We start from the raw sequence: 68412 nt of genomic DNA on the forward strand, positions 1-68412 counted from the left end.
TGTACACAACAAAAGCTAAATTAAGGCTAGAACTAAAACTATGACTAAAAATAGACTAAAATTTGGTACTAGGCAATAAAATAATACATGTAACACGTTAATGAGGCGGTCACGGTAGCNCCTGCTCGGTTTGACTTCCGACTTACTTCAAGATAAATTGCCCTTAGGTTGAACAAAAACGAACTTAACGTATAATATCTCAGAATTTGACTGAAAGATCGAGATCACGAAAAATTGAAGTTATAATTGACGACACTGACAAGGATTCAAAGCATATACAGGGCATTCAACCGTCTAGGAAACCTGGGAGCTGTAACTGTCGATAACAAAATCAGTCATTAGCGCTGATAAACACATTAATAGTCAGTCTGTGTTAGAGATGTCAATAGACGTCGACATTTCTACTGAAATTAAGTTCACTACTGAACAGTGTGTGTATTGTGTCGAAACTTTTGCAAAGAAAAAACTTACAGAAAATGTATCCGTAAGTTTCGTCATAAATATCCTGAATCAACAGTTCCCACAAAGTCGTGTGTAGCCAAGCTTGTGAAAAAGTTGAGTGCTGTTTTAACCTGCAGATCTTCAGTGCTGCGGGGATTATTCTTCTACACTTTTCCCTTTAGGTGTCCCCAAAGACAGGGGAGACAGTCCCCTGCTGATTATTGCGACCAGGGTGGCATTAGCCGTATGTGTTGTAGCGATGTCTTGCTGAAAATAACCATATTGTCTTTCTTCAGCAGTCAGCTGATTGAAGAACAGATTCAGTATATCATTAACGTAACGGTCAGAATTCACGGTTTTATGAAAACATAAGGGGCCAATGATTCGCCGCAGACTTACAGCACACCACACCCCCACTTTTCACTATGTAATGGCACTTGCTGTATAGCGTGAGGATTTTCATTGCTCCATATTCTTACATTGTGTGCATTGACATGGTCTGTAACGTGAAACCACGCCTCGTCAGTCATGTACAGAAGCTGGGGATCCATGATTCCATCGTGCACATTTTGTAGCAGCCAGTTGCAAAAACAAATTCTTGCTGCATAATCTGGTTGCTTCAGCTCATGCACAACTATTATTTTATACGGGCAAAATTTTATTAATTTTGTGGCTGTGAAAGCAGATCGTAGCAAACGCCGGTTTCCTGTGCTAAGCGTCTTAAGGATTTTCGAGAACTGATCTGTAGTCATGCCTCAATATCCCGAACCTTATCTTCAATCCGCACAATCATCTTCGATTGCTCCTTTATGCCACACACTGAACGCGTGGCCCGCAACTCTTTCACAAGCTTGAATACACACGACTTCATGGGAACTGGCGAGTCATGATATTTATGACGAAACTAACGGATACATTTTCTGTAAGTTTTTCTTTGCAAAAGTTTCGACAATGAACAGACACTGTTCAATAGTTAACTTCATTTCAGCATAAATATCGACTGACTATCGACACTTCTAACAGAGACTGACTATTAATGCGACTTATTGCAACGTCAAGATCAGGCCACCTGACGTCGCGCGTTTATCAGCGCTAATGACTCATTCTGCTATTGGCAGTTACAGAAGCACTCTGTGAGAAATGATGTTCCCGCTCAGCCCCGTTGCCAGGTTTCCTTGACCGTTGAACGCATTGTATTTCACGAATGCACACTACGGAATCTAGGGCGAGTCTACAGAGCACATTCCCTTGCTGGGCTACTAGCCAAGTCCTTCACTAAGCAGGATGGAATTAGTAGCATAATAATAAAGTAGAAGCATAGTACTGGGTAACGATAATAAACAGACACTGTCACTGTTTAACGTAATACAGAATAATTAGGCATAATATTCAACGCTTAATAGAATTATTATTATTATATTACTTTTGGAGACTTCAAATTAAAATAACACAGTCGTTTCTATCTTTCTATCTATCTCTCTATCTACCTACCTATCAATCAATCTATCTATGGCTCTAAAGCCTTTGTGGAACTTGGCCGCTTCTTCAGTTACTTAGTCTGTACAGAGTCGGTAGGACTCCTTGGACGGGAATCAGCTCGTCACAAGGCCTCTACCTAGACACAGAATAAACGCAAACAAATATCCATGTATTAGTGGGATTCGAACACACGACCGCAGTGTTCGATCGGGCGAAGATATTTCATGCCTTAGACCACACGGCCACTGTGATCGGTACTCTATATAAGGAGTTATATAAAAGCGTATACTCTTTCTTTTATAAATATTTACCTGTATTTTTTTAATTGCATTACAACATTATGATGTAAAACTTGTAATAGCTCACTCGCCAAATCAGACAACAATGAAGATGGCGAATTTTAGCCAAAATATTTGAGTGGTTAAGTATTTAATTAAAGAGTAGATGATAAGTTGTATGTTTTTGTTTTACTGAATGTAAATGTTAGGCAGAGCAGGAAAAAATGTCATTTATAGATTAAACGTAGGAACGACGATAACAAATCAAAACCTGATTGAGGAGGAAATTAAGAAGAATTTGAACTCAGGCATTGCTTGCTACCATTCAGTCCAGAAACTTTTGTCTTCTCGTCTGCTGTCCAGAAACATAAGAATTAGAATATACAAAACTATAATGTTACCTGTGGTTCTGTATGGGTGTGAAACTTGGTCTCTCACGTTAAGGGAGGAATGTGGACTGAGGGTGTTTGAGAATAGGGTGTTGAGGAGAATATTTGGACCGAAGAGAGATGAATTGACAGGAAGTTGGAGAAAACTGCATAATGAGGAGCTTCCTAACATGTACTCTTCTCCAAGTATAATTGGAATGATCAAGTCAAGGAGAATGAGGTGGGAAGTGCATGTAGCACGAATGGTGGAGAAGATGAATGCATATAGGATGTTGGTGGGAAAGCCAGATGGAATGAGACCCCTGGGAAGATCAAGGTATAGGTGGGTGGACAATATTAAAATGGATCTTAGAGCGATAAGATGGGATGGTATGGATTGGAATGATCTGGCTCAGGATATGGACCAGTGGAGGGCACTTGTGAACACGATAATGAATCTTCGGGTTCCATAAAATGCTGGGAAATTCTTGAGTAGCTGCAGGTTTGGCTTCTCCTCAAGAAGGGCTCAGCTCCGTAAGTAAGTAAGTTAAACCTATAGCTAATCTCTGCTCTTTGTAGGTTTGCTGGATCTAATTTGACCCATGAGCCCTATACCTACATATTGTTTGATTACAAATTAAAATACAAATATGAAAGTAAGTGTACAAGTGACGAGTTACAAGTATATTTCATTCTGTTCATTGGCCTTTCGAGAATCTATCCAAATATATGTATAATTTTCGTGAGCAAGGATTCGTGTGCCGAAGACCCATGTCTACGAAATGTGAAGGTTGTGTCGGAGTTGCACTCAGTGCCTGGCTCGGCCATCTGATTGGCAGGTCCTACTGTCCACACAAATATAATGGCATCCCGGGAATCCGTACACATTGTGCGGTTTGGATTCATTGTTATGGCACAAAGCACACAATATGTTCCTTACAGCCCAGCGGAAAGCATATTGTTCACTCATCTCGTCTAATACGTCATATTTAGAATTGCATTTGGAATTCTGCTCAAGAGCTTCTGTTGAATTGAGATTTATTTTAATGTAAGAAATCTCGTTGGCTGTTTGTGGATAAATCTACGTTACATTGGCTCTGTGTTGGTTCATAATCTCGTAAATATACTGTCATAATCATTTAACAACGTGAGCCTGAAGAACCTCATAAAATCATAAAGCCGCCAATATTCAATGAACACTTTCTTTATTCAAGTGTAAGAACATTTCTCGGTCCGGGGCAGCTCTTTGCTCTAACTCATCTTGACTCGTCGTACCGAGCTGTCAACACAGTCAAGGCTTAGAGCTCTGTAGTCCCGCCTTCGCAACCGCTCGGCGTGTCCGCGCGTCTGTTCTTCCCGATATTATAACGGAGATTTGACCGAATTTTGCAAATTTTGGTGTAAGCAGTATATCATTCGAGACTTTTCTATATTTATCATTAGTGATACCATTAATAGTTAGCGTTACACAATATAAATGTTGCTGGACCCTTTCGATGACGATTTTTTTATAAGTATGCATCTGTTTTGAACATTTATGAAACAGAAAGAACGACTTGGCAACCTATCCAAATATTTTCGATTGTCAGTGCTAATTAATGAGTCGCTGTAATTTGATATGTGAAATGCATTAGGTGACATTTTACAATAATTTCTGAATTAGTACTGAAACCAATTTTAATTTGAATCGTTTGCAAACCTAACTGTAACACCCAAAATGTGAGGATAAACAGGAGACTAACATTGTCCTACGCTTGTGGGTGCTCATGTTCCCACGCTTCAGTTCTGATTCCTAAAACCACGAACTCTTCAAGATTCATACGCCATGATTCAGTTACTGCGATCAATATTACTGATTCTAAATAATCTAGCTGATACTGTCACGTGTATTAGTGACTATAGAAAGGGTTTTGATTGCTGAATAGATTTATTGACCACTTTCAGGTCGTAACTACAAATAATTATTACACTGTTGCTGATTTTCACACTACAAATCAAGCCACACTAAGTCTTCTCAATCTATTTTCACTAATTTTTACTTGGTAACTGCTCTCCACAATGGTTATTCAACCGCATTGCTTCTACTGTGCTTCTCCTGGTAACGAATTTTAGTGGTGGTGATTCCTTAGGTCCTCTTGCCAGCTGGTTAACACTCCATAGCTGAACTCTGAACTCCCTGTAGCGTCGATTATCTTCAAGATAACTGCTTTGCATGGACCACGCAGAAAATGTAATATCTGTTGTTACAGCGTATTTTCCAAACCACTGCATAGTAACGGTCGCCGCGCATACCCCATAGGAAACACTATCTCTATTGTTGATGTTAACCGTTGCTTAGCAATGGGTATACACGTCACAAAACGTTTATAGAAGATTACAGGAGGTTCATCCAGCATAGCTGGTCCGCAGTGAGGACGGAATGTGTGTAAGTCGCGAATGAAAGTCACGCCTATTAGCACACTGACAACCTTTTGGTGTTAATGTTTTGAACTTAAACCTTTCTAAATGAAACTGAAGAAAACAACCGGTAGCCACTGGGCCACAGAATTTAGTGTAAGTATGGATTTAAGGCATAGAAATTGCTTCAGAACTCCCATTCGTTTTCTACAGTCACGAGCCAAGAATTCGACCATAAAACTGCGTGTCACACAGAGCTGACAGAAGAAATGTAAAGTGCATCACCTAGTGAAAAGATTCTTCAAAGCCCCTGTACGCCACACAACAGCAAGCCCAGACGCCCGGTATAGAGTTAAAGAGCTTGTGTCAACTCTATTATCGGCTCAAGACATCCTGAATGGAGCCGTCAGACCTGGACGTTGTGGCAGCTGCGCTCTGCGTTGTTGTTACAGTTGTGCAGCGACAGCACGCCCTGCGTTTGCATCTTACACCGAATAATTCAACGTATGTGGTAAGACTTGGCGCCGTCTTGGAGTAAGTAACTTTATGGCACAAAGTCTTCTTTAGCAGATGACTGTTATTCCGTTGAGCAACGATTCCCTAATTTTATGGAACGCAAACTTCCGTCACTCTGAACACAGAAACCCTACCGTGAGCCCGTCCACAACTTGACGTACTATTCATCTGAAACACTACTTCATACTACTCTCGCATTTGCGCTTACATCCCCGAGGTGATCTCCTTCTTGGGAATTCAGTTAAGTTTGGGGGCAGAATCATTCTCCCGAAACTCATAGCCGCTCAACTGGTCCAAGACATTCTCTATCTATTTATCTATGATTCTATAGCCTCTTGTTGGACCTTGGTCGCTTTTTCAGTTTCTTAATTTTATACGTAGTCGGTAGGGCTCCTTGGGCGGGGGATCAGCACACAACAACACAAATATAGGATAAAGGCACACAGACATCCATACCTCGAGTGGGATTCGAACCCAAGACCCAAGTGATGGAATGAGCGAAGACGGTTCATACCTTAGACGGCGCGGCCACTGTGATCGGCAACCATAACATTCTCTGCCTTAGTGAAACCGGGAGGCATTCACAAGAACTCTCTCCCATCCAGCTGGGTTCCATGTTGAACCTCATAAATTCACCCTACACCCTTACATCATGTCTAAAGTAGGCTTACACAATCTCCATGCTGTCGGTGTGTCTGTGAGTCCCTTTATTAAATTTGTAATTACTGAACTAATCCTTGTGAAATTTGATTCGTATATCATGGCACCTGTCCCCGTCTCAACGGCTACTTTATTAATAACTCTCATCAGCCTGTGTTTTTGCAGTGTATCCCAGGGTATCGTTGCTAGGCAACGGCTCGGTAGACACTTCCTGCGGCAACGAATACACGCAACAATAGGAGAAATGCTGGTGGAATCGTTTTCTGTACGGTCCGTGTCTTATCAAAGGAGAGCCTGTGGGTCTCTCTGTGTATCCTCCTATTCTTGCTAGACAAAGGCTTGGTAAACACGTTCCCGCGGCAATGACAAATTCTTGGAGGCGTCGTATTTTATGCGGTCCGTGTCGTATCAAATGAAAGTATGAAATTGGTTCTTCTCAGAACCTCTTGTTTCCTTTTAGTTTATTGAACGACGCCTCCAGCAACTCGGACCATAGCCTAGAGTGTCGACTGATATGATGATACGGGAATATTGAATGGGAAAGGATTTGGAAGGAAGCAGTCGTGACCTGCTTTAAGATATTATCCCACTATGACTTAGGAAAACCACGAGAAACAAATGATTTTTTATTGCTATTGGGGTGGGACTAAGTCCATTGTACTGCGGCCACTTCTGGCCTATTGTACCAGCCCCAGATGATAGGTGAGGGTGATTGTGGAGCAATTGGTGGAATGAAGATCGGCAGGGGAAACCGAAGTACTCGGAGCAAATCTGCCCCAGCGCCACTTTGTTCACCACAAATCCCACTTGACCAGATCTGGGATCGAACCCGGGCCGCCGCGGTGGAAAGCCAGCGACTAACCGCTTGAGCTATGGCGCGGCCCAGAAACAAAAGATAGTCGCTGTCTCGTTTGAGATTTGAACCGAGAACCTCCAAAATACAAATCTGATGCTATACCTCTTCAGCCAACATGCTTGGTCTTCCATATCACCTTTCTTTAAGATCCAGTTTAGTATTATCCTGCCATTAACGTCTAGGTAAGAAGAAAGCATTGTTATTATTATTATTATCATCATCATCATCGTCGAATCATCATAATCATCAATTAGAGCTAGTGAAGGCTGCGACTGTAATCCTAGAGGAGTGTTTTAATTAATTGTGTCTGAATTTTGCATGTGTATCTGTCATCATATAAGCCAGTAGGGCGTTAGAAATGACGCTTCTGGCCTCCAGAGTGAGGGGCTAGAGCAATAACCATTTCAGCAGTAATCCCGTCCATAATATCAGGATCTCTCAAATACACGGTGAAGGTAACGGGTTATATGTGTTAATATCGCATTGTGTTCGCGGGGTTGATATGCCCGCGCGTGGGCTGGAGCTGTGAACTGCCTTGGGGCTCAGCTTCCAGTCGGCCGAGTCAATATTGACAGAGTGCAGACTGAGGGAACATGTGGCCAGAGACGAGGCAAACAATCATGAGTCTAGTTCCGCCTACACCAGATTCACTATATCCTGTCTGTTGTTTCGGTGTGATCACCTGGTACCGTTAGTATTCTGATCAAAATCCATCTGCCTGAAGTTCCTAGAAGTTTATGGGAAATATCTGGTGAAGTGTGTTGGTGCAATAGCCCTGGAACAGAAAGCAAAACCGTTTTATTATTATCATTCTTGTTGTTTTGTGTTCGCGCTGACTCTGTCGTTTTCTCTTGCTGTTGAGTTAAGCACGTAAATAGATAAGAAATTTAAGTATTTTTAGTGTCTGATGAGAATAAGCCCCTTGATGCTTCAGCTGTAAATGGTTCACTGGACCGGCCATGTAAGGCAGACGAGAAACTGGAGCTTCTAATGGAATTAGAACTTGTAAGGGAAGTCAAAGTAATCGGAGGTCTCAGTGCCACTTTGTCCACCACAAATCCCACAAGAACTGAACCGGGATTGAACCCATGCCACTGCAGTGAGAATCCGATAACTAATCGCCTGGGCCATTGCACGACCAAGCAAGCCTATAATAATAGACAGAACTTTATAAATACATTACGCAAACAGCCATAGCTATTGGGGAGGTNCAAACAGCCATAGCTATGGGGGAGGTGCGGGCAACTGGTCAGCTTAAGTGTAAGACAGCAATACTATAAGTAACAGATAATTAAGCAGAAAAATTGTTATTGTCATGTTATATTGACATATTTGTGTTTCAGTAAGCAAGTTACTCTTAAAACTAACAATCTAAAACTGTTAAGAATTACATTTTTGTCACTTTACCCATTGTACCCGGATGAAGCGAATTTCTAACCCGGCAGAATGAATATATATCAACACAAAACAGTTATAACAAAAATAGGATTATGCTTATTGTAACTTGCATATGACCCGTGACTCTGCAGGAAACACTGGGAGCACGGGTGGCACAGTATAGGAATCCTCACAACCTCACACAAACGGCGTAGAAGCATAGAACGAACTTCAGCTATAATAACTATGCTACATCTGAACAAGTCCATCTGTTGGAAGCAGAACAATTGGAACATCGATGGTAAGGATGTGAGATTAGACTTAAATCTTGGACGGACCTGAAGAGACCACTGAGAGTTCAAACCGAGTAAGAGGTAAAGTTGTCTGTCTGCTTAATTAGTTAAGCACTATGCCATGAAAACCTATGGGGGAGTGGAAGTATAGCTCCACCTTTCTTGATCTCGACATTAGGCGGAGGTGAGTAGTCAGCTTCACGCCCCTGCCGCTTTACCCCCAGAAAACCGCCCCAGGTACCCATTGGATAGTAGGTTGAGTAGGTTATTATTATTATTACTATTATTATCATCATCATCATCATCATAGGCGGAATTAGGGCTAGGACAGAAGAGCATTTGTTCTGGATGCAAACGACAGTGGAAGGGACGCATCGGTTGCAGTATAAATAATTTGTATGATATTTAACAAACACTTCCGTATGCTGTCAGTGTCAAATGGACTGCAAACTGTGGAGGGAGTGAGAGGGCTTCTTGGCTGACCGCGAAGGACTAAAATAACATTGAGAGTTCAGTGTGTCCTCTGTCCCATACCAAATGTAACCGAAATAAGTCAAGTGGTTTTGGAGATAAAATATTGCAACAGACTGAAAAACCTGTGCTACACATGCAGAGCCGGATTCATAGTTACGGGAGTCCCGACTCAATCGAAATGTGGGAGGCCACTGTCAATAAATGTAGGTTTAGTTTTCGATAATGTTTTGTTCTCTTGTTCTCATTTAATATAGTAATTGAGAATAGAATCTAATTTTTCGTGACTTTGGAGAATTAACTCTCTCAATAAAATCTATGGATGCCTCTGGGCGACCGCCCCGATCGCAAAATATGTACCACGGTATACATAAGAGGATACGTCACACAGACAACACCAGTCTTCAAAGGAATCGAAAGTAATGTTCTTACCAAAACCAGCAAGGACCTTAAATGTCCTTAAAATTTAGGTCCGATAAGCCTCCTGTCCACTACGGGCAAACTTTTCGAAAATCCACATACAATATTAGAAGATCCGGGATAGCGTAGTCGGTATAGCGACTGGCTATTGGCTGGACGATCGAGCGGTCGGAGTTCAAGTCCCGGCGGGAGCAAGAATTTTCATTTCTCAGTGTCGTCCAGATCGGATCTGGGGTTCATCCAAACTCCTATCCAAAGGGTATCGGAGGCTGTTTCCCCGGGGACAAAGCGGCAGGGGAATGAAGCTGACCACTCAGCTCCAGGTAGTGCCGAGGTCAAGAAAATGTGGATTATATCCGCTCCCCCATAAGTGTTCATGGCGTAGTGCTTAATTAATTAAGCACAGGGACAACTTTACCTTACTTTTCCACGCAATATTTTTACACCTACTTAAATATGTTATCTTTCGCAAATTGGCTGAAAGGGTGACGCTCCTGACTTACGTTCGGGGGGTGCCCGGCTCAAACCTCAGTCAAGACGCGGAAAATTTTGGCTGATAATATCTTCAATTACGTCACAATCGCTTTCTTTCTCATAATATCCAATTAATAATGTCCAATCATTCCACACTAAAGAATAGTTCGAGATACTGACAGTCATTAAAGGAACTACAAATAAATATGTAATTAGTAAAGGTGAGGCTATTGTGTGGTGTCATAAGATGTTCGTATTTTCTATTATTTTAATTTTGGACGAATGAAAGATTCTATAATAAAGAGCCTTTCGCTCACTGCAAGAGCATTCACTCATTTTAACCACTAGGCAACCCCTCTCCCTTCCACCGACTCTTAGTCCCTTGGATTTTGTAAACACTTGCAAGGGACTGTAGTTTACCCGTAACCTGTATGGGTATAATAACCTATAAGTCTGGATAACTCAGTCTATAAAGTGAGAGGCTGATGGCCTCTATGGCACAGGTGCTGTCCCCACCAGGAAAAATTACTTCTACTCCACCATGCACCACCCTGTCCAATTTGCCTACTAGTTTCCGCCTAGCGCCAGGGTTAAGCATGCGTGAAGCTTTGTCTCTGCCTCTTACACGATTTTATCGCTTGATGCCTACGCACAGGGGAAATCTTAGCCTGGCACTTGGATGTTGTATATTTGTCAGCCGAAGAATTTAGGGTGGCGTTCGAACATTCTACATGTCAAAGTGTCTACGTACAGATCGGCTTTGGAATTCTTGTCCGCTTGGTGCAGGTTATGTGGAGGATTGTGTAACGGAGCAGGGAAGAATTGCGCCATGCGCACTTAGCCTGATTTATACAGCAGAGGATGGGACTGCAGTAGATACCCCCTATGCTTCCATTCTCCTTACATTCAACCCACTCACTTTTATCGTCTCTCTTTCAGTTCTCTTGCAACTGATTTTGTTCAGTATACGCCTACGCATTTCTCACTATTCGTGGAGCTCTTCTGCACTGCAGCAGATCCATGAGATCTGAGACAGAGACTAAACCAGTATCGGGTAACAGGTTTCTAGATGTTTTACTGCTGCTCTTAAAGAGGAGAATTCTGCTCCGCGTTCTTCCGTTTCTCTTGCATATCAGGAATTAATTTTTTACCCGAACTTATTTTACGCTCACAAGTAGTGAATATTCTTAGAAATATGCCGTATAAGCTTACTGGTATTTCGTAACATCAACATAAAATATCATTTTCAAGTCAATGCAACTTCTTGCTTTGGGACCTCCGATCTAGTCTATTTATGCTGTGATTAGATTCGCTAGAGAATAATTCATAAACGTTTCTTTCAGAAACAGCAAATATTTGAACATTCTACTTTTAAACATTTGGGAGCAGGGATAGTGTAGTCGATATAGCGACTGGCTACAGAGACGACCAAGGGGTAGGAGTTCGAGTCCCGGTAGGGGCAAGAATCTTTTCTTTTCCACATCGTACAGACCGGCTCTGGGGCCCACCCAGCCTCAGGGGCTCTTTCCCAGGGGGTAAAGCGGCAGGGGAGTGAAACTGATCATTCACCTCCAACTAGAACCGAGGTCAAGAAAATGTGGATCTGTACATCCACTCTCCCATACGCCTTCATAACGTAGTACTTAATTAGTTGCGTACAGGTTCAACTTTTTTTTTCTCCTTGGCACTACAGCCCCAGTGGGCCTAGACCTACTCCCATGAACTCTCCGTTCACTTCGGTTTTTCTCGATCTTACACATACGGTAGGACTCCTTGGGCGAGTGATCAGCTCGTCGCAAGGCCTCTACCTGTAGACAAACACAGAAAAACGCACACAAACATCCATGCCCTGAGTGGGATTCGAACCCACGATCCCCGCTTCCGAACGAGAGAAGACAGTGCATGCCTTAGACCGCTCGGCTACCGTGACCGGCTGGATCAACTTTACCTTTTACTTTTAAACATTTAATAATGCATGACATTCAGAAATCAGAACGTGAGGCAGGCAGATACTAATATGGGAGCATTGTACAACTACCTCCGCCATCTTTGTTTTGCGGTTATGTAGTGGACCTCACACTGTGTTGTACCATAATCTGCTTAATAACACAAATTTCTTGTTCGTGAGTCTTTGAATCGATTGGTGATCAAAGGGCCGGTGGAGCTTGTTAGCAGATTTCGGATGAGCGAACAAAGAAATAGCGCGCTGTATTTATTCCGCAACCTCTTTGGATCGGATGGGATTATTTAGAAGTCTCGGCTGAGAGCGGGTGGCGTTGCTGGAGTATACTTAACTGCAATGCGGACTGGATACTTCACAGGAGGAGCGTTTTGAAGGAGACGTCGAGTAACCCCACGAGTGGCAGAGAAGGCACCTCTAAAGAAGTTCGGAATGGTGATTTTTACCACCAACGATTCCACCTTTATAAGACTGCGCGTTTTATTTCTTCTTCCTCTCCACTTCTTTCAATGGTTTGAACATTCATTCATTCAAATATCAGTTTGTTTTCTTCATACTGAAACTATGGGATGTCCATCGAAATATTATAAATAACCTACAAGTGTATGTCCAGTGATTATTATCGTTTTGTTGTTGTTCAACAGGTATTTATCGAAGCTGGACATCTTTGTTTCCATATTAATGTTATGTTGGACACTGTCCATTATTTGGGCCTCAGACAGTGAGCAATCAACTGATGACCGGAACAGATCCGACTCTGGAAGCGTCGCGACCACCCTACGTCAAATGTACCTGAGACAATGGACAGTGTCCAATATAATATTCTCATATTGAATCAAGCACGGTCTCATACCTGCCCTTGAAAAAATGATATGATCTATGAAAAGCATCGCGATAGGCTTGCATTTCGTAGAGGCCGTTGCTTGAGAGATAATTTAATGACGCCAAGTCAGACGCTAAACATGCGGGTACACACGAGTTCGTAGCTTGGAGTACGAGTGTCAGTTAATTATAAACACATAAAAAAATTTAACAATTCTTAATCTCATACTAGACTTCAATTCGGCCACATAACCAGAAAAGAGGTAAAGTTATGCCTGTAACAGGCCATGAAGGCCCATAGCGTTGTGAGAAGTCGAGGCTCCCACATTTCTAGACAGTCGGCTTACAGATGGCGGTAAGGTCGTCAGCCTTACGTGCCGGCCGCCCTTTGCCCCCGGGGAAGATTCCTGGTACTCATTTCTGTTAGCAGCTGAGTCGACCCCAGAGTCATAGTGCGGCTGAAAGGATTAGGTCAATTTGAAAACCCCAATGACCTCATCGGAAATCGAACTCGCAAACTTCCGACTTTTAGCATAGTGTCTCAATTACGCTACCACGTACCCCCTTCGACTACTTATCTACCCGGGCTAATTGTCTCTTTATTGGTACTTTGGATATGGTATTAGTAAGTTTCTGCCACAACCGTTCCGGATGCGATGGTAAAGAGAAAGCTTCTCGGCGTCCCTTTGAGAAGTGCAAAGGAGCCTCTAGCAGTTCTACTGACTGAGCTGTCGTGACTCACAAAGTAAGAGTAACGAAAACGAAGTTTTGAAAGAATTAAGAAGTGAATATTAGATCATATATATATATTATCCTAGGGCACGCTGTAGAGTAATTTGTTGGGACACTACGCTACAAGTCGGGAGATTGCGAGTTCGAATCCCGAAGAAGTCATTGGATTTTTTCAATTGATCTAATCCTCCCAGGCGCACCATGGCTCTAGAGTCGACTCAGACCCTAACAGAAATGAGTACCAGGAATCTTCGCGAGTTGTGAAGAGCGACCGGGGCGTAAGGCTGATGATTTCACAGCCATCTATGAGCCGATTGTCTAGAAAATATGGGCGCCTCGGCGTCTCTCAACCCTATGGGCCTCTGTGGCCTGTTACAGGGATACCTTTACCTTATATATACATATGTATTATACTAGATAATATTTTTCAATCCAAAGAACAATGAAATTCTGGTAAGGAACAGGTACATGTTTATATGGGTATCAAATAAGTAATACACTGCTGGACATAATTTCTGCTACAGATTCTCATATCCAGGAAAACTAGCCGGGGCAGAAATTTAATGGGACATATCAGATGTTGGTCTATGCTGATGGTGTGAATCTTCTGGGTCATAATATAGATACGATAAAGAAAAGGAAACAAAATTTAAATGACACTAGTAAGGTGGTTGGCCAAGAAGTAAATAGAAGAGAAAACTAAGTATACTCGTATGTTGCTGTCTCGTCAACAAAATACAGGGAAAAATCATGACATAAGAAACAGGTAACAGATGTTTTGAAAATATGGCACAGTTCAGATATTTTGGAACGATGATAACAAATAAAAAAAGAGGAGATTGAACTCGGATAATGCTTGCTACCATTCAGTCCAGAACCTTTGTCTTCTAATCTGGTGTCTAGAAACGTAAAATTTAGAATATACAATACCATAATTTTCCTATGGTTCTGTATGGGTGCAAAACTTTGTCCTCAACATTAAAGGAGGAACATAAACTGAAAGTGTTTGAGAATGAGGTGCTGAGAAGGATACTTAGACTGGAAAAAGATTAAGTGAAAGGAGGTTTGTGAAAACTGCACAATGAGGAGCTTCGTAACTTGCATATTTCGCCAAGTATAATTGGAATTATCAAGTCAAGGTGGATGGGCAGGGCATGTAGCACGAAAGGGGAAGAAGAGGAATGCATACAGGATATTGGCGGCAAAGACAAAGGAAAGGGACCACTAGGAAACCAAGATGTAAGTGGGTGGATAATATTAAAATGGATCTTAGGAAGATAGGATGAAGTGGTATGGAGTGGATTGATCTGGCTCAGAATAGGTACCAGTGGAGGGCTTTATGCTGTAATAAACCTTCAGGTTCAATAAAATGTTTGGAAGTTTGTATGTAGCTGAACAACTGGTGGCTTCTCAAGAAGTGCTTAGCTCCATGAAGTTAGTTTAGTTAACCAGCTAACCAGAATAGTCAGCTCAAGCGGTTAGTGTCTGGCTTCCCACCGCGACGGCCCGGGTTCGATCCCTGGTCTGGTCAAGTGGGATTTGTGGTTGACAAAGTGGCGATGGGGCGGGTTTCCTCTGCCAATCTTCATTCCACCAAATCCTCCATCATCATAATCACCAGGGGCAGGCTACAATAGGCCAATCAGTGGCCATCGTGCCGAGTGAACCCAGTTGGACTTCATCCCCACTAAGCAAATAAAAAAAAAATAACCAGAAGAGTCACTGAATTTTGGATGGCTGAAAGTGTTCCTGGAAGAGAGAGCAATAGAGCCAGGAGGATGAGAGGTCAGCAAATATGGATTGCTTTTAGTAAAGATGACCATTTTATTCGAACTGAATGAGGCTGCACTGGTAGCAGTTCTTCTAGAAGTCCATGTTAAAGATAAGAACATGGTATTTGTCTTCATAGCTGGTGCTATCTGGAAAGGAAAGTCCTTTTTATTTGACATCTTTCTGAGGTATACGTTAACGTAAGGAATTCCTGATTAGATGGGCAATGAAAACAAACCTCTTGAAGTAAGTTTTGAGGTTTTCACGGCGATGACTATGAAGAAAGTCACCTTCTGGGTTTAGGCGCCGTGTATTCTTCGTTTTGGCCGACGTTTCGGAGGAACGTATCGCCTCCATCTTCAGAGCAGTTGAATGGCTTGGAATGCAGAGAGCAGTAGCAGTGCTACTTCTTCAAACCACTTGAAGGTGGGGTATGGCATTGAAATTCACAAGGAGACATTATGGGTATTCTTATATGGCTCAAAGTCTTTGATACTGGTCATTCAAATGTAGCACAAGTTACCATTATTCTATGGACTCGCAAGAAGCCTTTGACAGTGAAAGTACAGTGCAGGATTTTGCCACTGTGTTTACATTGAGCACAATGCTGAGTTCTGTCCAAACCTACAACCTCCTGCAGAGCCTACATCATGATAATTTGCAGTGCCTTCAGCTTTTCATTAAATATGGTGGGTTAGCACTGGAATATGATGGACATACACCCTTCCGAAAACTACAGTTCCTGGTGAAAGGCTGGAGTTTTCCATATGAAGCATGCTATTGAGCTGGAGGGGTAGTCATTTTGAGAAGGAGGTTAAAGGTGTCAGATGAACAACATTCTGAGGTACAGCCACTAAAAGAACACATCATATAATTTTTTCAGACACATCCTGCTTCTTGATGAGTCATCCAGGACTCAAAGTGGCAATAAATCCAGCCTTTGGTCGATGGTTATCAGACATTGAGCCAGACTTCAGGAAACAACTTCAGAAATTTGTCCTAATGATGCTGGTACTGAGTATTTTATTGTAAAATAAATTAGAGGTCAGAAAATGAAGACAGAAGAATTGCTCTAGTGCTTTAAATGATACATTCAAATGTACAAAAGGAACAGATTGCCTGAACTGAAACCCATGTTCACTGCTACAGCTAAGCCAACAATCTGGCAGCAGTAGCAGCAGCCAGAGAACCATATTGTCATGTGTATCTGTAGTAACATGACTAATAATTGTGGATTATAGATTTGATGATTGCATTTATTTGACGTCTCTATTACAATTACACTGGATTATAACAGTTCACACATTTAACCCCTTCTGGATAATAAATCTCTCACTGATGCCTGGATTTTGCACTGGTGTCTAGTCTCCAGTATTCTCAAATTCTGCTTAGTTCTGCTTAGCTCTTGAAAGAACACTGATTCACTGCTGACTCACTTCTCACTTCTCTATTGCTACTGCTGCTACTTTATATTTGCTTGTCGTACCAAATAGGAGACACATAGTCGAACAGCTTAGCTATCCATTGTCATGAAAGCGACATCTCCATTGTGCAGGAAACGTCTGTCTACACGGTTGTGAGAACAGTGCTTATCGAGCCATTACTCAACAATCAACTGTTCCAGCTGGTCATCCTGGATATGTGTATCAATAAACCATTATATATGCAATGGATTCACATGTCACAATGTACAGCGTTGATTGAGTGGGTATGTGGTGATGCAAGTTCATATGTTGGCCCTGCAAGTCTTGAAGCTGAACACCAGAAAATTAAAGATGAATTGTTAAATCAGTTCATCAGTACACCCAAAATGGGAGGAGAAACTCTTCTGTATCATGCAAGAAGAGGTTAGATGAGGAACTTGAAGATCTCTACGGATGATTCAGGATGTCAGTGAATGTACTGGGACCATCTTAGAAGCTGAAAGATCTCCTACTACATTCTTTGGTAGGTCTGTGATATTTTGCACTTTACTTGGATTGTTTCGACTTGGCCTGAGCTATTTTTGTAGTCTATTTCATGAAGCTTTATTGAAGTTGACTCTGGGGCAGCACTCACTGACTACTAGTAACTTCATTCTGGGACTGGATGCCCTGTGTGCCCATGATGCATTCATTGATTTGAGGTGCAACAGGCTACAATTGAGCAATGAAGAAGTGTTTTTGTGATTGTCATTCATTACATTCTACACATTTCCTTACATTTTAACAAATTTGTATATGCAGGATAAATATCAACTGGTGAGTTGATGACTGCTTGTGATGAAAACATGTAATGTACAGTTATAAATTAAACATTAAGCATTCAGCATACATATGTGCAATTGTTTTAATATATTAGTCCATATTAAGCTTTATGTGTGTTTTGTTGTTAGGAGCTACATTTGTGAATGTTTAATACCTGGAACTTCCCAAATAGTTTATCATGTCATACTTTACTTATACATTGAAGTGAATGGAAAACTCTGTTGTGAATTATGTAACATTGGCCAATGTATTCAGTTATATTTTATTAGCGTGTTTTTAATTATACAATTCAATAAAGTTCAATAAAATTACGAGGTGGCCGATGATATTCAGTGATCTTGTCAATATGACTAACTATTAAGTTATACTTAGAGGGTGTCATTAATCGGCTACTTGGCAGTTCCATAGTTGCTGGCTTCCCACTGTGGTGGCGCGTGTTTGATCCTGGGTCTGGTCAAGTGTGATTTGTGGTGGGCAAAGTGGCGCTGGAGGGGGTTTTCTCCAAGTACTTCGGTTTCCCCTGCAAATCTTCATTCCACCAAATTCTCCATCATCATAACCACCTGGAGCAGGCTACAATAGGCGAATCAGTGGCCGCAATGCTGAGTGGACCCAGTTGGACTCCACCCCCCACTAAGATAGTTTAAAAAAAATTAATCAGCTACTTTGTTGAAGATCATATTCGGCATGTGTTGGTGAAATATAATGGTAGTATTGCAAATCTGGATGTATAATTTGTTTTAATGTTCATTTGGCAGCCTGACTTGCAAAAGTTAATGTGATTTCAAGAGTTATGATATTTAAAATATAACTACATTAACTCGTTCAACAAATGTTTTTTTCTTTAATTGTTTTATTGTACTTCAGATCCTCTGATTACTTTCACTGACTTTCAGCAGAGCATTTGTATTCAGTTTTGAGGAATTAAGTAATATTCTCTGGTTTAATGGCATTGATTTTATTGTTATACATTCACAACAATTAAAGTAACAGAAAAAACGCTGTTTCAACAGTTTTCAAGGGTAAGTTGTGGACAGACGTTACAAGTACAATTATCTGTGAACAGAGTAATAATTTTTAATAAGTTTTACCAAACCACAGCTGTCCTAAATACGTATGAATATTAAATTTTTCTACCTATAATTCTAAAATAGTTTAGTGTATTTCAGAAAATGGAAATTGGATTTAGATGAAATATTTTTATGTAAGATTTGAGGCTTTCACATGGAACTGATGAAAAACGTTCTCCCTATGGATATGAGTGACGAGATACTAGTTAAACGATACAGTTAGAAAAGCTGAGGAAGGTGTTCTACAGTACAAGGGCCTAGGTCTCACATCAGAGAGGGTGGGTTTTGATAAATAGTAGGTAAGATTTTAGGCTTTCATGGCTAAAAAAAAAAAAGTAGAAAATTCCTCTCGGCCGATCAGCTGTGACAATGCTGTGTTAAAAACCGTCGTTTCTGAGATCTACTCCAATTTAATCATCAGCGACGCCTTTTTTTGTACAAATGGCTATTGCTTAACCTTCCTGCCGACTGAGCTTTTGCAGTGGCTACTACCAGTCTGTAATTCTGCCGTAGTTCATTCATTCATTCATTTATTGTACATTCCATAAATCCATATACATAGATATAGAACCAGTCACATAATTAATATAGTACAATACAAATACAGTTTATAATCATTAAAATAGATTTAAAAAAAAGGTGTTAAATTTATATCAAAAAAAGTCTTACATCACTATACATAAAATTATGCAATATTAAAANTAAGTTTCTGAGCAGCTCCTTCAATTCCATAAAAGTCCATTTTTGATAGCAATATATCATGATTTACTCGGTCAAAAGCCTTACTCAGATCACAAAAAATTCCACCCGCTATATATTTGTTGTTTAAAGCCCTATAAATATTCTCCATTAGATTATAAGTAGCTAATGTAGTTGAAGAGTTTTTTCTAAAGCCGAATTGCTCCTGCGTTAGCAGGTTATGTGTATTTAAGTGGAAAATCATTCTTTTATATATAACTTTTTCAAAAATTTTAGAAAAGATTGGGAGTAAAGATATAGGTCTATAATTAGACATGTCGGTTTTATTCCCCTTTTTTGTGTATGGGTATTATTTCAGAATATTTTAATCGAGCAGGGAATATTCCTGTAGACAATGACTTATTAAATATGTAAGTTAATGGTGATGATATATATGGTGCACTTGCTTTTATTAATTTGGTAGTAATTCCATCATATCCACAAGCTGCTTTGAGTTTTATAGATCTTATTATCTCTTCTATTTCATTGCTGTTAGTTGCTTTTAATACCAATTTCTGAGATGGTTTTGGAAATGAAGTGTATAAATAATCCATGAACTTGAGGATAGATGGAAGAATAATATGCACATAACAGCATAGCTCCAACCGCTCCAACCTTCCGAACAACAAAATGGAGCGACACCTTGCCTACCTTCCTTTGACGAAGAGAAAAGTAATCCGTAAGTGGACACAGAACATGTAGTGGCGGTAAATCTATCTCTGCTGCAGATGTTTAGCGCGTCAAGGGAAAGTAGTTCTGAATCTTCATTATGGCTGCCTCAGTAAGGGCTAAAGTGCTTGGTATTTTAAATTTTCCCGAAAGCATTACTTCATATTATAATGTGCACTTGTTAAAGTACATAACTGGAAATGTAAGACATGTGAGAAGATTTGGTGATAGTACTAATAGAGTTCCTGAAGTTGAAGTGCCATTTTCGAATGGGTAATTTTATTTATAACCTAACATTCCATATGAACATGTTGTAACATCGTGGAAGTTTATTTCTTAGCGGATTCTATATGTTTAGAGTAGAGGTCTCTGGGCAGTGGTGATGTCTAATCGATTTATAAAGTGGTTGCGGCATATCCGAGGTAAATGAAAATACTGCGCCGTGTGGTTTGGAGAAAGCCCGACGTTTCGGAGGAACATGTTTCCTTTGCCTTCAGAATCAAAGAATAAACGAAGCAGGAAGTCAGCAGACAGCAAGCAGAGCCGAGAAGACGGAGGCAATGTGTTTTTCCCGAAACTTTGGGTTTCCTTTGAATTACAAAGCATTTACAAACCAGAAGACCATACTGTCTAGTACATCCTTGATAACTTCAAATCCACCTTGAGTAATGTTTGGTGTGTGTGTATATATACTTTTCTTAAATTTCAGAAGAAATTTAACACTATCTACAGGCAAGTTTGCCAGATTTGCTGATGGATGTGCTGTTGCAGCTCTTGGTGATACATCTGTCATGGTAACAACCGTGAGCAAAACAAAACCTTCACCATCCTCATTTATTCCACTGGTAGTAGATTATAGACAAAAAGCTGCAGCTGCAGGAAGAATTCCTACAAATTTTTTGAGGAGAGAGTTGGGACCAACTGAAAAAGAGATCCTGACAAGTAGGCTAATAGACAGGTCATTGAGACCATTGTTTCCTGTTGGATACAGTTATGAGACACAAATCATGTGTAATCTTCTTGCTGTTGATGGGGTGAATGATCCAGATGTTATTAGTATCAATGCAGCCTCAGCAGCCCTGGCTTTATCTGACATACCTTGGAATGGACCAGTTGGAGCAGTCAGAGTTGGCTTTAGTAACAATGAAATAGTAATAAACCCTACGAGAAGAGAACTGTCACAAAGTATCTTAAACTTAGTTGTAAGTGCTACACGTCACAACCTTGTAGTAATGCTGGAAGCTGCAGCAGAGAATATTTTGCAACAGGATTTCCTTAAAGCAATCAGAGCTGGTGTAAAGGAGTGTCAGAATGTTATACAAGCTATTCAGCAGCTTCAGAAACATTATGGTAAGGCTAAACGTGAATTTGAGCCTCTGCAGGTACCAAGTGAAGCCGTTTTGGAAGCAATAAGAAGTTTAAGTGAGATGCGCCTAAGAGAAATATTCCGGGATCATACACATGATAAACTCTCAAGAGATTTGGCAGTTTCTGCTGTAAGAACAGATGTTGTTGATAAATTGAAACACAGCTTTGATGAAGACGTTGATATAAACAGTGTGACTGAATGTTTCAATCGTGTTAGCAAAGAGACTTTCAGATCTTTAGTATTTGAAGACAACATACGGTAAGATAATGATTTTTATTTTGTTTAACAAACCAAGTCATGATGATTATCAGTCAGTATTTAATCTTATCATTTCTCATGTGGTTAGAAGTTTTTAATTGTGATTAAATACAGCAGCTGTGCCTCAATCCATCTTAACTCTGATCGTGTATAGGTTGTGCAAACGACTTTGACAGTTATCTTTTTTCGTGTTTTGATTTATTATGCTATACTTATAGGTTTGCTTATGTTTATACTCCACCACATCATCCTGCCCAAACTTGAAGTTTTCCCAGTTATCCTATTTTTGTCACAAATTCTCTGCTTTTATTGAAATATGGAACTGGAGCTGGAATAGCCCAGTTGTCATAGATATCAAGCTATGGCCTACATGACTGAAGAATCGTTGGATTCCTGGCAGGAGCAAGAGGCCTGTCCTCCTTCTCAGCCTCCACACCAACTCTGTGATCCAATGAGACTCTTATCCAGTGGGTACCAAGGACATTTTTCCTAGGGGTAAGGCAGCTGTAGCATGAAGTTGACTGCCCACCTTTATCTTGTTCTGAGGTTAAGAATGTATTTTTCCACTCCTCTGTATGTTTTCATGATATGGTGCTTATTAGGCACAGAACTGTGAGCATTAGTAGGTAATGCAATTGTCTGAATTAGCACTCCCAACTTGCTAGGACATTGTTTTATGTGATCGTAATATTTTGTTCAAAATGAAAGAATTTGTCCATATTCGGAATTGAACCTTGACTTTCACATTTCATGTGAGAGACATTTCTGTAACATTAGTCATTATATATTTCTTCAAAGTGACAGTCTTCTGCATGCATCCAGGTGACGAGCTGTGTGAATGTGAATACGCTACTTCAGAATTGTTTGAATCAACCTTCTATATATATGTATAAGTTGTATATATAAAAGTAATGTAATGGGGAGGTGAGAGGACTAAAATTACTCAATTTCACATTACCATACCATTAAATTGTTGGGCATTAACATGTGACATGAGTCTGAAACAAATGAGCTGTCTTTTCTATCAGTGTGTCATGTCTATTGTAGTGAGTATTGATAATAATATTTTTGTATGAATATGTGAAGTGTAGTATACTATATGAGGACATGTTTTACAGATGACTTGTGGGAACTGCCCACATTCAAGCAATGATACTTGTGTTGTCACATTTGCTTGAATGTGGGCAGTTCCCACAGACTATTTGTTAGTGTTATTTGTGGGAGATGACATGTCATATCATTCAGTAACATATAGGCCTGGAAAGGAATATAGGGAAAAAGCAGGGAAGTTAATAGTATGAAAGCTGAATCACAAATGATGAGATTTTCTGTTAATTTTTCAGTTAGTGTTACACTACTGCTTGTTTTTAATTATTTTGGATTTTGGATTTGAGGTTCTCACAAAATTGACTATGAAGAATGCTATCATCTTAGATATAATACTGTGTAGTATGATAAAAGTTCATTAAAATTTTTGAGGAACACATTTCCTCCGTCTTCAGGGTTGAAGAGTAAGCCAAGCATTTAGCCAACAAGAATCAGGCAGCATGCCTGCTTTCTGCTTATTGTTTTCTTTGACCGTGAAGATGGAGGCTGTTTCTTCAAAGTGTTATTGAATTTCTAGCAGACTACACCACATGACACCCAAAACAATAGTACACTTGAGTTTTTTATCTCTGTGCACAAAATATGTCACTTTGTTCATGGTATGGCCAAAATGATGCCTGACACTTAATAGTCAATTTTCCACTTTATCTTTTTGACTTAACCAGCAGCACATCTTTAGTCAGTAGAATTTCATCACCCAAGCAAATACAGTATTGGTAGTTCTTTATTTTCAGTTTTTATTCTCTGAAAAATTTTACAGGTGTGATGGTCGTAGTCTGGAAGAACTTCGGAACATTTCCTGTCAAATAGACCTGTACAAACCATTACATGGGTCATCTCTGTTTCAACGAGGTCAAACTCAGGTGTTTTGTACTGTGGCCCTTGACTCTCCAGAGTCTGCCATGAAGATGGATGCTGTAACTATGCTTACAAGGTTATCATTTACACTACTGTTTGCATTAAAAAGGAGTGAAGATAGGCAAAACTTGTAGCCATAACACTGTGATATAATGATTTCAATTTATGTATACGCAATGATTACATTTAGCAAGATCAATAATTTCAGTGAGGAACCTCTCCTTCCCTTTTCTGTTTGTCTGTTCTGTCCATTTGTTACATATGAGACCATTCAGAATGGTGCATGGCTGCATATTGTGGCATGCTGCCTAAAAGCTGGAATATCTTGAGTCAGAGCAGGTGTCCATTGCTGGACAACGGCTTGTTAAAACACGTTTCTGAGACAGTGCATACATAACAGAAGTTACCACGGAAATGAAAGCCAGAGCTGGGGCGGTTTCTGTGCTGTCGAATACACTAGCTAACATGTGAAACGGAATCCTTTAAGGTGTTGTCTTCTAGTCCATTCAACTGTAGAAGATAAGAGATCAGAGGAGACCAGAGGAGAATTGGGAAGAGGTAACAACTCAGATTAGAGGCGAATGGAGTAGAGCTGAGAGCAGAAGAAACCAGCTCAGCTAAGAACCAGAAGATGAAACATGAGAGACAGTGGACTAGTCAGGTCGCAGCATCTGAAAGACGTTATTTCAGAGTGATTGTAATTGTAATTGTAAACAACTTATCCAATAAACAGCTTCATCTAATCTGGAACCCATTAATTTCTTCTTACATTACCTAGGATACATGACAATATTAATAAAAGGGAAGACTGCAAAATGTACATTGGAGTAAAATGGAATATATGGTAGTGACATCAAAATAATAGTTATTATTGAAAATTAATACATGTCTGACTTCTGTAAAGTCCAAATCACTTCACCACTAAATGTTATAATTGATGAAATTGTAATTCAGTGTGAAATACGAGGGGGGACCCAAAAATAACCGGAAACGACCTGTTGCGCGCGCATGCTTTGTAGTTACGAGTTGTGCTGCTAGGTGGTGTTAGCTGGGGGTCTCCCGCGACTGTTAGTGAGCTGGCGTCAGTCTGAGTTAAGTGGTTTGTCTGTGGTGCTCTGTTGTGTGCGTTCCTGTTTCAACCCTTTGGCGATTAGTGAGATGGCCGACCAGAAGGAACAAAGAGTGTGCGTGAAATTTTGCTTTCTGTTAGGGAAAACTGCAGCCGAGACTGTTGGGATGCTTCGGCAAGCCTTTAATGATGATGCTTTGGGGAAATCACAGGTCTACGAGTGGTTTTCCCGTTTCAAATCTGGCAACATGTCAACAGAAGACATGCCACGCCCCGGGCGTCCTTCGACAGGAAGAAATGACGAAAACATTGCCAAAATCAAGCGTGCAATTGATGAAGATCGTCGAAAGACCATTGACCAACTTTCTGAGGAAACGAACATCTCATGGAGCACGGTCCAGCGAATTTTAACCGAAGGTTTGCACATGAGACGGGTGTCTGCAAAATTTGTTCCTCGCTTGCTCGGAGATGACCAAAGAGAAAACCGCGTGAATGTTTGCCGCGACTTGAAGAGTGAAGTGCAGTTTTCCCTAACAGAAAGCAAAATTTCACGCACACTCTTTGTTCCTTCTGGTCGGCCATCTCACTAATCGCCAAAGGGTTGAAACAGGAACGCACACAACAGAGCACCACAGACAAACCATTTAACTCAGACTGACGCCAGCTCACTAACAGTCGCGGGAGACCCCCAGCTAACACCATCTAGCAGCACAACTCGTAACTACAAAGCATGCGCAAGCAACAGGTCGTTTCCGGTTATTTTTGGGTCCCCCTTCGTATAGTTGTCTTGTATACTTGTGAGTAATTCTTAGTGTGATGCTCTGTTGCTAATTGAAGGGGAAAAAAAGGTATGTATTTTTGGTGAAGTTTGTTTTCTTTGTAAGTAAGCTTTGCCAAAAAACATTTCATGTAGATATGAGCGACATATTGTTATTGTATCTCAGTATAGATGTACCTGTCTTTATGAAACTTTTGAATGTATTGAGGTTAGTTATTTCTGATCAAGTTTGCTTTTAAGTATTCCATGTTGAAATTTTAGGAGGCTTTATATTAGTATTACACTGATGAAATATGATTACACATGGCTATGGGAGCAAGTGTTTTTCTGCAGAACACATCCTCATAAAATGTATCCACATTGTATTCAAGAAAGTTCAGAATGACTTATGGTGAAACCCCTTCCCCTCATAAAGACATTCTGTAATGAGAGGAACAGGTCAGAGTAGTTAGCACTGTAAAGAAAAGGAAGAGCCCTGGCCCATCATCAGTGTCACCATACAAAGTGGAAGCGAGAAGGTAGGCTTTCATTCGGAGTTTGAGAAAGTGTGAAGAGCAAATTGAGAGCTCAACATCCCATTATCCACAGTGCACAATGTATTGTACAGATATTTGAAATTTTGTCTGTACAAATTCCAAAACTCTTTCAGAAGACAGCCATATGTCAAGAAGTTGCTTCTTTCATGTTACAGAATATGAGGTAGGATATTGAGTGATTGAAGTATCTTGTCTCTAATGAAACATTTCATGTTGGTGGGTACATGAACAGTCAAAGTTGCTGTGTGTGGAATTCCAAAAATCCTGGAATTGTTATGAAACATGTAGTGAGTGCCAAAGTGAATGTCTGATGCACATTAGCACATGACAAGTTCTTTCTTCTTTGCAGAAGACATCATCAACAGTACCTCTGACCTCAGTATGCTTGAACTGTACACACTTCCATAACCTAAGGGACTGAATTCACATGTCACATTCCAGCAAGAGTGAGCACCACAATGCTGGGGTAAAATCATCCAAAAATTACGGGACAGAACTTTTCATGGAAAAGGAGTACCCATTTCATGGCCTCAGGGAACTTCTGATTTAAGCCCTGTGGACGTAACTTCCTGTGGAGCATATGTAAAGGACTGGTCACGTCTGTGCATAATTTGAACAATAGCATATTATGTGCTGTGGAAGGAACCCACTACAAATGTGTGACACTGCTTTGCAGGCATTTAAATATCAGATGAACACTATGAAGGCAACAAACAGGGTCTAGGTTGAAAGTAATTAATGTGAAAAACTTTCAGATTTTCTTTCTCATGTGGTGAAAACTACACTCTTTTAGCTTGTATTGATTTTCACCATAACATTTTTGAGACATGGTGATTGTTCCCCAAACACCTTGTGTGTGTGTGTGTGTCCAAATTCTTACATGCACACTGTTCATCATCACCTTCCATCTCATTTGGTACTTTCAGCTCCCTGCATTTGAAGTAACATCATTAAATAACCTAAGAATGAATTGTTCGTATCATTACTCATTGTTCATTCTTTTTTCTTGAATAAAATGAATGTCTTTTGGGTTGAGTGTCTATATGTACATGTATTTTATGTCTTAGCCTTTGAACCTTATAATATATTTGATTTGAACTTTTACTGAAAATCAGTACTGAAACTTGTCAACATTGTTAAGTTATATCAGCCTGTTACACTTGTACTTAACCCATAGTAGTTTTCTCAAGCTACAGTACATGTATGAAATCAGTTCTACGATTCCTCACAGTTACTGCAGAGTTTCCATGTGGACATACTGCATCTGTTGCCCAACATTGTTCAAAGAATAGAAATCATCTGAATGGTCAGATGTCCCAGTCATTGAAGCATGCTACTGGTTAATCACTCAGTAAATATAAAAATATTTCAGGTAGAAGTGACAGGTCTGAAAGAGAAACATATTTTGACACAGGCCTATATATATTTTAATAATACAATATGATTTTTTTTGTGTAGTGGACTGAAAGAGAAGAATTTCTTCCTGCATTATGAGTTTCCGCCATATGCAACAAAGGAAATTGGCCGTGTTGGTCCTGTAGGCAGAAGAGAACTTGGGCATGGAGCTTTGGCAGAGAAAGGTTTGCGACCTGTTGTGTCGCGTGACTTCCCATTTACTATTAGACTTACATCTGAAGTTCTGGAATCTAATGGTAGGTTAACATCCTGAGACCATGAATCATAGCTCCTTAAATTTTTGGTCATATTTTGGCATTCAGAACTGTAACTTCACATCTTCTTTTAAATTAACACTTTGCGGACCGGCGATTTAAATATTTAAATCACCCTGGGGACCGGCATTTTTATACCTACTACCCTAACTTGTGCACTGTTCACTTTAAAAATTAATATAAAATCTCCTAATTAATTTTATGAACTAAAATTTTTGGAGAACACTTACCAGTGCTGCTAGAAGTGCTTGAGGGTGTAATATTTCTGGAAACACTCCGCTTTGTGAAGTGGCATTACACACTTGCAAATGTAGACATTCATATTCCTTTTTTTGTGAACTGCGCAAACATGGCATTGCCTAGAAGGATGCTTCCCCTTGGAATGTTCACTCTTCACAATTTTCATGAGGGCATGTTTCCGCATATCACCCGAGAGTCGCCCAGGGGTGTCCACATGAGGGCTGTGTGGGGTGGGAGTTGATGGGCTAAGTCGCACTAAGTCTGTCTGACTCTGATACTTTCGCCACCATCTCGTCTGTAGCCCAAGCCTTTGCCGCATTCATCAGAAATGCTTTGTATTTCAATTTTGAATCAGGGTCTAGATTTTTTTTAGATTTTTGCTGTCCCCGCAATGTTATTACCTGCATTATTGTCGGAGCTACTATCACTTTTACTGTCTGTGGCCACAATTCTTTGTTCTCCCCTGTTACTGCCGCTCTCTGAATCACCATTACTACGCATCTCACACACAAGCCAGGTCAGATAGGTCTTCGGAGGAGAATTTGTCCTTGATCCATTCTCCCCACTACCTACTGGCTGATACAGCTTGAAGAAGGCAAAGCATTTTCCTTTATAGTCGGTTAAATAAACAGCGAGGTCAAGTTACTGACTGCTAACTAAACATTCCAGAGTCTTATCACGCATTTGCAGGCGGTTGTGTGCAATGTAAGTGGCGCCAGAGCGATGTATAGCGTGTTGCAACTTATTGTGTTCTAAAAGCATAAATCTAGGCGACCGGTCTGCCATGTTTAAAACCCAAATGCCTAGGCCTAGGTGGCCGGTCCACGAAGTGTTAATGTGAAACCTAATATCTTGCTCTTAGGAAGGATGATATGTACGTTGAGTCTGAGAACAAAATGTTAAGGAGATTGTTTGAGCCTCAGAAATAAGAGATAACAGGAAACTGGAAAAACACAAATGAGGGGCTTCATAATTTGTATTCTTTGCCTAATGCTGTTGGGATGACTGAATGAAGATGGATGAGATTGAAGTGGCATGTGGCACACATGGAAGGAATGAGAAATACATAGTTTTGGTCAGAGAACCACAGAGGAAGATTTTGTAGGAGGATTATATTAGTCCTTGGGAAGTGAGGTATGATGATTCAGACTTGACTGAATTGGATCAAGAGGTGTGTGATATGTATGGCATAAAGTAAAAAAAGTAAAGCTATCCCTTTAACAGGCCATGAAGGCCCATAGGTTCTGAGATGTTGAGACAATCGGCTCAAAGATGGCGGTAAGGTTGTCAGCCTTACGTGCCAGCCGCACTTTACTCCCCAGGAAAATTGTTTAATTAATTCCTGGTGCTCATTTCTGTTAGAGGTTGAGTCGACCCCAGGGCCATAGTGCGACTGGAAGGATTAGGTCAATTTAAACAAATCCAATGACCTGAACAGGACTTGAACCCACAACCTTCAGGCTTGTAGCATAGTGCCTCAATCAACTATGCTACCATGTGCCCCATATTAATGCCATATGTTAATGTAAATGACCAGTAAATTTCTGTTCATTGAGTCACAAAAGAGTCATTCCATGCCAAATCAGCATAGCAGTTGACATGGCCACTTTGGACTTAAATTTCATTTCATATCCATACAGGGCCTTATAAGTAAGTGGTAAATATGATGATTATTCTGTTCTATAATTCATTCAGAGTTTTTGCATTTTTATCTCTTTGAGTTTCCCTTCACTTTTTCCATTTTCATATTCACTGAAATCGTTGAAACTTGGGTTCTAATTAAAATAGAGATCTTATTCTAATATCAAGTGGGGATTTCATTTGATGTGCTGCTCATAATATATTATGGCACATTAACATTTTGGCCCTAATTTTTTACCTTTGCACTTGATTTACAAAGAACATCGAGCCATAATTATAGAAACTTTTCCCAAAACATTTTATGATTCTTTAAGTGCTTTTCTGTAAAATGTTATGTTGGAATATAGGTTACATATTGTTCTTGGCTACTTGGATTATAGACTACAGTAAGCTATACAGGTAATAGAGTATTAATGAGAAAGGCAAAAAAGGCTCTTGGCAGGCTTATTTATTAAAGTATTGTCAGATTTAGTGACCAGATGGAAGGGAGGTTGGATTGGTAATTTGATTTATTGAAGGTTTATAACTACAATTATAACACTGTCGCTAATCTACACACTTAAGAAGTCACTACTGCAAACACCAAGTCTTCTTAGTCTGTTATGGTCTTCCCTTATCACTGTTTGGTTACATCTTCAATGTGCAACACCAGGTTGCAGCTGCTAACCATGGAGGGCCTTCATGACCAACCACATGCTTACAGTTCATGAAATGCACTGACCAACTACCAACTCTAGACTGACTTGCTTAAGTTCAAAGTCAGAGTTACATATGTCTGGCAGTATGTAAGCCAGTCAGTCTTGGTGTTGAGCTCCATCTAGGGCTGAAGGCCAGGCTTATGTTACTGTCAGACAGTTGCAGTTTTGTAGATCTGGAGTGCTCTCTCTGGTGAGAGGACAGGTCTCATTTACTGCGGTCATAATCAGTAGTACATGTTGTCTGTGTTTACAATATTACATGTTGGCATTCTACATCGTTGTCAAGAGTCCAGTTCCTTGTGGATACCTACTGTTTACATGTTTACATGCAACTCTAGTATATATGTATGTACAATATATACATGGCCTATGCCAGTCTAGGCTGGGCACAGCAGCTAATGCCCTAGCTCATGTAGCTTCGTCACTTGAACAGTCATATGCTTGACTGCTACCAAGCTTAACCCTCTTATATTTTCTGTACCATGCTTCGCTTTTCTTATGTTGCCAACAAATACATTTTCACAATTTCGTATGTCCTCTGTGTGTTGCCTGCACAGTTTCATTATGTAATCGTAAATATATGGTACTTGGAAAGTCATGTGCAACTTGCTGACCAGTGTGCACCTTGGAAATTTACCAGTGGTGTTAAGCACCTTGTTTTGCAAGTGCTGCAATTTCAGAAGGTGGGTATCTGCTGCAATTCAAAGTCAAAATCAGAGTCAGAGTTACTTTACGATTGGCGGTTTACCACCAATCAGTTTGTCTTGGCATCAAGCTCCTTGAGACTCATGACCAGGGATTTTTTTTTTCAACTGAACCCTTGTTGTCATAGTCCTTACATATCATCCTCTCTGATGCGAAGATGGGTTTGTCTCTTATGTATATACTTGGCATTTTGTCAACTGTACATATTGCACATATAGCATGTTATTGAAAATTCTTCCTTTTGTAATATATACAAGTCCTCTGTCAGTCCAGACTTTGCAAAGCAGACTATGCCTATCTTAACGTATCATGCTACAGTGGCAGCTTAGTCACTTGAACAGTCATAAGCTTGACCACTGCCAAGTTCAAGCCTCTTATATTTTCTATGTCTGGCTTCACCTTGTCATATACTGTGGACATGTTAATTCTCATGATTTTGTATGATTTCTGCTTGTTGCCTGTACAGTTTTGTTATATAATATATGGAAGGTTGGAAGCCATGTGGAAATCATGGTCTGGTGTGCACCTTGGAAAATTTCCAGTGATGCTGAGAACCTTGTTTTATAGACACTGCCATTAACTCCCAGGCTGGACAAGCATAATTCATTACTGATCTGATCAGTGCCTTATACAGGGTTAGTTTAATGTTGGAATTTTAATTCTCACTTTTGAATAGGGGGTAGATTCAAATAAATTTCTGAAGGCCTTGGCTTCAATCATTTCTATATGTAGTCTTCATGTAATCCTCTTATCAAAGATTACATCAAGATATTTACATGACTGACTGTCGATTCAATGTAAGATGAGCCTCAGGGGGCCTAAGTCTATGAAAACAGCAGATGGCCTGAGTCTGTCTTTATTGATTTTTAGTTTCCATTGCTCACACCACGTCTCAATAGCACTGAGATCTCACTGCAGCTTTCTGAGAACATAACCCTCTTTGCAGTCTGTCGCATATATACAGGTGTCATGAACAAAGAGACCTAGATAGACACCAGATGTTCAGGCATATCATTTCTGTGTGTACTGTACAATGTGGCGGCAGGATGGAACTTTGTGGCCCTCCTGCTTGTATATCCCTTGGCATAAACATTTTACCTTTGACTGAAACTCAGAATTTTCTCTGAGAAAGAAAAAAACTAACAAGCCTGATTAGAGTGATCAAAAATTTAATTCTGGTAATTTATATAGAAAGCTAAGGTGCCATGTTGTTTCAAAGGCTTTTTCAATATCCAAGAATACAGCAGCTGTAGACATGTTATTGTTGAAATTTAAGGTGATGTGACCTGTAAACCTCATACATTGAAGTATAATGGTGTGATGGGCACGGAAACCAAACTGACTTGCATTAAGCAGGATTCTTTCATCACTGTGCCTTTTCACTGTTTTCAGAATAACTTACCTGTTGTAGACAACAAAGTAATTGGATGTAAATTTTGAGGGAATTTGGGGTCAGTACCGTTTCAGTAACATTATAACTTTTCAATTCTAAAGGGTTCTGATGTTGGTGGATAGCACACAGAATTACTGGGGTTTTGGACTTTTTCCATCATCCGGAATTTTAGGTAATAGAGGACACGACGTTTCGAAAACTGGATCTGTTTCTGTCTTCAGGTGAGAAAGGAAGACGCCTACTCAGTTGGGCCCTTTAGAAAGAGCTAATCTCAATCGCTAGGTGTCTTCCTTTCTCACCTGAAGATGGAAACAGAACCAGTTTCCGAAACATTGTGTCCTCTATTTCCTAAAATTCCAAGCATTGGAAAAAGTCTAAAACCCCAACAAAATATATTGAGTTGACATGGAATGACCCAAAGTGAACTTTGGGGGGAAAAGGGGTACCATGTTTTTCAAGCGTTTTGTGTAAATATATATTTAACTGAATTGAAGTGGACTGTACTGCTACAAGCTCAATATATGAACACCGTGTTCTTATTTTGTCTTTTATATTTTCTTGTATTTATTACCATGGTGGCTGCCCAATTGGTGTCTGTGACATTAGGGTCATCTTCAATGGCAACTGTATGTGGAGGCAGCCTTGCCCTTATGGATGCAGGAGTTCCCATATCTAGTCCAGCAGCTGGTGTTGCAATCGGTCTCATTAGCCGTTATACAGGCAGTGACACCAAGCACATGGAGGATTACAAGCTTCTTACCGATATCCTGGTTAGTTTATAATTAATTGTTTGCACTTTTTGTTTACTTACTATATCTACTATGAAGTATGTAGCAAAGATATTTTAATTGTACAATTTACATTAGTGGTTCCCAACTTGGGGAATGTGATGGTGGGTCTGTGTGTGAAGAATATAAGTTTTAATGTCAAATTTAGATGAGCTCTTTTTAGCTGCATTTAATAATTTCCTTCATGAGCACCTATCAGAACTGTTAATCCAGATGTTAAAAAATAATTATAGCAGTTAAATCTCAATGTCTCTCATTATTATTGGCCACCAGACAAAGATCACCATGCAACATTTTCATTTTAAAAAATTTGAATTTTATGTTTGCAGTTTTATATGGTACTAATTACAAGTTAGTTGATCATGAACATTAATATAAATATGAGTGGAAAGGGTTACATTTATTGCAATAAAAGAATTAAGGGAGTGTGTGACAGTTCGGTGAAAATCAGAAGGAGGGCACCATGTCATAAAGTTCCAGAATCACTGTTCTGCATAAACATGACTGTTATGAAAGTTGCAGATTTTTCAAATGTCTGTCACTGCACATAATTTAAGTGTTGTGGAATCTACATACATTGAGTAGCACTGGTGTTACTCCTATCTCAGAAATTTGCAAGATTGTTATGTTGAAATTACCGTTGGAAAAGTGGAAAGGCTTGATGTTAATGTGGGAGTTTCTCAGAATTCACCAGCTACCTTAAAATTTATTAATGGGCTACATACAAACACTCAAAAATACACACACACACACATAGACTCACACAAACACATATATGTGCATACACAGCATGGGATGGTGCCATAAAATTTTCTTTTGTCATTTTGTAAAGAAGGCTGAAACTATGTCTGACTAGTTCTATTCAAGTATTGAAATTCTAGTATACTGAACAAAGTTCAGCATTAGAAAAGAAGAATGCAGCAGCTAAGAATGGCAGTATGTTATGATGTAGGGCATTGAGGACTACATGGGTGACATGGACTTCAAATTAGCTGGTACTAAAAAAGGTATCACAGCTCTTCAGGCTGATATCAAGATTCCAGGACTTCCACTCAAAGTGGTCATGGAGGCTGTTCAGCAAGCAACAGATGCAAAATCAAAAATCATTGACATCATGAATGAGACTCTCAGTAAGACAAGGTATGAAATAAGTTTAACAGTGAAAACAATATTTTGTTGCTTATTGGGAAACTTGTATTTGTACCAAAGGTCACTGATCTTTTTTATTAAAACTACTGCTTTGCATTTGATAGTTATTCTTTTTTAGGTATTTCAGCCATATGTTTAATGAATTCATCTATTTATTCTAAGATGATATATTCACAGTTTCAGTGACTGCTACGTGTACTAATATGGAAACATAGTGGGTAGTCTGCACAAGAGGCAGTTATTCAATAATATGCATGGAAGGTACTGGAGAGAAACAAAAGCCTCAGTCTTATAGGTAGCCTCAGGTTTCATTAGTCTTACAATATTGGGCAGAGACATTCCTTTGTAGCAAAGCTGCTGAATTTGCTCTGCCTTTAAAAATATTTCTAGAAATGTTACAGTATACTCAAGATTGTTCATTCTAATGAAGGTGGTAAGATATGTGAATAATTGAAACATATGGATAAGCCGAGATATTTTTCAATATGTAAATTTAAGAAAAACAATATAGTGTGTCTAACTTGTTTAATTATCTCCTCCTCCTCCATTAAGCGTTAGGTCCCAGGGCCTGTTGTGGATCCTCAGGTTTGGGTGTGCCATCATTTCCTCTGTCACTCATGGATTCCCTGAAGTTGATAGTGCACCATTTGTATGGGAATTCTATTTTCAGTCATGCATTTTTTTCCAGTTCTCTTTGTATTTGTTAACAGTGTTATTCAAACTCTCCATGTGTACTGTATTCCTAATATTTTTAATTCTATCTCATCTTGTTATTCCAGTCACTGATCTCAAGTATCACATCTTGGCAGCCTGCAATTTACTTTTGTCCCTGAACATAATATGTTTCACAGCCATATAAATCATTCCTTATTGCCATAGTTTCATAGAGCTTTGTCAGCATATCCATCCTTTTACTTTTCAAGGGTCTTTTTATGGTGCTGCACATATAGTTAAAAGTTTTGTGCTTTATATCTGCTTCTGTCAAATGTGAGATATGACGTCCCAAAAATTAAACTGATTTGCTTATCCTGTTACCTGATTTTTTGAGACAAATTATGATCTAATTGGCTTAGCACTAGTATGCATTCTGCAAGGTTGTGAACATGTCTAGAAAGATGTGCAGCGAAGCCTTGAACTTGGTAATCCACACACAGATAATTTCATGATCAATATTCTTAATGTTGCTGTAACTAATTTTTGCTGCTTCTGGAACTAAGTCTGTAGGATTACATTGAAATCTCCATTTAACCTCTATCAATCATGTATCATATTATTGTGTCATCATATGTGCTGGTTCATCAGGCCCCAACATGCTCATTGTTTCATTTGCTGCAATATTAATCCCATTACCTTCCTTCCTTTCTCTCAGCGCCACAACTCAGGGTGAGCTTTGGCCTCCTGATCAATCTGCCTCCATTCTTCTCTATTCTTCATCTTTCCTCCCCATCCTTTCACTTTCATTTTGCGGAGATCACTGTGTACATCCTCCACCCATCTCAACCTGGGTCTTCCTATCTTCCTGCATCTCCCCAGCTTGTAACATTGATCTCACATTCCATATTGCAGTTATAATCTTATTCCTGCTCCTTCACTGACATCTATTTCCATTCAATTCATCCATCCAACAAGGTACACAAAATGTATACAAAAGTATGCAGTCCATACAACAATATTCTGTATTTAAAACAAAGTACACACTATCATATCAACATTTGTTTTTATTGATGCAACATGTTTCGACTGTTATACTGGGTCGTCATCAGGCATACAATGATACCAGACTCAGTTGTTGAATTGCATCTAATTCCTCAATAAGGATTCTAATTGTGCATTTGAATGTTTTTAAGTGTTTTTATATACATAAATTGAGTCTTTCAGTTACAATTTTTAAATACTCAGATAATAAAATTTAAAAAATTAGAGACTAAAGATTAAAGCTTAAAAATTAAAATTGTACTAAAATGGAAATGAAGTATTTTGCAATAAATCTCTTTAAAACTTTGTGTCCGCTACATGTTGACATGATTTTCTGGTGGTAGAAGTGACTATAGTGTGTGGCACCTGCGTATTGGGATCTTCTCACATAAGTTAGGTCATGTGGCCTTGACCTTATTGTCATCTTATGGAGCTTATGCTCATTATTCTGTATGCCACCCAACAGGTTGTTTATTTGGAGTGATCTGTAACAGTTTTTTAATAATTATAAGGAGAAGCATGTGACTGTTTTTATTAAACTCCTCATTAGGTTATTAAGTATATGGACTTACATACAGTAGATTTTCTTCTGATGGAATGTGTATGGGCTGCTCCTATATTGTAGCGGTTCGGTCTAGACTACTTGTTTGGGGGTATGTGTATACAGATGTTGATACGATAGTGTCTACTTTGTTTTTAAATACAGAATATTGGTGTGTAGACTGCATAGTTTTGTATACATTTTATGTACGAGGGTGAGTCAAATGAAAACCGTAATTTTTTTTTTAATTTAATATATTGAATGAAAGCAGCACACAACTATATCATTTTTCTACATAGTCTCCAATTCATTCAGTACAGGCCCTCAAGCATTTACAAAGTGTATGGATTCCTGTAGAAAAATATTCTTATGGGGATCTGCGCAACCACTCATGCACTGCCTGCTGTACCTCTTCATCAGAACAGAACTTCTTTCCTCCCATCACCTCTTTGAGTGGCCCAAACATTTGGTAATCACTTGGGGCTAGGTCTGGGGCCAAGCATTGTCATGTTGCAAAAGGATACCTCTAGTCAAAAGTCCACATTGCTTTGATCTGACTGCAGGTCGAAGATGAGTCTTCAAGAGATCTGAATATGAGGCACTGGTGATAGTGTTCCCCTGAGGTGTGTAGTGCTCCAAGAGTATGCCTCATTCATCCCAAAAGAGAGTCAGCATAATCTTCCCTGCAGATGGCTGCACCCGGAACTTCTTGGGTTTTGGTGATGAGGAATGATGCCATTCCTTGCTCGTTCTCTTTGTTTCCAATTGGTGGTAGTGCACCCAAGTTTCATCACCAGTAACGATTCTCGAAAGGAAGCCATCACCTTCTGCTTCAAGGCATTGCAGTAGTTCTTCACAGGCATCAACACGTCGTCATTTCAATTCTTGAGTCGGCTGCTGTGGCACCCACCATGCAGACACTTTGTGAAACTGGAGCACATCATGAGTGACATTGTGTGCTGATCTGTGACTCGTGTTAAGAGTTTCGGCTATTTCATCCACCATCACTCGGTGATTCTCCATCACTAGGATTTCAACTGCTACAATAGACTCAGGGGTCAGAACTCTGTGCACCTGACCCAGGCAAGGAGCATCTGCCACAGATGTCACACCATTTATGAATTTCCTACTCCACTCGTACACTTGCTGCTGTGACAAGCATGCATCACCATATTGAGCCTTCATCTGTCGATGAACTTCAATCAGTTTCACATCTTCACTGATCAAAAAATGAATTACAGAACGTTGTTCTTTCATGCATGTACGTAGTGGAGCAGCCATCTTCAAACCGGTGCTGTGATGGCGTTCTGTTTGTCTGCATTATACTGCCACCTATAGGATACTCTTTATAGCATTGGTAACATGTCTGCCGACTTATAGGACAATGGCATGATATTTTGAATTTTTATCTCAGTTTTATGGTTTTCATTTGACTCACCTACATACCTTGTTTATGTCACACAACAGGATGCATACTATTAAGCTCATCCATCCAAGGCTGATTATCTGGTTTCTGAACAATTTAATTTTTATGGTGTGAGGTTAGTCTCATGCCCAACCCCCAACCTGGAAGACCAGGGTATCCCTCTTTGGCTCCTACTCAGTAACCTGTCCAGCATGGGTGACCCTGCCAGTAGCTACCAGCATAGCTCCTAGGGTCTCAGGAGCACTCAAACTCCACAACCACAATAAGGTGGAGACACCATCAGTGGGGTAATCCAGTTACCACGAAGTTTAAATCTGGCTGCCAGCACCACAGTAGCAGGAGATTTAAATCTGATAACAGTTAATGTTCTTGAGTTAATATGATTTCTCATGTCATGTATTATTCAATGATTCTTTTGCTGTTGTTGTGTTAAGTTGTTAAATTTTATTGAAATTTCATGTCTTCACCACTGTTTGTTCAAGTGCACAAATACTACATGTTGTGAATACCCATTATACCTGTTTATTTGACATGTACACAGGAGCTGTTTCAGAAAGCATTTGACTTATAATTTAGATATTCTTCACAGATTCTGTATTACAGTGTTCCTCAACTGCTTGTCCATGGCTTAAATATATTCCAGCCTGCAGATTATAATTAGCGTTTTATTATGTATATTTGACCACAACTTGAAATATGATGTTACATTTTTGTAACTTGTGAATTTCTTTAACAGTGAGGGATGTAATGCTGTGTAGTCTGGTAAAGTTTGTAACTATGACAACATTTTAGTGACTAAATAGTTTCTGTCCCCCCCCCCCACACACACACACACATGATGTTTAACGATGTGGCTGGTTGAGTAATGATGAAAGGACATGGAGTTCAAGGGCCAGTTTCTGCATCCATTTGAATTGGGGAGATAAAGTCATGCTGTAAATTTAAGGTCTGATGAAGAAGGGTATGTTTGATGTGTTTTTTCATGTGACATTTTGTATACAGCTTAATTCTGATTTTTTGGGGGGTGATTATGGTGTCTGCTTGGTTTTAATACCACGGAATGCCATAATTATGTCATAAATAGACATGTTTATATATGCTAATCAGGTAGGCAAAGAAGACGTTCTTAAGCTGACGGAACAAGAGTTTATATGAAATTAGTAATGATAACAGAGTTAAGAGTACTAAACTTTGCTACATCCAGAAATGTAATTGCCAGAAGAGTACAATATGCCCACATTGCCACATTTATAATTAATGCAGAAGCTCTATTAGATGCTCTTAAGGAGGCTGGGCTTGAAGTAATTGCAAAGAACACCAAGTATATGTTGATGCCTCCTTGCCAGAATGCAGAGAAGTATTAGAACATAAAGACAGATGATAGATTCTTTGAAATTGTGGCAAAGTACAAATATTCAAGGATGAAACTAACAAATTAAAACTACATCCCTGAAGAAATGAAGAACAGGTTAAATCTGGTGATAGCTTGCTACCATTAAATTCAGAATATTTTGTTCCTTGTGTGGCCTCTGGAATCATAAATCAAAGTATACAGAACTATATTTTTCTGTTTTGATTGGATGTGAAAGGTGGTCTCTCACGTTAGGGAAGAACATAGACTAAGGGTGTTTGAGGACATAGTGGTGAAGAGAATATCTGCACCTATGAGGGATGATGGAACAGGAGGGTTGAGAAAATTGCATTATGAAGAGCTTCATAATTTGTATGCCTTATCAGCTATTGTTAGAATGATTAAATGAAAGAGGATGAAATGCACAGGACATGTAGCACTCCTGAGACAGAAGTGTGTATAAAGTTTTAGTGGGAAAGCCCAAATGAAAAGACCTAGGCATGGAAGGGAGAATGATATTAAAAAGGATCTAAAGAAGTAGTATGGGAGGGTGTGGATGGATTGGATTAATCTTGCCTGAGATAGAGATCATTGATGGGCTGTTGTGAATGTTCTGATGAATCTTTTGGTCTCATAAAAGGCTGGTAATAACTTGAAGTTTTGAGCAATTATTTATCTCCTCAAGAAGGACTCAGTTCCATGGATTTAGTTAAGTGTGCTGATAACCAGATTTATAGACTTTCTTTGTTCTTTGCATTGCAAGACAAGGGTAAGGGTTTTACCAGGCCATGAATCAGAAAAGACCAATAATGACTGCCATATTGTGTTATTTTTTGGAATGTATTAAGTGATACTGTGAAATATCGACCCACTGCTGGGTAATGTTTCAATAAAAACATCCCCGCAACAAACATGCACTGCAACAGTAGAAGGATATCCATTACTATGCAATGGAGCTGTAAACACGGTGTTTTCTATGTGTCTGTTCCAAGGCTTTCTAACAAGAGTCTGTTTGTAGCTATGGAAATTAGATTAGAGAATTGGAATTGGTAGTTCAGAAGTCGTAAGAGAATTTTTGTGGATGAACCAGAGTCATTTGTTTGTAAGAGAATTCAGAAGGTAGTTCAGTAGTTGAGCATTCAGCTGTGAAGTGTTAATCAGCTAAGATTCGTTACAAGGAAACACCTATTGAAAAATTTGCAGAGTAATAGCCATTGTCGAGACCTGTTGCCCAGCTACAACTAGTGGAAGCAGACTTAGAGGACTTAGTGTGAAGAGATTTGGAGAGTGAAAATCAGCAATACTGTTATAGTCATTTGTAGTTACAACCTGTGGGTGATCAGTATATCTGTTCACCAATCCAAACCCCATCTGTAGTCACTAAATACACTTGACAATATGATAAAATGTGAGTCTCCACACTGTTGGATTAATTCCATTATATGCCTGTTGTCTGGGTTTTGTTAACATTTTTAAGTATTTTAATTTTAAGATGATATTTTTTATTTTTAGGAAACAAAGAAAAGAAAATTGGCCAGTATCTGAACAATTAGAAGTTCCTCCACAGAAACGTGCAAAATTTTTAGGACTTGGTGGTAGCAACGTGAAACGTCTCTTGGTTGAAACTGGAGTTCAGGTAGTTGGTTATTTCTGAACAGTGCAATTTTGTAAATTTGTATGTAGGTTATGAATTTAAGTTTTACTTTGCAGGATGCTTCAGTAATGTTATTTGGGATTCTTATTCGTATTTACAAATCAGTTTAATACCTGACATGTTTACTTCTGGTTGAAGTCATCATTGAAATTTTGTTATGTACATAATGCTCTATTGTTAATCAGCCTGAAAATATAACATTCGCAGAGCATGCTGCAGATTTAAAAAATATCCAAGTTATAATATATTTTATCCTTCACTTTTTAAATCCACTGAAGTTATGGCTACACCATTATAACTTTAATAAGAATGGCTACAAATTTAATTCCATTTTCATAGCAGCCTTTGAAATGTCATCAGTTTTAAGCTGTACATGAAACCATTTAGATTACATATCCTACATATCGTATTATGGCCCTGGGTTTGACTTAGCCTCCAACAGAAATGAGTACCAGGAGTATTCTTGGGGGTAAAGGGCAGCCGGCAAGTAAGGCTGACAACCTTACGGCTAACTATGAGCCGATTGTCAAGGAAATGTGGGAACCTCAACATCTCACAACCATCTGGGCCTCCACGGTCTGTTACAGGGTTACCTTTACTTTTACTTTACTTACATATCCTATAGTAATGAAAGCCTATTGTTGAAACAGCAACAGCATTGAAATGTACAACAGAATGATGCAGGGCTTCCCAGGTACATTAAAAGCTGTAAGTTAAGCACAGCCAATATGCAGTCTGATTTTTAAATAATTCTCTCATCTTATTTCCACCTTGAGTTGATACATTTGGTCATTTGTAGGGAAATGGAAATATGTAACTTACCTGTACTGTGTGATAAACAAACTGAAACTCTTGGAATTCCCATTGCTGTATTAATTTCCTTTGCAGACACACATTAATATTTAGATTTCACCTTTTAATTAAACATCTCTTGTTCTTCGATTATATTAACTTGTCCATTTATATGCTTTACATAATAGCATTAGCCATTTCTAGCAACAAACACTTTGTATCACTAGAAGAACTAAAACTGTTAACATTCCCTTGTGTACTAGACTGTCTTTGAGGATGGATGGTGTGAGAAAGGAGATTGATACATTTAGTTAGCAGAGAAAAAGAGAAAGTGATAATATTAATGCAAAATTTAAAATTTTTGTCCAAACAACTGATCTTTGGAGAGCTTTCACACAGTCTTAAAGAGTTACATTATAGCGCAATGTGACAGAACATAAACATAAATTCTGACTTCTCTGATTGTGGCATTATAAACAGAAGCCCATAAGACAGCATACTCTATCCTTAAAGCTGGGTGCAGCATAGCAAGGCAAGCACAGATACAGAGGGCCTTCAGTAACAGTCAGGTAGTCTGTTATAACAAAGAAACCATGATGAAGCCTTCAGCAGGGCTTCTAAATATTAGATAGTAATATAACAAAACTTATTTCTGATCCTTTTCATTTCTTAAGAAGCAGATATGTGTGAAGCAGTTTTAAAATCATTTATTCCATTTTACTGTGTGATGAATTTTATTTGATAACTATAAAATTATAACTTAATTTTAAATTACATATATGCAATTCTGTCCTGTTTAGAAAACCGAGATTAACGGCCGTGGGGAACAGTTGCGCTGACCATGTGACACCCTCTATCCACAAAAGTTGGCACTGTCTTCGCCGACAAGCGGCGGTCGCTCAGTCGGTATAGTTAGCTTGCAGACTACAGGCCATGAAGTTTGTTGTATATGCAATTCTGATTTTTTTGATCTATCAGGTGACACAAATAGAAGATTCCATATTCTCTGTGTTCGCTCCCAATCAAGCAGCTATGAATGAAGCTAAAGAATTGATTGATGAGTTTCTCACAACTGAACGGGAACCAGAATTAGAGTTTGGTGCCATTTATACAGCAAAGATTGTTGAAGTACGAGATATAGGTGTCATGGTAACATTGTTCCCTACAATGACCCCAGCTTTACTGCACAATTCCCAACTAGACCAGCGAAAGGTAAGTTAAAAATTGGTGCATAGGCACTGCACATGCTTTCTTGTGTACAGTTTGTTGTGACTGCATTATGTTTGAAGTGAAACTGTTTATTGCACAGTAGACCATTGTTGGTTTCCTAGTACTGAACACTAGTGAAGTACTTGTACATCAGACTGATAAAGCTGGTTTCAAGAAGATTGACTTTTCACATTTGGGTCCCTTAGTGGCCATACTGTTATTATCCTGCAGATATCTCCTGTGCAGCTTTATGAAGGGATATGATATGTGTAAATGACTGTAATTTAATTGGAATCATTAGAGCTGACTTTGAGGAAACCATTCTTTTGTGTTTTTGGCCCATCTGAAGGGCCCTTAATTTTGGAGCTTGACCTTTTAGATTCATTGGGCACTGACCTAGAATGGATAAACTCATGGATTCAAAATGTGAATAAAATCTCTCTGACCTTTCTTGTGCTAATGTGGGTGTGCATACATTATATTACAAACATATGCTCACAAATACAGAGAGATGACAGACCAGAAACCGCGTTTTTCTTAATCAGGAGTGCTTAAAGAGTGTAAATCCATAAAAATCTTGATACTGATTTTTTCACAATCACAATACTTTCTCATAATTGCTTTTTCCCTTTTTTTTTTAATTTAATCCTTGTGTTAAAAATGAGAAGGGTTTCAGAAGTAGCTGTTGTCTGTTTATCTGTTCTTGCCCACCAAATAACTCAGTTTACATGAAATGTAGTTTGGGATAGCTAAGTCAGTTTAGTGACTAAGGTCACACACTGGATGACCAGGGAATTAGGGTGCACCTGCCAGCAGTGTCGAGGACTTCTCCATAGCATCCAAATTAGCAATGGAGCTCACTCAGACTCCTACCCAGTGACAACTGGGGACTATTTTCTCAGGGGTAAAGCAGCCAGGGCATGAAGCTGATCACTCACACCCATCCAGTGCTGTGGTGAAGAATGTGTAGATATACTTCAGCTTCCATACATATCTTCTTGGGATGATGCTTAATTAATCTGTATAGTCAGACATTTGGTTCAAAAGTGGAAATGGACAGATACATGCACATATGCGCATGATTCCTTTCTCTCTCACACACACATGCACATGGAAGTCAGCATGGTGATTCAATAAGGCTGTTTTCTTTCCTTAAGAAAAGGTATTGGACTGAAACCAGTTAAAAAGAAATATTTAATTTACACCAAATAAACGCATGTTGACACAACTTAAGCAGAAGTAGGGAAAATTTGAGAATGTGATATAAAAATATGTTAATGTTAGGCAGACTTTGTCTCAGTGTGTTGGAAATGGGTGTTGCAGGTGAACCATCCCAGTGCGTTAGGACTGGAGGTTGGAGATGAGATCCAAGTGAAGTATTTTGGGCGAGATCCTGTTTCAGGCCTCATGCGTCTTTCCAGGAAAGTTCTCCAGGGCCCATCCTCTGCAGTGGTCAGGAACCTTGGTGACAAAAGTTGTTCCAGCTGATGTCTGTCGTTCTTTCACACACAAAGAATTTATAATACTGTTTTATAAATATTGGCTGTAAAACATTGAATTAATAAAATTGTGATTTTTACTGCTAAGACACATCTATGTATAGATTTAATATAACACATAATTTTTCAGAACTTCAAGATGTCCAATTGAGAATGTTTCTGATTTATTTCTTCTTCATTTGCATCCAAGGAACACAATATTTATATTCGTTTCATCATCTTCGGTATCGCTAATTGTTTTTTCAATGCCGAAATAACAACAGCTTAATTTAACACCACTTTGCTCAGTCCGCTTTCCTTAACCGCATATTTTCTTAAACGGCTTTGCTTAACTTTAAACAGATATCAGAAAGGCTGTCCTGGTTGTCACATAGTGTCGCAGGTCAGGATCCGACTCTTTGTCATGGATGTCTGTGTTACCCTTCATCCTTTGGTATGGTGAGATGTGACAGAAGCTTTGTGATGACAAGGCCTTGCTATCTATCTATACAAGTTTAGAAAACTTCTACAGCTGTGGAGGCTGAGGCTCTAGTTATTAAGAGTGAGGCCAAGAGACAGAAAGACAAAGATGATGAGAATAAGGATAGGTTGAGGACGATCAGGAGAAAAAGGAGGTCGTGTGCATATTTACAGTGTAGAGGATAAGATATTTCCATACATCCCTTGTATCGGAAACAGCAACATAAATTTCGACCTACAGTTTGAAGCAATTGCATGCTAAGGTTCTGTTTGCATAGCTGTGCAGTTGAAAGATATCTGTTCTTTGTGTTGACAGCAAGAAGCACCTGACATCTATCGGAAGTTTCAGGCATTGAAAGCTGGACTAATTTTGCCGATGAAATTGTTAAGCTGGACAATACAATTTTGATATGTTCCATTTAATTCTGAGATAACTGTCAAATTAAGTGCTTCCTCCCTTCCATCTGTGAAAGAGGTGAAACTGACGGGTTTTTAAAGCGTGCTGCGGCACATTACTTTGTCGTTCGTGGCTATGCAATTGCTCTCTTTCTTGTTGTCTTTTCTTGGGTATTTTCAAAGTTAAACACTCTTTGTAGTTTCAAGGACATGAAAGAAAGAAAAAAAAGAATAAAAAGGTTAACTTCATATATCACCCGTGACTAAACCACCTATTTATAATAAATATTTTTTTTTGACATTATCCACCGTCCTGATTTTATTTAAAACGTTTCAGAAACCGGATTCAGTCTCCATCTTCCAGTGGAACCTACTCTGTTGGGTCCAATCAATGGAGCTAGTAGAATCCGGTCTCTGAAATGTGTTTTATATAAAACCAGGATGATGGATAATGTCCAGAAACATAATATTACGTATATACAGTATTAATATACCATCGTTACAAACGCTTAGATCTTATCATCAATTTAAAGGCCGTCAACTGCACTACTCTACCATTACAGTCAATAACACATTTTCTTGAGGCAGCCTACGATTGTTCTAAATTTAGACAAACAGATTCTAATTATAAAGTCCTATAACGTTTCTCCCGCTTTATAGCTTTGTGTATAATGATTGATGAATGGAGGTTCTGTCATCCTACTTAGAGCATGTAAATATTAGAGTTTTAAAGATTGTAATATTGTGTACCGCACTCTCGCCAGCAGCAGAAGTCATGTTCTTGACTTACACCACTTAACTGAGCCTCTCTCTGTGCTTCCTGCTCTTTTGGACATGGTAGCTCACCCAACAGTCTCTTCTACCTTGCTAACACAGCTAACACGTGACTTATGCAGAAATGTATCCTGATGACACACAAGTCGTGTGATCCCTTCACGACAATCCTATCTCGTTTCACCCATTTCTTTGCTGCTGTGTCCAACGTCGAAGAGAGCGTTGCATTCTCTTTCGAAGCAGCCACTCAGATGTAAGACATAACGTGATTATGTTTCGAATGTTTGGCTGTGAAGGCGCCCAGTGCCATGTCATGTTCTAAAATTTAGAACATGATCCGGCTAGTGGCGTCCAGACACTTATTGTGCCGATAGAACTGGTAACTAGTTGTGTATTATATCGGGGTGCGCAACAAAGAATATAAATCTTCCGTTTGATTTCCATGGCAAGGAAAGCATGGGAAACTATCTTTTTTTTTTCTGAGTATATAACTTTATCAATAAACTTCAATGTGGGCTCCCTTGATGGCACGACAAATATCCAGACGATCCAGCATGTTTGGTGTTTCCATAGTCACAGCGTCCCTAAAGGCCCGTCCACATTACTCATGCTCGTCGGGAGACTCGTCTGGCTTTTACTTGTGCTCGTAAATCTTCTTCCACACTACTTCACTTGCTCACCAGGCTTCGGCGCGTGAGGATCCGTATATTTAATCATAATGTGTATGGGCTGTAGTCGTATTTTAATTTATTGGCTATAGTTTTGAAATTAAAAATTTAAAATGGACGAAGTTGTAGTGAGTGCTGCAAGTTTCCTAGTGATGCGCTTGTTAGGCAGGAACAAGAAAGAAGACGCAAGAAACTACCTCAAAAACGCAGATGGTGGACGACCACAGTTTTCAAAAGTCTGGAAATATACAATGGAAGTGATCTCTTGGAGGACTTGGGAGTGGAAAATTTACATTTCAAGACATTTTGCCGTATGTCCCATCCGATTTTGAAGCTTGAATAAATTTGGTGGGACCGAAGATAGCAAAAGCTGACAGCACATTTCGAAAAGCTATTCCAGTTGCAAAGCGGTTGGCACTGAGATACCTAGCTACTGGCGATTCGTTTGTTCACTCCATGTTCCGCCAGAGAGCAGAAAGTCGACTGATAAGGCTCGTCATCATCCACATGACTCGGGCGGCTTGTCGCGAACCCCTTTGAAGTACCGACAACAAGCGGAGCCTCACGAACCAGTGGCTCGTGCGGCGCGTATTGCTTGTCTCGTGTCTTGTCATATTGTCCACATTACTCGCGAGCCTAGCGAGTCACACGAGCACGAGTAATGTGGACGGGCCTTTATGTGGGCTTTCAGGTGTTGCAGGTCGTCGATCTTAACCTGGTAGACAGTGGTCTTCACATAACCCAACAAGAAAAAATTCAGTGGAGTTAAATCTGGCGACGTAGGAGGCGAAGCGATTGATCCATTTCTGCCGCTCTATCTCCCAGCCATCTCTCTGTCCAAGAGATTCCTAACATGGTGGCAGAAATGTGGCGGCGCATGCGCGTAAGCCGGGCATGGAAAAAGAAACTTTTTTTACTGTTAGTGGGGTGGGACTAAGTCCCTTGTACTGCGGCCACTTCTGGCCTATTGTACCAGACCCAGATGATAGGTGAGGGTGATTGTGGAGTAATTGGTGGAATGAAAATTGGCAGGGGAAACCGAAGTACTCGGAGAAAACCTGCCCCAGCGTCACTTTGTCCACCACAAATCCCACTTGACCGAACCCGGGCCGCCGCGGTGGGAAGCCAGCGACTAACCGCTTGAGCTATGGCGCGGCCCCAAAAAGAAACTTACAGATGCTTCCTTTCCGATGACATAAACCGGATACTTGTATGACAATTACTTTCCGAGATATATATTTTTTTATACCTTTCATCCGGAAACCCGATATTTACATGCTGCCCTGCCCACTGTGGGAGCACAACGCCTGCAAATTAATCAGCAACAATGAGGCTTTATGCCCTTTCGAATAGTGATAGAAGAAAAACGGAGCTACGTCTCAGTGAGAATGAGGTTGGCAGAGTACTGGGAATTACGGAGTGAGCTCTGTTGCAGAATTATCCTGTAATGTACACTTCACGACTGAAAATAATCTCGTTCTCTATCTCAGAAACATTTGTTATGTAGAAGCACAATGAAAACACAGTACAGGATATGGAGAATAACTAACTAAGCGTTTACCGTGTGGGAAAAAGCAATAACAAAAACTCTTTATAAACTTCAGAATAAGAAGCGGCGGAAATCTCTCATGAATACCCGAAGAAACAAATACTGAATGAAGCTGTTGGAATGGAGATGTGAAATGATGATGATGATAATAATAATAATAATAATAATAATAATAATAATAATAATAAAGTAAAGCTATCCCTGTAACAGGCCGTGAAGGCCCATAGGGTTGTGAGACGTTGAGGGTCCCATATTATCTAGATAGTCGACTCAAAGATGGCGGTAAGGTTGTCAGCCTTATTATTATAATAAGTTTCATGCGTACTTCCTACATATGCAAGACACATTAAAATAATTGTTATTGGTTTCTTTCAAGAATTTCTATTCCAGAAACATGTGCGTATGACATAATTTGAAGTCTAACTGGGTGCAAGGAATTGGAAAATAGATGATGATAAATAGTATACGTAGATTTAAGGATTATGAATCTTACTGTATATTGAGCTGTCTTGCACTTTCCCTCTGACTTCATTTTCATTTAGGATCTTCTCTCTTAAGGATGTTCAATGGTTTCTTGCAGCACAAGGTAATTAAATTGTTCCTTTTCTCAGAATAATCTTCAAGTAAGTAGGATTTGAGGTTATCACAACGGTGGTAATGAAGATTTCTGTGCTCTAGGATTTAGCGCCGTGTATTCCATCTTAAGCCAACCAAGGTTTCGGGGAAACATGTCGCCTGAATCTTCAGAGTTAAATAATAAGCCACCTGCTTTCATGCTGGTTTCTTGCCTGGCTTATTATTCGAACCTGAAGATGGAGACCACATGTTCCTACGAAACGTCTGTTGACTTTTAACGGACTACACCGAGTTATATCCCAGAAAACTCTTAAGTTTCAAGTATATCAAATCCTGTTAAAATAAATATTGAATTTATCCTTGTACTTGGTGTTGTAAAACTGAAATGTAGTATCTCCGTGGTGGTGCATTCAAACTTGTAGCAGATAAAAGTCGGTTATTCAGATCGGTCTAATTAGGTAATTCAGTTATTTCACACAATATATATTTCTGTCACTAATTCAACGAAAGTTTTATAGTGACTGTAATTTTTCATTCACTGCGTGTTTCGACCACACATGGCCTTTATCAGGCGTCTATCGCTACGCTAAATTGCTGTACTGTACTGCATGTCACAATTGTATGTGACTGGTTATCGGTACCGATCGGTACCGCAGACCACAGTGGCCAGCTCGGTCTAAGGCACGAACTGTCTTCACCATCTCATAACACTGGGGTAGTGGGTTCGAAACCCACTCGAGGCATGAATATCTGTGCGCGTTTATTCTGTTTGTGTTGTTCTCTGTGTAGGCAGCGGCCTTGCGACCCTTGCGACTGCCTGATTTCTCGTCCAAGGAGTCCTACCAACTGTGTATAAATTAAGAAACTGAAAAAGAGGCCAAGGCCCAGCAAATGTCTCTAGAGCCATATTGGAATAGAATAGTCATCGGTAGTCTTCAATTATAATTACAATTACAAATTTAAATAAAAAATTCAAATTAAAATAGGTCAACCATATTAAATTTAATAAAAACAATTAATTCCAGTCTTCTTATGGAACCTGTTAGCGGCATTTTCGGCGGCGTGGGTGTGTTCGTATTTCGTGTAGCTCATGGGTGTTGGTGTGAATGTTTATTTCTCTTATATATGTCCATTTGACTACAGACCCATCACCCAGCTTGTTTAGTGGTTGCGTTGTTTACCTGGTGTGTGCGTGCAGCTGGTATGGCTGCACTTACTGCGAGCACAGGAAAGTTGGTTTTCATACCATATCATTACACAACTGGCAGTGTTTGGAACGGTTTGGAAGTTGCGGTGCTCTGATTGTGTGTTGTGAGTACAAAATTAAAATTCAGATTATCTAGCACATGTATATTATTAATATCATTATTATTTGTATTATTATGGCTCTACAGCCCTTTGTTAGTCCTTGACCGCTCTTTCAGTTTCTTGATCCTGTACACAGTCGGTAGGACTACTTGGATGGGGGATCAGCTCGTCGCAAGGCCTCTACCAATACACAGAAAATACAAACACAGAATAAACGCACACAGACATCCGTGCTTTGTGTGGGATTCGAACCCACGATCCCAGTTTCGAGTGAGCGAAGACAGTTCATGCCACTCTGATCGACACCGGAAAAGTTTATCTACTTGAAAAATTCTATCAGTTCCCCATTTCATGGTTTCAGTGAATCAATTTCTTGCTATAAAGAAGAACCACTGGATTCACAGTGCGTGATCTGCCTACACTTTCTGTTATTCATAGACGTTCACAACTGCATAAAATTGTGCGCTTTCGGAAGTTCATGTAATATCATACACAATTTATTAGACATATACGAGCATACCCTAGTAGGTTCTTTTACATAACAGAACTATTTAAGAGTTTCTTTTTTTAATTCGCTGAGTGGAGGGTGGAGTCCAACTGGGTCCACTCGGCACGGCGGCCACTGATTGGCCTATTGTAGCCTGCCCCGGGTGATTATGATGATGGAGAATTTGGTGGAATGAAGATTGGCAGGGGAAACAGAAATAAGTTTCTCCGCGACTACTGTTCCCTTCCCTGCTAGCGAGAGTGCAGTCATGTCGCTGATTCCCTCACATCAGTTTCTGTACATGCACACATTTATAGGAATACTGTAAGAAGATAACACAAACTTTCTGTCCTTTGTAACAGGTGTTGGAACTGACCCCTTTCTGCTTGCAAACATGCCTCGCATCGCATAAATAAATTATACGACAGTGAGGAAAGCAGTCTTCTGGGATTTGGCACCGTGTATATGTGGTGTTAACCGACGTTTCGGAGGAACGTATCGCCCCCATCTTCAGGGTAGAAGAAAAAGTATAAGAAATCTGCAAGCGACAACACCGTGAGAAACGGTAAAGCAGACGCTTCTACTTCTTCTTCTTCTACTGCTTCTTCTACCCTGAAGATGGGGGCGATACGTTCCTCCGAAACGTCGGTTAACACCACATATACACGGTGCCAAATCCCAGAAGACTGCTTTCTTCATAGTCACCGCCGTGAAAGCCTCAAATCTTACAAATTATACGACAATTTCTGAAGTTGGTCCATGGCAATTGAACTAATTACGCATGTTATTTCATTCTGCAGAGCTTCAGTTGTGCGAGGATTGTTCTTCTACACTTTTCCCTTTAGGTGTCCCCAAAGTAAAAAATCGCAAAAACTGAGATCTGGGAGGGGACAGTCCCCTGCTAATTGTTGCGACCATGGCTGCATTAGCCGTATGTGCTGTAGCGATGTCTTGCTGAAAGTACCCATATTGTCTCTCTTCAGTAGTCAGCTGTTTGAAGAACGGATTCAGTATATTGTTATGATGCCAGAATGAGTGCGGTTTAGGGTACCTGTTCAAGGATATGTCCCTAGGGTAATGCCCCTTCCCGAATCATAATGAAACATCTTCCTCTTAATTAAGTAAAAAAAGGTAACATTTATTAGTTCAATAACATAATATAATAAGTTCAAGCAAATTTTGTCTGCTCGCAATCACTACGTCTCTATGCTGAAGTTAACTGGCCAGGCTGTGACAAACAGACCTCTACTTACAGAATACAGCAACTTCCTCGATGGCGAACATGGCGGTGCTCGGTGCGTGCAGAGGTCTGTTGGTCAACCGGCTCCCTATTGCCTGCCGCCTAAGTGTAGCGGTTCCCCCTGGAGGATGGACCGTTTATCTAACTTGAAGCACTTCTTCTGATTATCAAGAAGAAGTGCTTCCATTTCCGTTGTATAACCTTTAAATACTCTATATTTTCCTCAGGCACATTATAACAATTTAGAATTGGGCAATCATCCTTTGTCATCTTTTGCTTCTAAGCTAACAAGTGATTGCTTGACACCGTACAGACATCATAGGATATGTGATTCACCTCTTCATGACATTTGTTTCAATCTTCAGTTTTTAGTAATATTATTCATCATTACGACATCCTTCGTTAGCCCTACTGTGTAGGAAGTCAATGTGGTCTGACTTCCAACTTTGCTCACTCTGTGTTTTTCCCGTCCACATCCTACATCCTGTGGTCTGGTTACATTTCATACAGTCTGCTTGTATCGTGTGTGATTAATTAAATGAATAATATTTGCCAATTTACAGTCAATACATATTCCTGAATATCCTTATCCCTTTAAGGTAACATCAATATATAGTATACATGTCAGGTGAAGTCGTTTCATAACAATATCATTAACATAGCGGCCAGGGTTCACGGTTTCGTGGTAAAATAAGGGGCCAGTGATTCGCCGCGGACTTACAGCACACGACACCCCCACATTTTCACTGTGCATTGACACTTGCTGTATAGCGTGAGGATTTTCATCGCTCCATATTCTTACATTGTGTGCATAGACATGACCACTAACGTGAAACCACGAACAGAACAGAAGCTGTGGATCCACAATTTCATCGTGCACATTTTGTAGCAGCCAGTTGCAGAAACGAATTCTAGCTGCATAATTTGGTTGCTTCAGCTCATGCACAACTGTTATTTTATACGGGCGAAATTTGATTAATTTTGTGACTGTGAAAGCAGATCCTAGCAAAGCACTGGTTTTCTGTGCTAAGTGTCTTAACGATTTTCGAGGACTGATCTGTAGTCGTGCCTCGGTATCCCGAACCTTTTCTTCAGTCAGCACAAATCTCTTCAATTACTTCTTTATGTTACACTTACCCTGTGGCCCCACAAATTTTTCAAAAGCTTGGACACACGACTTTGTGGGAACTGGCGAGTCAGGATATTTATGACGAAACTTACGTATACATTTTCTGTAAGTTTTCTCCTTGCAAAAGTTTTGACAGTAACAACACGCTGTTCAATAGTGAACTTCATTTCAGTATAAATGTCGAGCGCCTATCGAAACCTCTAACAAAGACTGACTATTAATACGACTTATTGCAGTGACAAGATCAGATTAACTAACGACGCTTTTATCAGCCCTAATGATTCATTCTTCTATCGACAGTTACAGCAGCACTCAGTGAGAAATGTTGTTCCGGGTGTTGCCAGGTTTCCTCGATCATTGAACGCATTATATATATATGGCCGGTCAATAGCTCAAGCGGTTAGTCTCTGACTTCCCATCGCGGCGGCCCGGGTTCGATCCCGGGTCTGGTCAAGTATGATTTGTGGCGGACAAAGTGGCGCTGGTGTAGGTTTTCTCTGAGTACTTCGGGTTCCCATGCCAATCTTCATTCCATCAATTGCTCCCCAATCACCCTCACCTATCGTCTGGGGCTGGTACAATAGGCCAGAAATGGCCGCAGTACAAGGTACTTAGTACCACCCCACGAGCAATAAAAAAATTGTATATATATATATGTATATATATATATATATATATATATATACATGCTGCTCTTGTGGAAACAAGCTTAGTTGTTTAAATGTTTCGCTTTGTGTCAACACAGTATCACAAAATTAGAAGTTGTTGGCGGAAATGCTAATGATTCTTTTGCTGTCTTCTTGGGAAATGTGGTCTCTCCGTACTATACCTTTGACTTGCGGTATGGTAGCTACTGGAACAGTGCCTTGCGTATGAAACACTCGTGCAGTATTTGTTCAAAATCAACAGGTTACCGTGTTCGTTCTGCATCATACAATGTATACAGAGGATCATATAGTTTCCAAAATTAATTTAGGTTTCTGAGTGTAAAACACTTGTATTTGTACAGAGTGTCTCGATGCAGTACTAGCTGCTGAAATGTCTATTGATCTTTTGCGTGTGGTCTTTGTCTTTCACATCTGCATTTACTTCTTGTGTAAGGTGGAAACATTTGCTAAGGTTGTTTAGTGCAACTCTACTGGATCACACTTAACTTTCCCAGAATTTTCAAGTAGTATGATATGCTGATGTTGTTTGTAACTCTTTTGTTTATAATTTTCCAAGACAATAATAGGTGTATATTTGTGTAAATTTACTACATGATATTCCTAATAATATGATGCATCATACATTATTATTAATGGTTGTGTTGTCGTTGCGACGTAAGAACCGGCGGCGTTTGTGGCCACTGTGATGGTAACAATGGCTGCAAATTGGCGTCCAGTCTGTCTCACAGAAGCTCAACCATCTTGGTCTCGTAGTCATGTAATTAACAACGACTTCGATATGTTATTACTAATTCAGTTCTCTGAATGATGCTCCATTGTCATGGCAACATATTATTATTGTCGCCATGGCATTCGAGAATCCTTTGAGCTGAATTTATATAAGCTAATTTACGTGTTGTGAATGTTACTCACTTGTCTTCTCCCGCTTGAAAAGTAGGGTCGTGAATTCATATCCCACTCAAAGCATGGATGTTTGTGTGTGTGTGTTTATTCTGTTTTTGTGTTGTTCTGTGTTTAGATAGAGACCTTGCGACCGGCTGACCCCCCATCCAAGGAGTCCTACTGACTGTCTATAAGATTAAGGAACTGAAGTGAAACACAATTTTTCACGGATGCCCTATGCTCCAGATGGAGGAACAGGAATATGAATGAATGAATGAAGAATGAACGAATGAATGTTACTGCATGAATCAAATAATTGTAGTAGGCTCTAATGAGGAACAGGATATTTGTATCATGCATACATAGCCACTTCACACAGATCGTTTATACGCAGTGTTGTAGCTCCTTTGTGAAAATTCATAAGTATAATTAATATGTGAGCATATCTGCCTGAGTATAATTTTCTTTAGTTATATTACTATAAAGCATATTAACCGTTAAAAATTAAATGTTAATATAGCTACTGTGAGTTTTAAAACTTTTTATAGATTCAGTACAGTATAAATATAATATTACAATGTACTAATTGCCAACAGAAAAGAACACAAAGGTGACAGGACAATAATTCATAAATAGCCTACATATACACATAAGTTGGCCGCGACATCTTTAAACGATTAAGCAGACTTAAGCATTGCTGACTAACATACACCGTATTATTTTAGCGGACAGATTTCTATTATACTTGTCTGTATTTTAAGCTCGCACTTAAATGCCCTTCAAGAAACGAGCACTGATATAGTTTCTTGCCATTAAACTAAGTTTGTGAAAAGAAAAGGATGTTACATCACACACCATTCCTAACATATATCTCCGTTACTTCACATTCTGATCGTTCGATGCATTAAACGGGTCTTAGGTAACGAAGTATTTGTGGATATTTAGCGTTTAGGGAGCCTTCCGGGTAAATTGCACCGACTCTCATAAACATGTTTTTTTTACCATCATTGTACCTATTATCAGCATGATCTTTCGAATATAATGTACCGTATAGACCTGCCATTAGGCAACGAGCGCGAAGTGAAAAACGAAACCGCCAGATTCTAGGTAGCAGATTATTAATAAGCAACAATTGATCAGCAATAGACGAACGATGTTTTCTGTGCGGTCCGTGCCGAGATGTTATAACCGGGACGATTTGGAGCAACGAGGTCAGTTGAAAGGAAGTATGTGAATAGAAGACTTGGTCAGTGCATTTAAAGAATCCCCACCGTTAGAAGCCGTTGCCAGGGAACGACTGGCGAAAACACAGTTGACTGGAAAGACTTAGCGTGTAAATAAGCGATAGTGTTATAGTTATTTGTAGTTATGACATATAAGTAGTCAATAAATTTAAACTTCAATCTAAAACCCAGTCGAGAGTCACTCTAACGCGTGAAAATTTACATATTAATGCAAATCCAGGATTTCAGAGACGTGAGATACGAGGTGAAAACATTGCGAAACAGCGGGAAAACCTTCAATCACCAAGAGATATTTGTTCTTGTGGCGGTTTCCAGCTCTGATCCTTCAGGAGACACGTCATTGTTAGTTTGTTGATTGAGAATTTTAATGCAGAATTATGGGATTAATTCATTTGTAATCCGGAGTAAATTCGATAAAATCCCGCATTCTAGAATAGTACTGACTGCCTCCTTCCAAACTGTTACCTACATACCACCAAAAGTCGCAACCAAATACCTTGTTCAGGCCTTCCGTGGTTCCTGCCAGTCCCTCCAGACAAATTTCGGGTTACAATGCCACTATCACTCCCATCTATGTACTCCAGAATCTGCCATTCGTCGCTTCATTAACTCGTGCAATTAAAAGCGTCGTCAGGTACACCAAGAATCATGCAGTCAGTAACATAAAACTGAGTCGGGGGAGAATGAACATAGAATCTCCGTGTCTGTCACCATTCCCACGCTTTCACTCATATTCCGGCTGTCCTGTCGCTCCTTCTTGCTCCCTTCTGCTGCAGCGATTTTACTAAAGTTGGGAGTGGTGACGTGTGCAGTGTAGGTAGGGCAGAACTGTTGACGGCAGGCCATTCTCTGGCCCAGGTGTAAGTACCATTAATCATGATCATTCAACTAACCTCGACAACTGAAACAACGTCGTGAATAACCTGAGAATTTTTAAACACGTGCGTAAAAATTAGCAGCTAGGCAACTAAACGAACGAGTTTAGGTTTAATTTGAGAGGGTATTATTTTCTTGTCAATTTTCATTACGTTTTTTTCATTTCACCAGTTCTCTTTGTTGTAAAATTTGTTTATTAGTTTCCATTCCCGATATCGTAAGGCGTCTAGTTGTTTGGTACTGGGAAGTATTGTACAATATTCTAATAGAGTTTGGGATACCCATGAAACAAGATAGGTTGATTAAAATGTGTTCAAACGAAACATATAGTAGAGTCTGTGTAGGTAAATATTTGTCTGATAAATTTCCTATCCAGAATGGTCTAAAACAAGGAGATGCTTTATCGCCACTCCTTTTCAACTTTGCCCTAGAATATACAATTAGGAATGTCCAGGGAAACGAGATGGGGCTGAAATTAAACGGGACACATCAGCTGTTGGTCTACGCCGATGATGTGAATCTACTGGGTGATTTTGTAGATACCATAAAGAAAAATACAAAAACTTTAATTGACGCAAATAAAGAAGTTGGTCTGGAAGTAAACACAGAGAAAACTATGTATATGTTGTTGTCTCGTCACCAAAATGCAGGACAAAATCATGACATATAAAGATAGGAAACAGATGTTTGAAAATATGGCACAGTTCAGATATTTGGGAACAACGATAACAGATCGAAACCTGATTCAGGAGGAAATTAAAAAGAGATTGAACTCGGGTAATGCTTGCTACCGTTCAGTCTGGAACCTTCTGTCTTCTCGTCTGTTGCACAAAAAAATTAGAATATACAGAATTATAATTTTGCCTGTGGTTCTGTATGGGTGTGAGGAATGCGTATAGGATATTGTTAGGAAATCCAGAAGGAAAGAGACCATAGGGAAGACCAAGGCATAGGTGGGTGGACAATATTAGAATGAATCTTAGAGGGATAGGATGGGATGGTATGGATTGGGTAGATCTGGCTCAGGATAGGGACCAGTGGAGGGCTCTTGTGAACACGGTAATGAACCTTCGGGTTTCATAAAATCCTGGGAAACTCTTGAGTAGCTGCAGAATTGGCGGCTCCTCCAGAAGGGCTCAACTCCGTGAGTGAGTAAGTAAGTTGTTTTGTACTGCTATATTTTTCCCTTTCCTCTATGTTGTTGAATCCATTTTTAACCTCGAAACTGCAGCCCCATCTATACTTGCTCTCATCTCTTTTCCGCCCCGATCCATTGTTACAGCTTAACAAGAAATACATCGGTGTGAGTATTGGAAAATTTCCTTGATTTCGAAGTTGGCAGTACTATGCACAAGATCTGAAAACAGTGTAAGTGTGTTTGCAAGGCCGCACCATAGCTCAAGCAGTTAGTCGCTGGCTTCCCACCGTGACGGCCCTGGTTCGATCCCGGGTCTAGTCAAGTGGGATTTGTGGTCGACAATGAGGTGCTGGGGCTGGTTTTCTCCGAGTACTTCGGATTCCCCTGACAATCTTCATTCCACCAAATTCTCCATCATCATAATCACCTGGGGTAGGCTACAATAGGCCAATCAGTGGCCATCGTGCCGAGTGAACCCAGTTGGACTCCACCCCCACTAAGCGAATTTAAGAAAAACAGTATGTTTGCATAATTCTGTGTTATGATGTGGGTTTATAAGGAGTTGAACATAGTACTGTTTTGTTAGCTGCAAATAGTGGAACTCACTGAAATACGATCAGATAGCCTCAGAAACCAAGAATTTAGACCGAGAACGTAAAAGTAAGTTTTAAAGAGTACAATTCTTCTTAGTGATTATACGATTACTGATCAGTCTGGTAGGAGCTGAGGGTTTCATGGTGGTGACTATGAAGGATTCCGTCTTCTGAGATGTGGCGCCATGTAGGTCTTGTGCGAACCGACGTTTCGGAGGAACGTATCCCCTCCATTTTAAGGGTAGCCACCTGCTCACGCTCGCAGATTTTTCTACCCCGAAGTTGGAGGCGATACGTTCCTCCGAAACGTCGGCTTCCACAAGATCTACACGGCGCCCCATTCCAGAAGACTTCATTCTTCACAGTCTAGTAAGAGCTTTACTTTTGTAATTATAAACCGAGTCATGTAGGGGAGATTTTACTACTTTGAGACGAAAGCATCAAAATAAATGAGCAGTTCCTCTCATCTCTTCGGAAAATACGTAAGAACGTTTCTCAGAAAGCTCATAAAAAGACGAGCGAAATATCAGTGCAGAGCTAAAGCGTCTCGTCCTTTGTTGCTCAAATTTGAAAGGAACAGTTATTCAGGCAACACCTTAAACACCGTCACGAAAAGTATGACGAGTGTGCTTCAGTTTGTCTCTACATATTCTTGTTTTCATTATGGGAGACTGCGTATCTTTAAACCAGTATTTCCTGGGATGCATGTTTATTCCTGTCTTCTCAGCGGCACTCTTTGTGCTCAAGCCAGTACGTGTAGGGTATTGTGTAGGGTATGATGCGACGCAACTTGTATGTCAGTTTGGAACGGATGGAGACAGACAAACTGTGAAAATTGGTGTGGAAACCTTTCAGTATTGATGCAGAACCGTTATAAGAACATTCCATTGCAGTAAAGGGAAATTTAAATGAACAATATAATTTCGAAACCGTGACTCTGGAAGAGTTTGGAGTAAAATACCCCTCCCCAATGACCGAAAAATGCAGAAGATTTTCCGCTATTGGCCATTCCTTTCTCTTCTAGCTCCTCTCGGCAAAGCTGGCTTTCAACTCTCAATGCGTTAAAAATACAGTCAAACAGTGCAATTGGCTGGAAGTGGAAAGTCACTTGAGAAGTGTTCTTTCATCCTGCAGAGGCAGAATTTTATATTTTGCAACGGAAAAATATTAACACACATCAAATTGCTATTATCTGCTTAATTTTCTCTTTTAAAATGTATCTATTATCTTCAGAAGTAAATGATTGTAGAAAATTAATTTGGTTAGTGATTAACAAGTGGCATAATCTGAACTTATTCCCATTATTGCAGTTAGTCAAGCTTCACGGAATTTTGAATGGGTTGGAATTTACAGTGGTTTTCTGAAACCGCGTTTATAAATGTTAATCAGGGTCTGTACTGGCACTATTTTCGTTTATTTGGAATTACATACTTACTTACTTATTTACTTACTCATGGAGATGAGCCCTTCTGGGGGACTCGCCAATTTTGCAGCTACTCAAGAATTTCGCAGCATTTTATGGAACCCGAAGGTTCATTGCCGTGTTCACAAGAGCCCTCCACTGATCCCTATCCTGAGCCAGCTCAATCCAATCCATACCATACCATCCTATCTCTCTAAGATAAATTTTAATGTTTTCCACCCACCTACGCCTTGTTCTTCCCAGTGGTCTCTTTCCTTCTGGCTTTCCCACCAATATCCTATACGCATTCCTCGTCTCCCCCATTCGTGCTACATGGCCTGCCTACCTCTTCCTCCTTGACTTGATCATTCTAATTATACTTGGATAAGAGAACAAATTATGAAGCTCCTCAGTGTGCAGTTTTCTCCAGTCTCCTGTCACTTCATCCCTCTTCGGTCCAAATATTCTTCTCAACACTCTGTTCTCAAACACCCTCAGTCTATGTTACTCCCTTAATGTCAGAGACAAAGTTTCACACCCATACAGAACCACAGGCAAAATTATAGTTCTGTATATTCTAATTTTTTGTACAGCAGACGAGAAGACAGAAGGTTCCGGACTGAATGGTAGCAAGCATTACCCGAGTTCAGTCTCCTCTTAGTTTCCTCCTGAATCAAGTTTCTATCTGTTATCATTGTTCCTAAATATCTGAACTGTGCCATATTTTCAAAACATGTTTCTTATCTTTATGTCATGATTTTGCCCTGCATTTTGGTGACGAGACAGCAACATATACATAGTTTTCTCTGTGTTTACTTCTAGACCAACCTCCTTACTTGCGCCAATTACAATTTGTTTTTTTTTTCTTTATGGTATCTATATTATCACCCAGTATATTCACATTATCGGCATAGACCAACAGCTGATGTGTGCCGTTTAATTTCAGTCCCACCTGGTTTCGCTGGACCTTTCTAATGGCATATTCTAAAGCAAAGTTAGAAAGGAGTGGCGATCATCTCCTTGTTTTAGACCATTCTGGATAGGAAATTTATCAGACAAATGTTTACCTACACGGACTTTACTATACATTCCGTTTAAACACATTTTAATCAACCTAACTGGTTTCATGGGTATCCCAGACTCTATCAGAATATTGTACAATATTTCCCTCCTAACTGAATCATAGACTTTCTTGAAGTCTAAGTATAGCTGATGTACTGTCTCATCGTATTCCCATTTTTTCTCCAATATATGACGAATGCAAAATATCTGATCTGTAGTTGATCTGTTATCTTAAATAAAATGTGCTTTATGATTATATATAATCTCCCCCATATGCACAAGCTATTTGGACAAAATAATCACGTCATAATTGATTATGAATAATAAAAATACGAGCCCGATATCTGTAATTTATATCAGTAAGTAATTAGGAAATATATGAGGGTGAAAATCGAAAGGAAGGAGTCTTGTCAAAAAGTTTGAAAAAAATGATTTACGGAAATAACAGCGAAATATATTTCATTATATTCAGGGTACCTGCAGTGTAAATAGCTTGGCAACAATAAATTTGTGTCTTCAGCAATACATCTGAGATATATGAAAATCAAGGCAAATAATGTTTACAAAATCACAAAAACCGCATTTATCTGTGTGTATTCCGCCTAAGAACAATTTTCCAAGTTACTGTTAAAGCAAAAAGAGCTGTTATGAGCTTATCGACTCTTCATTTATTCTACACCATATACATGAAATAAATTTCCTCTTTCCCACCCGTTGCGTAATAGAGACAACTCAAAACACTGTATTATGACATTTATTCCCCATTTTATGAAAGCCGGTATGCATATAGTGCTATTGCAAACCACCGAAAATTCTTGATTTTCAAAACCGTATGTTCCGCATTACCTCCGAACTTCAGAGTAGAAGGGCTAGCACTCCTGGTTAGCATTTGATAGCTCCCGGGTTCAACTCTCAGCTGGAAGGCTATTCTACTTGAGGTTCTTCGTCGTATTGTTTAGTCTTTCGAGCCAAATTCTGGGATATTAACTTAAACATTTCAAAATTTTCACGACCATCACTTACCAAAACCTTTCCAATTTATTATTCACCATTCGGCGCTGTAGCTTATAGTGAATTAAACTGAGAAATCTATTCAAACATAATAAAAGTTAAAGTTATCCCTGTATTTAAGTAATTAAGCACTACGCCATGAAGGCGTATGGGGGAGTGGATGTAAACATAATAATAAAAGAGTAAATAAATAAATAAGCAAATAATTTTTAATTATAGTGTAATGTACTGCGTCACTCTGGTCTTTATATTAAGGCACGAAATCTTTCAGTTGAGGATCCCACACCTTACACTCAATGATCATGCATTATCTGAGTGCTTGCCAACAATAAGAAGCCTTTGACAAGGGAGCGCTGTAAATGTGCGCAAAACGAAAAACTAGATTAAAAATTTAGCACTGAGATGAAGACAAAAAAAAAAATTACACCACAGTGTTAACACTTTGACAGAATTGCAAACTAAATTGAATTGAAATAGGAAAAATTTCCCCAAGAGAAATAGTGTTTTCATTAAACATATGTAGAAATCGACAAACAATTGATGACTTGATGAAGGATGAAGTTTTGAAACATTAGTGACATTAAAACTGTAGATGTGCAGAATTTGCTTAGTGGTTATATGGAGACCAACACTGTCCATGACAGAACAACAGCGGATTTTGTTCTGTAAGTCGTTAATAAGAAATAAAGGATTGAGATACGTTATTTTCATCTGAAATAAAGTGTTCCTAAATTGAACATAATAAAACTGAATTGAATTACAAGAAAAATCGGACTGAGAGCAGAAAATATGCCATATAATTGCAAAATTTCTTTTTATGTTCTCGATAAAATAAAGTATCAAAATAGAAGTTTTCTATGCTGAATAATGTAACACCAAAGTGACTGATACTTGTGAATTGACTAAGAGGATAAATCATAGTCAGTCTGAGGTAGCAGAATGGCTGATAAAAGCAGTCAGTGACACTAATATCGGCGAATTACAGAGAGAAACAGAGTCCCAGAGACACACACTAAAACACCGAAAGCTACGACATTTGTCAAAGTAAATTATGTTCAATGTAACTTTTTGTAGTTACATATAGCCGCGACGACAAATGTTGCCAAGTAATTACAAAGCAGCCAGTGACACGAAAGTTATATTTATATCACTAGATATAATTTCCCTCTAGTATCAGGCAGGGAAGAGACACTCAAGGAGTCTTAAGACAACATATGCTCTGTGCCAAAAAATTATTAGTATAGCAACTGTATATACTGGAGCCGGGAGAGTGCAGTCGTCATAGCGACCAAACTACTGGCTGGACGGCCCAGGAGTCAGAATTCTATTCCCGATAGGGGCATGAGCTTCTTACCTCCTTCATAACGTCCAGACTAGCTCTGGGGCCCGCTCAGCCACCAGGGGAATGGCGGCAGCGGCGTGTATCTGACCGCTTGTTTCCGTCTAATGCTGAGGTTATGAATGGTGAAGCTGTAACTCCACTCCCGCCAACGTTTTCACAGTGTGGTTCTCAAGTAATGTATTAATTCCAGGCTTGTACTGTACATAATGAGCATTGGTTTGTTGCTGGTCTGTCTAATGTGGACATGACGAGGAGTTTCATAATTTTTTTCCTCGCCCACTCTTGTTAACACTTATCACCCATGAAGAAAGTGAGGAAAGCGTACAAATGGTGGTTGGAAAAGCTGTATGAAATGGATTTTTTTGGAAGACTTAGACTCGCATCATAGAATATTATTAAAACAGATCGTAGCGAGACTGGGCATGAAATCGTGAACTGAATGGGAAACTTGAGAAGTGTGTGCAATGTTTTAGTCAGAAAACCTCTAGGCATTAATCCACTTTTGAGTGCTAGACGGTGATGGTAGTACAATATCAGGGAGGATCCTGCAGAGTTGGGGTGAGAAGAAATGAGCTGAATTAATCTGCCTCAATATACGACCCACTAATAGGCTGTTACGAGCGGCTACAAATACCTTGACTAGCTGATCCACCCCTAACTCCTAAAGGACAACTCTGTTCCATGGAGTTAAGGGCCGACCAGATTCAAGTGGCACTAAATGCGTTCAATGGAGGACTCTAGAAAATAGGAAACTGAAATTCTGGCGCCACGAAACGAATAGTTTCTTGAGCAGCTGAGAAAATAGTAAGTTTTCAAGGGATAATTCAACGTGTTGTTCGTTACAGTTTACATGGAGTCTTATTATACGGTAAGTTTCAATGATGATTTGAGAGAAATTTGGGCGTGATCGCGACCTCTTCATACAACAACATTGGCTGGAACAAACAAAAACAAATTCCGTGGTTTTAGTCCACAAGCGAACTATACCGACCGAGCGAGCGACCGTCGCTTGTCAGCGAAGTTAGCGCCATCTTTAGCGGATAGAGAGTGTCCCCACGGCCGTTAATTTCGGTTTTCTAGACCGGAGCCGCTATTTCCTTGAAATAGCTCCTCAATTATCCTCACGAGGCTGAGTGGACCACGTTCCAGACCCACTACTTCTCAGAAAATCTGGTAGCGCTGGGAGTCGAACCCGATACCTCTGGATCTGTAGGCAGGAACTATGACCACTAGACCACAGAGGCCGCCGAGACAGTTTAACATAGACTTCAAAAAGGCTACTTCCACTCAAGAAGGGGGATAAGCGTGCGACTTAGGGACAACAGCTGCAAAGAAAGGACACGTGACGGCAATAATTGACTTGGGTCTGATTCTGAAATTCACTTGCCTTCTTTCTAAGCAATCAGTCATGTACACACGAAACCTTTAGCACGCTGAAAATCCCGGCTCCTCCTTTCAAATGATGGACCCAGTTTAGCCTGTTCCTTTATATGATAATATTTTATGAAGTTCTGACGTGTGTAGAGGGAGGGTCAGCAGGGTCATTTGTCCCAAGCCCCTGGCGTAGGGGGAAAGTGTACTCTTGCTTAGTTTATAAAACATAATAAATATTCTAAGCAATAATATGGCAATTGCGTTTAATTTAATATATGACACTATTCGTGGCCTCTAATTCATAAATTTTAATATGAAATGTCAAGTATTTATTGAATATATTGGTATACTTTATGGTTTTCGGAGTGGGGTTGGGGCCCCACTTTTGGGACAAACCCGGGCTCTGTCTCACCTCTCAGACCCTGCATTTATGATATTATTTTTCTTAAGTTTCTCTCGAGTTACTGTCGTGTGTGACAATTTTTATAGTTTCTTCCTGAAATACAAATAAGCTTGCTTATTTCGTCACACACAGCTAGTAGACCCAAGCAGTAATACTGCAGGAAAGCCCGGTTCATATCTTGGTCGAGGCAGAGACTATAACAGGTGTTTCATCGTTTTCTCCACTTCCCCCAGACAAGTGTAAGAATAGAAGCTCTTATTAGGCCAAGGCCCTTTTCTTTCATGCAGTTACCTATTCATTTTTCACTTATCTTACCATTCGATGCTCTAGGCTGTACTCAGAATTTCTGGGTTTTTGGACTTTGCCCATCGTCCGGTAGTCTAGAAAACACTTGAGAAAACACCATTTTTGGAACTGGTTCTGTTTCCGAATTCAGGTAAGGGAAAGACAGCTACACTGCTTGGTCAGTTAGAAAGAGCTAACCTCAGTCACTAGTCTAGTGTTTGAGGTTAGCTCTTTCTAATTGACCCAAGAGAGTAGGTGTCTTCCTCTCACCAGAGGATGGAAGCAGATCCGGTTTCCAAAACTTTGTGTTCTCCAGGGTTTGTTAGAATACCAGGTGATGGGCAAAGTCCAAAACCGCAATAATTCAGAGTGTTATACACCATCGTCAGACCCCTTCAGAATCTAATCTAGTCCTTAGATACTGACAGCACCTTTAAACAACCCATAAATAAATAAATAAATAAATAAAACGTAAAGCTAACTCTGTACCAGGCCATGAAGACCCTTAGGATTGTGAGACTTCGAGGCTCCCACATTTTCTCTAGACAATCGACTCGCAGATGGCCGTGAGGTTGTCGGCCTTACCGCAGCCACCGCTACCCCCCAGGGATATTCCTTGTACTCATTTCTGTTAGAGGTTGAGTCGACCCCAGGGCCATAGTGCGGCTGGAAGGATTAGGCCAATTGAAAAAACCCACCTCATCGGGACTCGAACCCTAGACCTTCGGTCTTGTAGCATAGTGCTTCAACCGACTATGCTACCGCGTATCGCCATAAAAAATAAACAGATAATTGAAAGCATGTTCGTTTAATTCGCTCGACTCAGCATTGCGAAGGCAGACCCACCGACTGAGAGAACTGAGACTCAGACTTCGCAGTAGTGTTTGATTTGATGAAATGATGGCATTAGTTAGAAGAAATAGTGCAAATTTATGAAGTGACAGCAGTAACTTAACAGTTATATGTTGCAAATGTCTAGCCTAAGTGATGTCATAAGCCTAATTTTTCACTCAATGAGGGAATAGAGGCATAAAATAAAGAAATAATTACAAATATGCCGAGCTCCTAAGTGTTTCCGGTAACAGAGAGCAATTCCTCTGTGTACTGAGGAAGAGAGCAAGCTTCAGTACCCCACGATAAAGTTTCTCTTGCTACCATCCAATGAAATTAGTCCCATATCTGGGTATAATGCCTGTCTCAAATGGTTTTTTTCTCCCTGTATTCCACAAGTCAAGATACAATATCGTGGGTGCGCTCATGAAAACGCTGTGTAGATCTGTAGAACCTGTTCGTGTGTTTGATGGAAATGGAACTCTAGAAACTGCGAAGAACATTTTCCTGGCACTTCACAGGATCGCGTATAAGAGAGAAAAGATATAATTATCTGGAGCATACACGAATTCCTCTTTGCATACTCCATTGGTCATCCTGTTCGCTAATACAGATACAGATCTCATGTTGCAAATGCAATCAGATCACACAATTATCACACTCGACACAGGCAGAAATTATTTAAAACTGAAAAAAATTTGCAAACTGAAGTTGCATATTTTAGGGGAACGCGGTAGCGTAGCTGGTTGAGGCACTATACTACAAGCCGGAAGGTCACGTATTCGATTCCCGATGAGGTAATTGGACTTTTCTTTTGACTTACTCCTTCCAGCGGCACTATGACCCTAGGGTCGACTCAGGCCCTAACTGAAATGAGTACCAGAAATCTTCCTAGGGGGTAAAGGGCGGCCGGCGTGTAAGGCTGACAACCTCACCTCCATATGTGAACGGATTTTCTAGAAAATGTGGACGTCTCGACCTCTCATAACCTTATGGGCCTCCACGGCCGGTTACAGGGATAGCTCTACGTTTCAGTTGCAGATATTAACAAATTGTTCTTACAATGCACAATTTTAGGAACATGTTAAAAAGAATTATTTTAAAAATCCTTAAAATAGGGATTCTCTAAGATCTACGCCAACCAGAACTATGTTTGTTCAACAATTATCAAGTATAAATCGATGTACCAGACTTCAATATTTTTTCAGCAATTCGGAAATGAAAAATTCAAGATGAAATTTCGGAACGATCGAAAGCCGCAAATTGAGAGGATGCTGGAAAAAAATACACAGTGATAGGCTTCATGATTTGTACAAAATGTCATAGACGTCTTTAAAGACACATGTAGTACGCATGGGATATGAAACAAATGCTTGCAGAATTTTGGCCGGATATTCTGAAGGCAAGAGATCCCTTGGGATATTCAGGCTTAGGCCGAAGGATAACATAGAAGTGGATCTTAAGAAGCTAGGATATGTAGTTCTAAACTTCATTTATCTAGCACAAGATGGAAACCAGTGGCGGGCTCTTGTGGGCAGGGCAGTTCTTGATCAGCTGAGCAATTGCTAACTTCTCATGAAAGACGTTATTCCACGTAATTGGTCACTCAGTTGCTTATAACAACGCTTTAAGTGCCTAGTGTAAACCGGATACTACATAACAAGGACATTCGTAATCCATTCGTGTCACATAGCATTGTTGGAATAACGAAATTCCGCCGGCCTACTTTGAATGTGGAAGATAAGAAATACATACAGAATTTTGATTAGGGAAATATCTTGGAAGGTCGAGTAAGACATGAAGGATAACATTAAGATGGGCTGTAAGGATGTAAGGTTATGGAAGTGGTTCAGGATCCTGTTCAGTGATGAACTGTGGTATTAGCTTCTAATGCCGGAAGTTTGCAATTAGTTAAATGTACGTTGAATTTATGGATGGAATTGACTTAACAGTTGTTGCTATGAAGCAGCAGTTTATTTATATGTCAGCTAAAACTTCAGAAACGCTATTAGAATGCTACTGCCCCACATGATGATTCCCCCGAATTTTATTACTCACTTATATTCTCGTACACACAGCAGAGTGAGGGCTGTTCTGTCGCGTTGTTCACATTGAGACATAAACGTACACTGACTGATGGCTTCATACCATGGTGAGAAGGACTTTCTGCAGATGTTCTGACGAGAGCCTGACTTCATTATTCTGAATTAATGGCTTGAGGGAATGAACATGTAATTCTAACCGTAATAAAA

General features: G+C 39.7%; 1 protein-coding gene across 1 annotated transcript; it reads left to right on the forward strand.

Moving 5' to 3' along the window:
• The first annotated feature begins 19338 nt into the window (after nt 1-19338).
• On the forward strand, nt 19339-44550 carry LOC111873278 (polyribonucleotide nucleotidyltransferase 1, mitochondrial). Its single transcript, XM_023867855.2, has 9 exons — nt 19339-20310; nt 20747-21664; nt 23532-23705; nt 27471-27664; nt 32966-33129; nt 34100-34287; nt 40822-40945; nt 42734-42967; nt 44288-44550. Exons 1-9 carry the CDS (start codon nt 20138-20140, stop codon nt 44450-44452), a joined length of 2334 nt encoding a protein of 777 aa, XP_023723623.1. The 5' UTR covers nt 19339-20137; the 3' UTR covers nt 44453-44550.
• The last annotated feature ends 23862 nt before the right edge of the window (nt 44551-68412 follow it).

This window comes from Cryptotermes secundus, unplaced genomic scaffold (assembly GCF_002891405.2).
Source record: "Cryptotermes secundus unplaced genomic scaffold, Csec_1.0 scaffold131, whole genome shotgun sequence".
Classification (NCBI taxonomy): Eukaryota; Metazoa; Arthropoda; class Insecta; order Blattodea; family Kalotermitidae; genus Cryptotermes; species Cryptotermes secundus.

Bases quoted from the DNA above. Each gene is read 5' to 3' on its own strand.
- LOC111873278 (XM_023867855.2), top strand. From the start codon at position 20,138: ATGGCTGCCTCAGTAAGGGCTAAAGTGCTTGGTATTTTAAATTTTCCC. The intron at 23,706-27,470 runs GTTATCATTTAC...TTTTTTGTGTAG, and splicing joins GCTGTAACTATGCTTACAAG to TGGACTGAAAGAGAAGAATT. The intron at 40,946-42,733 runs GTAGTTGGTTAT...TTGATCTATCAG, and splicing joins TGGTTGAAACTGGAGTTCAG to GTGACACAAATAGAAGATTC.